The 72,089-nt window shown below is 36.7% G+C and overlaps 1 protein-coding gene across 9 annotated transcripts; it reads right to left on the bottom strand.

Annotated features, from left to right (window-relative positions):
* Positions 1 to 2,947: 2,947 nt before the first annotated feature.
* On the bottom strand, positions 2,948 to 11,563 carry LOC141692300 (histone deacetylase 6-like). Of its 9 annotated transcripts, XM_074497063.1 has the most exons (10): positions 11,000 to 11,563; positions 10,443 to 10,652; positions 8,775 to 8,904; positions 8,418 to 8,484; positions 5,429 to 5,974; positions 4,308 to 4,751; positions 4,058 to 4,200; positions 3,541 to 3,631; positions 3,362 to 3,431; positions 2,948 to 3,216 (listed from the first exon to the last, which is right to left on the bottom strand). In XM_074497063.1, the coding sequence occupies exons 5-9, from the start codon at positions 5,972 to 5,974 to the stop codon at positions 3,396 to 3,398; spliced, it is 1,260 nt and encodes a 419-aa protein (XP_074353164.1). In that variant the 5' UTR covers positions 8,418 to 8,484; positions 8,775 to 8,904; positions 10,443 to 10,652; positions 11,000 to 11,563; the 3' UTR covers positions 2,948 to 3,216; positions 3,362 to 3,395. The 9 variants fall into 9 exon arrangements, with proteins under 9 accessions (XP_074353164.1, XP_074353171.1, XP_074353165.1 ...); XM_074497070.1 differs by lacking the exon at positions 11,000 to 11,563 and having other exon boundaries at positions 2,948 to 3,244; positions 10,443 to 10,798; XM_074497064.1 differs by lacking the exon at positions 11,000 to 11,563 and having other exon boundaries at positions 8,775 to 8,887; positions 10,443 to 10,795.
* Between the last annotated feature and the right edge of the window lie 60,526 nt (positions 11,564 to 72,089).

Genomic DNA, 72,089 nt, shown 5'->3' on the forward strand with positions numbered 1-72,089 from the left:
TAACTGTTTGTTTATGATTATCTGTATAAAATAAAATAAGAAAATGGCTATTTATACTTACGGAATATTAGTACCCGTTGGATCATATCAGATACGAAAATAGATTATTTAGCCGCTAAGTAACTATAAAAATGATCCAATTTGATACCAGTTTGGATAATTATCAAAACTGGGCTTTTTTTATCGTAGGTAACTCGTAGGCGCTACCCTTCGGGTGCGCACTGGGTAAATGCTACGGGCTCACGCAATAGCCTGCAAACCACGTGAACCAAGGTAAACCACATTTAATCGACAGGTTCTGGATTATGAGCCATAATCATAAATTCTCCTCCCGTGGAATTCGAACCTGTGACCAAGAGGATAGTTATCCCCTCTTTAACCGATTGAGCCAACCCTTGCGGGCTCAAAACTGGGCTTCTTATAATAAACCCTATGAGAAGATAATGTAATAATTTAATCAAAATATCTTGTCTCTTGAGAATACGGGTTTTATTGATCTATCGAAATGAATGTCGTATCAAAAATTTTGTATCGGGACTCGTACGGGTCAAACCGTACTCCGGATCAAAAAAGTCAAAATACGGAAAATGTTCAGAATAATCAGATTAGATTAGGAAGGATTTTTCGAAGACTTTTGGGATGTAACAACGCAAAAACGGTTGAAGTTGGACGATTCCCAGTTATATAAAATAGTTTATAATTACTCAAAAACATAATTATTAAATCCATTAATTCTTTATAAAATCATATAACAACCTATAAATTACCAAAAAAAATTTCACAATTATTTATAATTTATTTTGGACATATAAAAATTAAAAAACTCAAATTTTATCACATATAAACATCCAAACATCAATTCCAATTACCAGATAATTCACCAAAATTCACATAATAATTACATAATAATTATTTACTGATAAAACAATTATACAATATATCCCGAATATTACACCGCCTATCTCGGCTCACCGTAGTTGCCTTCAGCCATCTATATTGCCAATTATCTGGAGAAGTAAGAAACTCAATGTAATATCTACGCAGAACTTCTTTATATCACCGGTCAGTCAATGGTACCAGTCCTGTTAAGTATCATCATCAGTGTACCGGGATATTTAATATATTATCATCAATTTAGTGGGATCTCGCCTTAACATGAAATTATAAATAATGTCATGTAGCTAGACATGCTAGATAAAAGGGGAAAAAAGTGACAATGCACCATGTTAAATTGTAAATGAGAGCGTTAAGGTTGACACATGATGAGGAATAAGGATAAACAATTAATATATATGTTATTAATTAATTTATATATATTTAGTGTAAAAATAAATGATGTATTCATCTATCTATACTAATCTATACAAATTTATCGGTGCACAAATCTATCATATACAGGTCTAACTCTACAACCGGAAATTATAGTGCAACTTAAAAGCACAATTAGTGAAAAGATAACTAATTTCTAATAATAATTAAGAATGTTGAGTAATATCCTGTATTGTGAAACACATCTAAATCATAGCAGAAGGGGGAAAATAGTACTAAACTTAGGAAATAATATAATAACGTGGCAAGGGAGAGGAGGAAATAGTATAAGTTCTAAAAGCTACGTACCTAAACATCGAGCTCTGTGGCTTAAAAACAATTAAGGAAATAGTAGTCCTACTACTATTGCCTGCAGCCTCACTTGTATCAGGTGGTCCTCCGAGTCTATAAGTTGTAAATCAAAATTCTGGTTTTAAAAAAAAAAACAATGGAAAAAGGAAGAGAATGTGCATGTATCGCGAGATATCAAGGCGCATCCCCAAGGGAAAATCTTGGATCAACCAACAACTTAGCAAGATTTGTGACCTCTGATTATCGCATTTAACCAATGGAAATAGAACAGATGAAAATGCAAAGACTACTTCTGAGATTCCTGGAACTACACATTATTACAGATGGCTCTGTTACATACAAGAACAACTAACCGGGGCTGTATGTTTCGTGCTCTTTGAGGATAAACTGCCGAAGAGAAATTGAATTCCCCGATGATATTATTACGGATATTTCAATTTTACGCTGGATTAAAATGTTTCCTCTAAACTGCATGTTTGCAGTATCTATATATACAACTAGCATTAGATTACACAAAATGCAAATTATGTTGAAATTTTCCCAAAACAACTCCACTCCATTTCAAATATGTTCGCCTCGACTACATTTGAACTATGTAGGTACCACAAACTTTTTGTATTTCATTTGGTCTTCATTTTTATTTTATGTATGTAAAAAATATTCAATTTTCGGTCATTATAATAGAGCGTTTGGATGCATTGTGTTACGGAGGATATAGTAACGAGGGTTAATGTGAATAGGAATAAAATTGAAATCCGAAAGTTTGATTTACCCGCCAAGAAGGAATAAGGTTCTCATTCCCCCCACCAATAATTGCTCTTGTTGGAGATTCATGTAGTGGCTTGTTCTCTCACTACGATGAATCTGGATGAAAATGACGGCGAAAATTCAGTCTGAGCCACATATGTACGCAACAATAAATGAATAGGAATATTGCCCATAATTGATTAAATCAAAACAATCAAATGTTAAAGATTGAGATTGATGAGTTGGGCTGGCTCATCTACAGAGTGAATGGGCTAAAGGCTAGATGAGACTGATCAATTATTAGTAACAGAATATGTGATTTTGGTAGGTTCATCAGGAATTTAAAAACAATGGTAAAGAAGAGGATTTGATGATGGAGGATGAAATAGAATGGCAGTTTCGTAGAGAAGAGAAGGTGTATGATCTAATTAGTGTTTCGAAATGGAAGACCCGAACTAAGACTAACATACCTGCATAATTACGAATTGAACTTAAAGGCGTTAAATGACCCTGTCATGTCAGCCTGTCAGATACATTTACGAACCAGAAACCACTAGATTAAATACTAGCAATCCACAAATAAGACCAAAACTTGCAAGCTACAGTTATCCTTCAACATAGGTTAGGTTTACATGATGCAAGTGCAGTTTTACACCAATGAACCTTGGAGATTTGGGGAAAATTAAAGATGGATTCAGTAACATGATAAGTATCACTGACAAAAGTAGCTGCAAATACTAGTGAAGAGAATACAGACAGATAGAACTAGTCTTAATGGCTTTTTCCTAGTTGTGCATACAAGCCCAGTCTCATACTTTTCTGAAGTTTAGCTCACCACCATCCCTCAATCTGAAAAAAGCGAAAAAAATTACCAAACCTGAAAATTAAAAAACATGGCAGCAATTTCTCTATACACAAACAAAGTTGGCCAATTACGATTCTTGCGCTTATGCTAACAGGATCAGCAAAAACAAAATGCAAGCAAAAGGGGTACCTCATCTTAGCCATTAGACTTATCCTTGAAATCGTCATGTATTAGCTGACCTGTCCATATCCTCTTCATCCTATATAAAATGATTATCATGTAATCAAGGGGAGGTCATGAACTATGAACCTATAAAGAACGACGTTTTGCTGTCATAAAAAAACAAATAAACAGATAGTTTCACCAACCTCTTCTGGAACTTGGATAACAGGCGGTGCAGCCTGGAACTGGACACTGGGTGCATTTGGCAATCTAGAAACTTGTTCCAGACATTGATTTCTGCAGTGGCAGTGTAGATATATCAGAAAGTGATGTGCACAATTAGGAAACAAAAGGATAAATATAACATCCGTTTTTTATTTATTGTTGACAAGATAAAAAATCTACTTGCCATAGAAACCTTATTAGCCAGCATACACATGGAACGACAAAAGAAAAAACTATCTGAATTCGAAGGGAAGTGATGGACATAACAATCTACGCAACAAAGAGAGAACAAGAAGAATGTATCTCTGGTAGCGCATATAAACAAGTAAGCATGTAGCACTCGTGCTAAAGATTAAGGATTTTATAAGAACAGTACCATAGTCTAGAACGCATAATGTTAGACCAAACAATACATTGAACCTGAAGATACAGTATGCAAATACTAGCAGTAACTCAAATTTAAGGGGCAGACCGGACACAGCAGTTAATTACAGTTACCTGATTTTCTCTAAACCAGAAGGTGTATTTTTGTTTGCCATGGGTTTTGTCTGGTAATGAAGAGTATAGTCTGGACCGAAGTAATTGTAGTGTTCGTTATAAGGCAATTTATTGTCAAGTTCTTCGCCAACTGCAACCCCTGTCTGCAATAGTAAAACAGCTCAACGATGTTTGTGTGTCTGAGGGAGGGAGGGAGGGAGGGAGGGAGGGAGGGAGAGAGAGAGAGAGAGAGAGAGAGAGAGAGAGAGACCTCATAGCACCAGCATCGGGCCACATTCCGGATAGTGTACCCTCCTCCACCCAGAACCATCAGAGGAACATTGAAAGATCTCACAAACCTGAGGCAATCAGCATGACCTTTCATAGACAGGTTGAAGCATCCTAGCTTGTCACCAGATAACGAATCTGCTCCGCACTGAAGAACAACAACCTCTGGTTGGTAAGCCTCCATGACTTTCTGGATAATTGGTTGAAAAAGATTTTGGAAACTCTCATCATCGATACCATTGTCCAGTGGCACATTGAGAGCATAATGTTTTCCCTCACCGTGTCCATTGTGCTCAATTTTCCCACTTTCAGGGAAGAAGCCCTCCCCATATTTATGAAACGACACAGTCATAACCCTATTTGTGGTATAGAAGGCTTCTTCTACGCCATCTCCATGGTGTACGTCGATATCAATATAAAGCACACGCTGAAAAGTAGAACCGAATATGTGAGACAGTAGTACTGTTTAGCACAACACGTGAAATAATTGACAGCAGAGTAACAGACACTTCTACTCGGCACTGTAATTTTTTTATTCAATTTTAGTTTATTGTTTCTTATCCTTTCTTCTTCCTTTTTTTTGTTGAAAATTTCTTATCCTTTCTAAACTATCTACAATAACATAATTAAAAAAGAGTCTAATATATTCTCCATTTAATTTCTGAATAATATTTTAGCTGAAATTAGTTTTTCCTAAGTTCAATGTTTTTGTTGGGATTTTGGAAAGAAAACTAAATAGACGAATCTCAACAAAAGCCAGAAAATAAAAAAATATTGTAAAACATTTGTTTGTTTTACGAAGGATATATATTTTTTCTTTTTGTAATTTTGAAAAATGACATGAACATATATAGAAAATGACTTCTCTTCTTGGAAGAGAAAAACACTAGAAATGAAAATTTTCTCACAAATTATCATAATTTATGATAATCTAATAATGAAAAATAATTTCAAACTATAATTTTCAGACAAATATTTTTTCGAAATTTATTTTTTGGCAAATTTTCGAAAATATTTTTGAAAATAGAGTTATTTTCTGGACAGATTAAAGGAGAGACTTGAACAACAAAAATGTAAAACAGATCCAAAAATATAGTACATTACCCTGTGGATTTTGAGTAGTTCAAGAATCCCAAGCACAATATCATTAACATAACAAAATCCAGAAGCCTCAGATTTCTTAGCATGATGCAACCCACCAGCCCAATTGATAGCAATGTCAGCATCTTGCCTATTCAATTTCACAGCAGCACCGATAGACCCACCAGCAGAAGCCTGACAAAAACTAAACAACCCATCAAAAACAGGACAATCTCTACCAACTTTGTATCTCTTCACAACTTCTGAATGTGCTTGATCATCTACTATTTCAGGTGTAACAGAAGCAAGAAAGTTTATGTAATCTGGGGAATGAAATTTTTGAATGTCGCTTGCTTGTGCTGGAAAAGGACGCATGATTTCCATTTTTCGGTGGAGATTGTAGTGGACGATGAGATCGTGGGCCATCACGATTCTGTAAGGTTTCATCGGGTGGTCGCCATAGAAGTAGTCACCGATTCTGGGCTCGAAGAAGTATGTGACCTTACGTTTTGTTGCATCTGTGCCCGGTGAAGGGAGGGAAGCGCCAGAGAACTCGTCTTTCCTCGCCATCTTTTTGTAAGAAGCAATAATAAGAAGTAGAAATACACAACGGATATGGTGTAATATAAAACCCGATGACGTAGGTTCAAATCTTACCGAATAGTTTTAGTTCGGAAGGATCTTGGAAACCCACCAAATTACACAAACGCCGGGATCTTTTAAATGGATTATATATTCCGACAAGTTGGATTTTGACAATTTAGGTCCATAATCGGAAAAGTACCTCTTCTCGATCTTAATTCACATATAAATTCTGCATTCTCCAATATAAATAGCTAATAGGTTGCCAAGCATCTCATAATTCTCGTGAATCGACGACGAATAAACGATTAAGAGCTAAAAATTAAGAAAGTTTCAAATATTACAATTTGTCGCATTTGCATGTGTGCGTTATCAGTTTAATTGTATTATATTATGCGTTATAGCTGTAACGTATAGAAATTATTATGTTTTGGCTTATTAAAGTATTGTTTGTATTTGAAATTTAGTATGTAATTACTATGTATCTTTGATGGGTAAATTCTTAGATTTATTATGCACTTCATATGCATAGAATATTGTTCAGTTTAGACCACCTAAATTTTAAACACAGAGATCACGGATATATTAAATACATTATTTTATACTATGTTAATGATGTTATATTTTTATATTGATATACATTTATTGTATTATATGAGTGGCCTAGGGACCTTCAGTTACTTCTCCAAAAGATTTTGATGCGTAACGAAAAATTAAAATATTTATTTGTATTTATTTTATACTATTAGTTGGAAATATATTTAATTCTAATTTAAAATATAGGTATGTTATATATAAGTATTAGTAAGAATATTTTAGATTTTTGTAGAGAATAAGAAAGGATTTGTTTTCTTTACGAAGATTTTACTTGGTTATCAAGTTTTAGGAGTTCATATAAACAATTATAATATTATTTCTTGAATAGAATTGATTGATTATAATTGAAATTGAAATTGTTCTCTATCTTGTTATGGGTTGTGATCCTGACGAGCTTTTCTTCTTCGGTCACGAAATCCCCCTGATTCTTCACCTTAGGCGTGAGTTTTCTACGATTAATCCACATAATTCAATCCTTTTACTTGTTTTTAACCCTTGTCTTACATCATATTTAGTCAGTCGCGAAACAAACTCATTTGGCAAATCAAGTTCATTACACTATAATTGTCAAGTGCTTTGTACTAAAATTAGACAATAATATTATGTCAAGAAATGCATGGTCTATATTATGTACTGCAATGCTATAACATTAGTCTAGACTAAAATATAAATTATTTACTTTAATGTGTACAATTTTAATGTGAATGGTTGGTGTTGTGATACTATAATGAATAATTTTTAAATTTTATATTAAATAAATTTAATATATAATCACATGTATATACTTTTTGGGTTAATAAATATTTAACATCTCAAGAATGAAAACTGAACGTCATTGATAAAGTATATTCCTACAAATCTCCACGATCCCGGAATGGGAAACCGGAAATGTGATTATGATTTTTTTGTAGTCGTATCACCCAAACTAGGGCAGGTTATTGTCAATAGACTCACTAATTTAGCACATTTTCTACCAATTAATGACAGATACTAAAATGAGAAGTTTGTTAACCTGTACTTGAAACAGACTGCAGTATAAATTTTGAGTTCATGTGACCAAAGTGTCTGATAAAGATGCTCGTTTTATAACTTCAAGATGTTAGAGAAGCTTTCAAGAATTCTTGGGCTTGAAAAAAAGTTAAATAGTGCATACCCTCTACAGACCCAGGGTTATAGTGGAAGAAATTGTAAGACAAAATCAAAAAAAGCAAATCAGAGAGTATAACGAAAGTCACACGACAAATAGTACAACTTGAAAAAAATTTAGAATCTCTTCTGAATGAGCTGAAAATTTTGAGTAATACCACAACACAACTAGCCGGAAGTTAGATAAAAATAAGGCACCAATCAGGTACAGAACATGTAAGACCCATGCAAACTAGAAAAAAAAAACGAACAAAATAAGGAGCAGCAGAATGCCTAACTTCCAAAAATACATTGCTTTCATGTAGGAAGTATGGGTCCATAAATCATATGCATCTGGAAAGTCTCGAAGTCTAGTTTTTTATGCAACAAACGGTTTGTGAAAAAAGAACTTACTACAGAAAGTTACGACCATTTTAATGAAGGGATGTCTAGCTGTCCAGATTTCTGGAAATGCATTGAATCTGAAAGTTTCTTATACATTAAGGCTGAGGACTATATCAAGATGACACGATTGAGTGTCGCCATTTAAAGGAAAGCAGAAAATGCAGCTCAAAGGGTATTGTTAAAGGCCTTAACAAACAATGTTAAGTTCAATTTGCAGAGTGCACCGTGACAAGTCTGTTTTGCTACACAAGAAGTTATGCAATTCAGAAATTAAAGCAACAATCACTAATACACGCTTGCATACCTTTGGTGAGCAAGTGTCGTTGCATATTTGATCTGATTTACTTGTATTCTTTCTGAAAATCAATATCCTGCCAAAAATGAGAACTCAATGATGCAGTCACTAACATTTGTGTATATGCAGCAAACAATGCAAAGGAATAAAAATAAGAATACTGTGACATCCAATTTGATTAGCCTGTTAAGAAATTTTTAGTATAAGGATGTCAACTTCTAGAATCCCTGGAGAAAAGACCAGGCAAAACAGAAACTAAAGAAGGTGAAATTAACTAAATGTATCAAAGATAAATGTATCAGCAGCCAATATTTCACTAAACTCAAGCATGAGCATATAAAGATAAAAAGAGTTTATATTTCATACTATGCAACACAGGCTATGTGAAAGTTGAAGTGCTTCCTCCCACATGTCCACTCTGACAAGTCATTTGATACGGCTTGTGAAATCACTAATCTCCAGAAGTCCACCCTAGCGCTCTAATTAAAAGCAAAATCTGTATGATGCACTTAATCTTAATATGAAATGAAACAACTTTAAGCTGGCTAAAATATAAAGCTTACTTCCTAGATAACTTGTAATAATATATTGTGTAACTACAAGTATATACCAATTAAAAGAGAAAAATGTATATGCATACTTTAACTAATTTTTTTACTTTATAATTTCACCAGTTTAAGCACATGCGTAGGTGATTTCACCAAGTGAGTAGGTGCATAGGATCCTAAAACTCAATATAAACACTTTCTGTTACAACATATTCACTTCCCTGAGAAAGACCTTTGGAAACTATGTCAAAGTTTTCAAAGTCAAGGTCCCAAAATCCTTATTTGTGATTCATTTGAATCAAAAAATAAGAAATAGGAAGCAACTTGGTGATCAATTATCTTGTAATTTGTAAATGAAATACTCAAACATCTATACTTGGACCACCCTAACTTTTAACTACAAATCTGGCTCCTGCTTCCACAATTACATGTTGCTTTTAGTAGAGTATGGGTAATCCATATAGTTTTAAAATGACACCAAACATTTCTATCTAAAGCTATATTTGAACAACCTAATCTTTAAAAGTACATTGTATTTGTCACTATTACTCTAATTACCCATTTCTCACCATCTTCCCACTTGTATGCTTAGCTCACAATTATAGCAACATCTATACTTGGTTCTATATTTAGCACCAAGTACAGCATTTTACTATTTTGCATCCATTTTTAGCACCACGTTGGAGTGAGAATCTTTTTGGTGCTATAATTAATTGTTATAACATCACTTGGTGCTCCAACTACATGTCTTCCCATTGGAGTTAGACCAAAAAAATCGCCTCTCCAAAAAAATGTACTAAATTCTAAAAGAGAATCCCCCTGTCTACTCATACATAGGTATCACCTCTCCAAAAAAATGTACTAAATTCTAAAAGAGGATCCCCCTGTCTACTCATACATAGGTATTTCAATTCAATAAACCAGTAGAGATGCAAAATTGATTTGTGCTGCATTTTATGTCATCAAGTTGTACTAAACGCAATTTGTTTGACATTGATCATGGCTTTTGTTTTACAATGAGTTGTGCAAGTTGCGGAACGTAGTATCCTGTCAAAAACAGAGTTTATATTTAGGGTTAATTATCTTTTAACCCTTACAATATGGATACTCATAAACCTCGTGGTATTAAGTGGGGATAGGATTATAATCATTTAAATTTTTTAATCCCATGTTGGTATTGTTAACATGTATAAAATTAATGAAGTGTTATCCAAAAATTATAATCCTTTTTTTAAGTCATTTTTAAAAAGATTATAATCCTCTTATTATAATTCCTAATCCCATATGAAATAAATATACGACTCAAAATCTAAAGGACTATATTTCAAGCATAGCATAAAAATTTTAAAGAATTATAATCCAATCTTACACTTAATCTTTTCAAACAAATATAGAATATAATTATTTTATCATAGGACTAATTTTGATGAAATTAGTTATCCTTATAATTAGATGAAACAAATGGCCTAAAAAAATAAAATCGTACCTTTTAATATCCTGGAACTGTACCTCTTGACCCCAACATACCGATAGAAATCAAGATGAGCATGTGTGACATATTTGCTTGTTTTAATGACCCCTTAAACCCTTGACTGTGATATGTTAACACTCTCCGTTGTCGATTAAGAAAACGGTCTTATACTGCCGGAATTTGTCAAACCAATAATGAAGAAAAAAACTGCGGCTGTTATTTTACCTGACGAATACAAACACCAAATATATATGAACAACAACGATACGAACGCAAAAAGGGAGGTTATAAAAACTTTTTTATGTTATAAGTTAGATTGCCACGTAGCGAAAAGTTAAACAGTAAGCTAGATTCACAGAAATAGAAATTTTGCATTGTATTGGATAAATGTTTGTAAAAATCGGAAATCGGCATTAATCGGTAGGCCTACTAATTAGAAATTAATCAGTAATACGGAGATTAATCGGAAAGATTAATTGAAGCAAAAATCAGAATAACTAATATATTAAACTTTATAAATTATAAATATATTATATTATTAGCAACATATATTAATATTTAAGACTGGGCACCTAGCTGTAGAAAGACTCTGAAACTGGTTTAGGATAGTCCATGGGCTTTTGTCCATAAAGCCCAACTAAATCTCCAGCCATCCACATTTCTAATCATTTTAAACCTCTTCTTCTTTTTCAATAACGGGTTTAACGTTCGCCGCCGCCGAATCAACCATCTTTGTTTCACAGTTTCACGAATCCGTTCTAAATCTTGTAATCATTCTTTACTTTTCTCCAAAACCAAACAGATTCTTAACTCTTTCGATTTACCCACAACTAACTACCCTCAAGATACAATCAAAAAATACATTTATATCGAGCAATTGATTTGATAGATTCATAAGTGATCTTCGAAGATCTGATTTGAAGCGAATTTATTTTTTGATTTTGACCCGACTTTTGTCCGATTTTGACCCGATTTTGACCCATCTCCTTCAAAAACGTTTTTCCTACCATTTTCGGAGAATTTGATCGGTACGCCGCTGATCAACAATTAATCCTCCGATTAATCGTCGAAATCGATGATTTTTACAACCATGACCGGCTATAAATAGCCTCATTCGTAAAGATAAAAATGCACCCAAACAGCTTGCTTCTTTCTCTCTTTACTCAACTCTGTTTATCTCCTTTATTTATTTTTCCTATTTACTTTCTACAAAAATTCGATATAATACTATTATAACTAGTATTTTACAACACGTTATCGACACGAAACTTTGCCTAGACTGAGAAGGTATAATTTTATTTAAATGTACATATATATGAGTAGACGTGGTTACACCCTCTACATATAATTTAAATATATATATATATATATATATATATATACATATTTGTGTGTGATCAAAGTAGATGTGGTTACACCCTCTACTAAAAATTTAAATATATATGGTTGGAGCACCCCCTATTAAAATTATTTACAGTACCATTTTAATTTTGGGTAATACTGAAGTATTGTGGGAACCTTAATTTATAAATTACATAACTATCGGATAATAACTTTTGCCCCTAACTAACTTATGCAGGATTGTCCACTTTAATTTATTATCGGTCGGAGATAACCTGCATACGCAGATGTCCGTATGGAGGGTGAAAATTCATTTGTCATTTTATATATAAATCTGTTTATAATATCAATGATAATAATGATATATACATTTATTATTGCATACTTGTTAATGCACCCAATTAAGTAAGATTTTATGTAATATTTACAGTAATGAATTAAAATTTAATAATTTTCGTGTTAATTCAGATTTAGTATGACAAATATTACAAGCTTATCGTTCGTTGCCTTGGACATTTCTGGAGATAATTATTTATCATGGGTACAAGATGTAAAGTTGCATTTGGGTTCAAGGAAATTAAGCGACACAATAAAGGCAGAAAATAATCCGCGGCTGAAGAAAACTTTACCTCTATAGTTTTTCTCTGATACCACATGCATGAAGATTTAAAATCTGTGTACTTAGAAGTCGAGGATCCCTTTATTTTATGGGAAAATATAAAGGATAAGTTTGATCACCCGAAACTAGTTTATCTACCTGCAGCTGAAAATGATTGGGCTAATTTAAGACTTCTGGATTTTAAGAGTGTCCGAGCATATAGTTCTGGTTTGTTCAAAATAAGTTGTAGGCTTATTATGTGTGGTGATAAAGTTACGGAGAAAAGAAAAATCAATAAAACGCTATCAACTTTTCACCCCAACAATATCAACTTAGCAGAGATGTACAGCGAGCGCAAATTTACTAAATTCAGGGATATTCTATCAACTCTCCTCGTTGTTGAACAAAATCATGAATTGATTATTAAGAATCATAAATCCCGTCCAACAGGATCTTCCCCATTACCTGAAGTAAATAACATGTCATTCCAACAGAATGTACGTGAAAAAAGGTATAGAGGAGGACATGATCAAGGTCGGTACTGTGGACGAGGTCGGAGCCACGTGCATTTTCATCCATATAACAACTCTGGTCACCGGAAGTGGCAATCTGAATCACAGAGTAAAAGAAAGGCACCACGAGGAGGAAAAACTGAAAATGTTTGTTATAGGTGCGACATGGATGGGCACTGGACACGTAATTGTCATGCCCCAAATCATCTTGTTAATCAATACCAATCTTTTCTCAAAAGTCAAAAGAGAAAATGGTAGAAACAAATTTTGCCAACAATAACATGGATGATTTCCCGAAAATCACAAATGGAGGAATAAGCATTAATGGTCTGAATGAACCTAACGAACCTCCCATATGGAAGCCTGAAGATTAGTTTCATATAATTACTATAGTAGTGTATATTGTGTGCTTTATTTTATTTGAACTATGTAGTGTGTTATGTTCTTATCAAATACATTATGTTTCTTAATTAAATACAGAATGGATTCTGAAGATATATACATTGCTGATTGTGGTTCAACTCATACGATTCAACAAAACCGAAAATATTTTACCCTTATAACCAAAACCAAAACTCAAGTTGGAACTATTTCGGGCGTATCTAATATAATCGAAGGTATTGGAAAAGTTGGTTTCGTCCTACCTAATGGTACCCATATACACATTCCAAATGCATTATATTCTATTAAGTCTACTAGAAATCTTCTTAGTTTTAAAGATATCCGACTCAATGATTTTTACATGGAAACTACATCTGAGGCTGATAGGGAATATCTTCTTAATACTTTCGCTAATCCTAGCAATAAGAAAATCTTAGAAAAGTTTCACTCACTTTCCTCAGGATTATATATGATGAAAATTAGAACTATTAGGTCACACAATGTCATTGCTTCCAAACTCATAGATCCAAAATCTTTTACACTTTGGCATGAAAGATTAGGTCATCCTGGCCTCTCTATGACGTGTCACATTATAAAAAATTCTACTGGTCATCCTCTTAAAGATTTTAAAGTTCTTTCCAATAGTGACCTTCCCTGTTCAGTATGTTCTTTAGGAAAATTGATTACTAGACCATCTTCTACTAAAGTTCAACTTGAAAGCAACTTTTCTAGAAAGGATTCAAGGCGACATATATGGACCTATACACCCATCATCCGACCCATTTAGGTACTTCATGGTATTAATCGATGCCTCAACTAGATGGTCTCATGTTTGTCTTCTCTCAACTCGCAATGATGCTTTTGTAAAATTACTTGCCCAAATAATCAAATTACGAGCTCAATTCCCAGATCATTGCATTAAGTTAATTCTTTAAATAATGCCAATGAATTCACACCTACAACCTTTGTTTACTATTGCATGTTTGTAGGAATCTCAGTTGAACACCCAGTTCCTCTTGTACATACACAAAATGGTTTAGCCGAGCCCTTTATCAAAAGACTCCAACTTATTGCAAGACCACTGTTGTTGAAAGCAAAATTACCTACATCTATTTGGGGTCACGCAATACTTCATGCTGTTAATATTATTAGGATTAGACTAACTTCCTACAACCAATATTCTCCGCTACAACTGGTACTTGGTCAAGTTCTTAATATTTCTCACTTCAAAATTTTCGGAAGTGCTGTATATGTACCGATTGCTCCACCACAAAGATCGAAGATGAGAGCTCAAAGAAGAGTAGGTATCTACGTTGGTTTTGATTCCACGTCTATAATTAGATATCTGGAGCCTCTAATCGGAGATTTATTTACCGCAAGATATGCATATTGTCATTTTGACGGGTCTATGTTTCCTCCCTTAGGGGGAGATACACATTCAAATAAAGTTAATCCTGACCTAACATGGAATGCATCAGGATTATATTTTCTAGATTCACGTACTGGTCAATGCGAACTTGAAGTTAAAAGAATTATCCGTATGTAAAATATCGCAAACCAAATGCCTGACGCATTTAACGATTCTAAAAATATAACTAAAACTCATATACATGCAGTAAATACTCTAGCTAGAATAGATATTCCAATTCAAAAATCAGATACAAAAAAATTGGTTACAGAATCAAAGCCACGCCTGAAGCGTGGTAGACCGGTCAGTGCAAAATATGTTCACCACGAAAAAGAAAAGTGAAGAAAATTACCCATGAAGTTGCACATGCTCTAGAAGAAGCAAATTCCTCTAAAGTGGTATTATCACCTGAAGAGATTCCGGTCCCTGAAGATACGGGATTAAACAATCATGAAATTTCGATAAATTATGTGCATGATATGAAATTATGGGATCGAAGTAAAGCCATAATCGATGATGTATTTGTGTATTCCGCAGCATTGGATGTTGACATAAATTCGTATCCTGAACCATAAACTATGGATGAATATCGTCGAAGAAAAGACTGGCCAAAATGAAAAGCGGGAATCGAAATAGAATTAAATTCATTGTGTAAAAGAGAAGTATTTGGACCTGTTGTCCAAACATCAATTGGTGTGAACCCTCTTAGGAATAAATGGGTATTCATAAGAAAATGAAATGAAAAGAATGAAATAATGAGATATAAAGCCCGCTTGTAGTACAAGGGTTTTCTCAAAGGCCTGACATTGATTATCAAGAGACATACTCGTCAGTGATGGATGGAATTACTTTTCGTTTTATATTCGGTATGACATCTAAAGAAAAATTGGAAACACGTCTTATGGACGTTGTTACTGCATACATGTATGGTTCACTTGATTGATAGTGAAATTTCTATGAAAATCCCAAAAGGGTTAAAAATGGATGAGTTTAAGAAACCTCGTCATATATACTCCATTAAACTTCAACGATCATTGTATGGGCTGAAACAATCTGGTCGTATGTGGTATAAAAGACTAAGTCATTTTTTACAAAAGAATGGGTATATTAGTAACCAAATTTCTCCATGTGTTTTTATCAAAAAATCACAATCTGGTTTTGGATTATTGTTATATATGTGGATGATTTAAATCTTGTAGGAACAGTTACAGAGGTTAATGATGATGTCATATACCTAAAGACAGAGTTTAAAATGAAAGATCTCGGAAGAACAAAATATTATCTTGGGATACAAGTCGAGCACTTGTCAACATGAATTTTCCCCCACCAATCCACGTATATAGAAAAGGTCTTGAACAGATTTTACATGGATAAATCTCATCCATTGACTACTCCAATGGTAGTTAGATCTTTAGAACCTGATAAAGATCCATTTCGACCACGAGAAGATGGTGAAGAGGTTCTTGGTCCTGAAATTCCATATCTTTAAGCAATTGGTGCACTTATGTATCTTGTAAATAATACAAGGCCAGATATTGCATTTGTTGTGAATTTATTGGCTAGATTTATCTCTGCTCTGATGGACATACACTGGAATAGGATCAAGCATATATTTTGTTATCTTCATGGAACAATTAATTTTGGGTTATTCTTCCCGAAAAACTCAACATCTCAGTTGATCGGATTTGTAAACGCTGGATATTTGACAGATCCTCATTTTGGCAAATCACAAACAGGATATGTATTTACATTTTGCGGTGCAGCCATTTCCTAAAAATCTATAAAGCAAACTACAGTGGCAACCTCAATAAATCACTCGAAACTCATTGCAATTCATGAAGCCAGTAGAGAATGTATTTGGTTGCGGTCTATTATCAAGAATATTCAAGAATTATGTGGATTACCGGACATCACAAGAAATCCTACTGTCATGTTTGAGGACAACACTGCATGCATTGATCAACTTAAGGAAGGATATATCAAAGGAGACATGACGAAGCACATTTCACCAAAATTCTTCTATACTCAACAGCTTCAAAAGAATCGTGAAATTGATATACAACAAATTCGATCATATGACAACCTTGCAGATTTATTCACGAAATCATTACCAAATTCAACATTTGGGAAGTTATGACATAACATTGGAATGCGTCGACTCAAGGATGTGTTACAACAAAACTAAAGATAATGATTAGTTTTTCCTTGTACATTTTTTCCTTCACCAAAGTTTTTATCCCACTGGGTTTTTCTTTGACAAGGTTTTAACAAGGCAATTTATGATCCACACTATCATGACAATCAAAGGGGAGTGTTATAAGTTGATTTCCATGTAGTCAAAAGTTAAATAGCAAGCCTAGATTCATAGGAGTAGAAATTTGACATTGCATTTAATGAACATGTTGCTTATATTGGTTATAATTAGCCTCATTCGTAAAGATAAAAATGCACCCAAGTAGCTTTCTTCTTTCTCTCTTTACTCAACTCTCTTTATCTCATTTATCTATCCACTCTATTTACTTTCTACAGACGTTCAATATAATACTGGTATAGCTAGTATTTTACAACATTTTAAAATTTATTTGAAGATTTGATCATACCAATATTTTCTCGAGTTTTGGGAAAATGATGTTGAGTCTTCGAGCTTTTGTTTTCTGTTATGAATTAAAAACTAGGGTATGTTAATTGCTTTATTTAATACTAGGGTTCATGAGCTTCGAGGCTCGATTTGACTGCTCTTGTGTCTCGTGACTCGATCTGCCTTAACAAGATGCCTACGTACCTTGCTGATTGTCAAGGATCAAGTCAAAAAACGTAATTCTAATTTATGGGGTGAGACCCCTTATATAGATATTGAAAGTCCTTGAATTGGACTAGAGTTAGGAGACTTGGTGGGCAAGTCTCTGAATTAGAATGAACTTTGGAGTCCTAAGATGTAGAAAACTGATTCCTTATCCCATGAGGTTCCTTGGAGGCCAATCTTCAAGGAATTATATTCCTAACTGGACTTTATTTATCAGCTGATTTATCCCTTATTAATTAATTACGAAATTAATTAATATTCAGGGTTTTGGGCCTTTTTTAATGGGCCTAGCTGCCAGCCCAATTCTGATATAATTAATGTGATATTAATTACATAATCGGGGTTTATTTTATTCCCTATCATTTTCCCCCCAACTTCTGGGAAACCGTAAAAAGATTTCGCAGAAGTTAAGTTCATTCGTTCCCTTATAGGGTATCGTTTTTGCGTAAAGTGTGGAGCGACCTACACATATACAACAATTTGCCTTTTTAGGGATTTTTGGAATCTCCCTATCACTTTCTTTTACCTTTATTCCTATTATTTAGTAATTATCTTAATTTCCAAAAAAATTCCATTAATTTCTGAGAATTTTCCTTAATTTCCAGGAATTTTCCCTTAATTTCTGGGATTTTCCCTTAATTTTCAGGAATTTTTCCTTAATTTTGGGATTTTTCCTTAATTTTCAGGAATTTTCACTTAATTCTGGAATTTTTCCTTAATTTTCAGGATTTATTCCTAATTTTCCAAAAAATATTCATAATTTTCAGGAAATTTTTAAGGAATTTCCTTAATTTCTGCAATTTTTATGAATTTTTCAGAAATTTTCCCCCCTTTTTTTCTTTTTTCTTATCTTTTTCTTTTATAAAAAAAATACCCCCTTTTTCGACCAGGAATCCCATTCGACCAGGATCCTGGTCGAATTAAGCTTCAATATGCCCTTGTCGAAGCACATTTCGGGCATGATGTTTCGACTAGGATTCTTGGTCGAATTTCGGTCAGGATTTTTCCTATATATATATATATTTAGGCCCATTTTGCTGGCTAGGGAGTCTATTTAAGAGTGAGGTGGGAGTGTGATTTCACTCACACTTCTCATTTCACTCTTCTTCATTTCTCAAAATCTCATCTCCTCTCAAACACTCTCAAACACTCTCAACAGACCATCTTTGGTCCAACACAACTACCTCAGAGGAGCCTGGTATGGATGGAACTAGAATCCTGCCCTGACTACGACGGAAGAATTTCCTAGGCATCTGCAACAAATTTATAAAATGTTCTGCAGGGGTGAGCAATTAATTGCTCAGCAGTACCACTATATGAATAATAAGTAAGGCAATCTATGATAAAACAATGATAGGAACATAAATTATAACTCATTTATAAAAGCAAGGTAAACATTCATGAACTGGATATTCAAAACTAGCATGCTTTGTAAAACAATAACATCAGTCGTGTGATGTGTATAAACACCAGAGTTAAATTTTAGCATGTTATCTCACTTTCAAATCATTTGTTTCAAAAAAGTTGATTTGTTAGACAACTTTAAAACTGAATCTATTAAATCTATTGGACGTTCAACGGGTGAAGATAGCTGATCAGTCTACCCTCACCGGACAGCGACTAACGGCCATCCAGAATAAAGAATGTGTTCTGGAACTTGGAAAAAGACTAGCTAGGTCTTTCCCCCAACGCTGGACTAATTGGTTAAACAGAGCGCCTAACCGAATTAGCCACTTACGCCTACTCAATTCCAATAGATCAACTGAATTCCCTTTTTACTATTCCAAAGTTCCACGACATAGGTGGGTCAAAACATTCCACGACATAGGTGGATCAAAACCTTCCATGACTTAGGTGGATTAAAACTTTCTCTTTATCCAGTTTTCAAAATCACTATCACCTATCTCTTTTTAAAACCATTATGTCACATCACACTATTCAAAACTTCCTTTCATTTTAATCACATTTAGAGATAGGTTCTTTTAGAAGTTACTTTTCCCCAAAACATATTTTTAAACAACATTTCCAAATACAGGGGATTCGTAACTTAAAACGTTCTGTTCCATTACAAGAATAAAATAACAGTTACTCATATATAATGAACCACAAGAGTATGGCCAGGGGTACTTGCCTTGCAGAGCTTTACAACTATTACTGATCGACTCTGAGCCAACTCGGACGCTCGGGCTTTATCGTCTAACAACTACATCACCTTGGATTCGACTTCAACACTCAGGTTCTTCGGTTGAAACCCTACTGAGCTCGTCAACTGTCCACTAGGTTATCCTTAGTCCAACGTCAACTTTCAGTTTCCCGACTAGAACCTACAGGGTCGAAACACTCTATCTTAGACGTCTAGGTATGCTTGACATATCCTCGCTAATAACCTACCAGTACGATAACATATCCCGACTCGTAATTATTCATATTATAATAACACACACAATAATTAGGGTTCACGTTCTCGGAAATCGGTTCGATGTTCGTTTTCAGAAAATACGTATACTCATCATTTTACGAAATAAGGGTTATTGGTTTTTGAAAAATATTCACCATAACATAGAATCAAGTTCGTATAAAAATATATATGTATTTATACATTCGCTCGACGTCCCGATAATTACCGGATAGGCTCCCGTGTTTCCGTTGTTTGATATCCCGGAAATCGGGCAGCACTTCCTTTATTTATCGGACTATCCTGTCGAAACACTTCGACATCTCAATCAACAACCAATTCAACAATCAATCCAATAATCACAATTCGTCAACTAAATTACTTGCCGACTTTGATAGGGAAGAAAATAAGACCTGGGTATGTAATTAAAGTTGCATTAATCATATCAGAATTGGGCCAACAGCTAGGCCCATTTGAGAAAGCCCAAAACCCTGAATATTAATTAATTTCGTAATTAATTAATAAGGATAAGTCAGCTGATAAGATGAGTCCCAGTGGAGAAATACATCCTTGTAGATTGGTCTCAAAGGAACCTGGTGGGATAAGGAATCAACTTTCTACCTCTTAGAACTCCAAAGTCCATTCTACTTCTGAGACTTGCCCACCAAATCTTCTAACCCAAGTGCAATTCAAGGACTCCCAACATCTATATAAGGGGCCTCACCCCACAGATCAGAACTACGTTTTTGACTTGATCCTTGACAATCAGCAAGGTACGTAGGCATCTTGTTAAGGCAGATCGAGCCACGAAACATAAGAGCAGTCAAATCAAGCCTCGAAGCTCACGTTCCTTAGTAATAAATACAGCAATTAATATACCTTAGTTTTTGATCCATAACATTTGGCGCCGTCTGTGGGACAAACACAACAACAACCATGGTGAGAACACGGAGAACAAGCAGCGCCTTTGAAGGAAGAACACCTGCGGGGACAACCCAAACGATTTCGTCAACCGTGGAGGTACCTCCGCATTCAACCTATGCCACCACCCAAGGAGGAGCCCAGGTAGGGGCAACTGAACCTCAACCTCAAGGGACGATTCCCCCGGCTCCTCAAGGTACGAATCCCCAACTTCAACAACTACATACACCTGTGAATTCTCGACCCATTGGGTATGAGTATTCAACTATTGTGACCACTAACCCCCTTATGGGATGCCCCTTTACCCCGAGGTTGGAGGAAGTGGACATGCTGGACGGAGTGAAGCACGGGGGTAAACACCCCCTACATACAAGGTTTGGCTCTTATCCCGGAAGATCAGGAATTTTCTGGTCCTTATACTGGGAGAGACTCCGAATCTTTGGATGATGAAGTGGCCCCAAGAAGGAGACGTGCTGGCAAAGAGCTGATGGCTGATGGTAACCAACGTCCTAGGAGCACCCGATGGGTGATCCAAGAAGTGCAGGAGAGAATTAAGGCCCAAGAGGCTGAGATTCAAAGGCTGAAGCGAGACTTGGAGGCGCACCAGGCTCCCAGGCCCCCATTACCACCTAGGGGGAGAAATCCTCCTCCAATCATAGACCTGGATGGTCCGTCACAAAGAAGGGTTATAGTCCCGAGAACTGATCCAAGCAATCTTCTTCCCCTTGGAGATCCTGATGATCCTACTCCACCATTCACTGAAGAGATAATGAATGCCCATATCTCAAGGAAGTTCAAGATGCCCACTATCAAAGCTTATGATGGTACGGGAGATCCGCTAATCATGTCAGGACATTCTCCAATGCACTGTTGTTGTAGCCCGTGAATGACGCTATTAAGTGTCGGGCCTTTCCTCAAACCCTGTCGGGTATGGCTCAAAGATGGTATAGTCGTTTTCCCCCGAACTCTATTGGGTCCTTCAGAGAATTAAGTCGGGCTTTTATTAAGCAGTTCATCAGCGGGATAGTGCATGAGAAAAGTTCAGCATCCCTCATGAGCATTGTGCAGGGAGCGAAGGAATCCTTGAGAGACTACCTGAATTGTTTCACAAAGGAGACTTTAAAAAGTCCCGGACCTTGATGACAAGGTAGCCATGATAGCACTGCAACAGGGAACTAGGGATGAATTCTTTAAGATGTCCTTGGCCAAGCGCCCCCCTGAAAGTATGTTGCAGCTCCAAGATAGGGCCGAAAAGTACATCAAAGTGGAGGAGAGCATGAGGAAGACAATAGTGAGTAACGAGCCCACTGGAGGCAAGAAGGGAAAAACTAATCTGGAATATATTGCTAAGGACAAATATCCTAGAACTGAGCAAAACCCTGATTCAACCCCTAAGAAGGGAGGGCCTGGGCAAAAGTTCGCTGAATACGCTAAACTGAATGCCCCTAGAAGCCAGATCTTGATGGAAATCGAGAAAAATCAAGATATTCGTTGGTCTAAACCCTTGAAGGCTGATCCTACCAAGCTAGATAAGAGCAAATATTGTAGATTTCACAAAGATGTTGGTCATAACACCGATGAGTGTAGGAAACTGAAAGATGAAATAGAGTTCCTCATTTAGGAAAGGAAGATTGAACAAGTATACTGGGGAAGGAAGAGATAGGAATAACAATGGAAGAAAGAACTTTGAAGATCGTAGGAGGGACCAAGATGATCAGGGGAGGAAACCCCAGCCTAGGGGCCGGTTATAAATGCAATCTTTGGAGGACCGCGACCTTGAGGGCCTGTGATAAACATAATTTTTGGAGGACCAACTGCTGCTGGATTATCCAAGAACTCCAGGAAAGCATATACCAGAGAAGTTATGCATATTGGTGGGGAAGCCCTGAAGAGGGCCAGGACAGGAGTGATAATGGCTTTTGATGATTCTGACCTAGAGGGTGTGAAATTTCCTCATGGCGACCCGCTGGTCATAACACCGATAATAGGAAACAACCCGGTCAAGAGAGTCCTCGTGGATAATGGTGCTTCGGTGGATATTTTGCTCCATGACACTTTTTTAAGGATGGGTTATAATGACTCCCAATTGACCCCAACTGACATGCCGATATATGGATTTGCGGGAGTAGAGTGCCCCGTGGAAGGAATAATCAAGTTGCCAACCACCATTGGTCAGGAACTAAGGCAAGCAACACAGATGTTGGACTTTGTGGTGGTGAAGGCTAGTTCAACTTACAATGCTATCTTGGGAAGAACGGGGATTCACGCTTTCAAGGCCATCCCTTCATCCTACCATTCAGTTATGAAGTTTCCCACCCGGAATGGGATTAGAGAAGAGATGGGAGATTAAAAAATGGCTAGAAAATGTTATGTGGCCTCACTAAGGGCAGATGAAGTTGGGGGGGCAGGTTCTGCCTATCGAAGATCTGGATATTCGAGAGAATGATGAGAAAAGAGGAAAGCCAACAGAAGACTTGGTTTCGATTCCTTTAGCTCCTGAGGATCCTGAGAAGGTGACTTTCGTTGGAGCCACACTAGAGGAGCCCCTTAGAGGGAAGTTGGTGAAATTTTTACAAGAAAATAGTGATGTATTTGCATGGTCAGCAGCTGATATGCCAGACATAGACCCGGAACTGATTACTCACAAGCTGAATGTGGATCCAAACCGGAAGACAGTAAAGCAAAAGAAAAGAAGTTTTGCTCCAGAGAGGCAAGAAGCTATAAAACAGGAAGTAGAGAAGCTCTTAGAGGCTGGTTTTATTGAGGAGATACAATTTCCAGAATGGTTAGCAAACCCTATAATGGTGAAGAAGGCCAATGGAAAATGGAGGATGTGTGTGGACTTCACTGATCTGAATGACGCATGCCCTAAGGACTGTTTCCCGTTGCCAAGGATAGATACTTTGATAGATGCCACTGCTGGACATGAGATGCTGAGCTTCATGGATGGATTTAGTGGATACAATCAGATCAAGATGCACAAGGACGACATCCCAAAGGTATCATTCATCACTGACTTTGGTGTTTATTGTTATCTTGTTTATGTTGATGACATGTTAGTCAAGAGTCTAGTGAAGACTGACCATATAACCCATTTGAGGGAAGCCTTTGAGGGCCTGAGATACCACAAGATGATGTTAAATCCTGCAAAGTGTGCTTTCGGAGTAGGATCTAGAAATTTTTTGGGATTGATGGTCTCCAAGAGGGGAATCGAGGCCAATCCCGATAAAATAAAGGCAATCCTGGACATGGAGCCCCCAAAATCTATCAAAGATGTTCAAAAGCTCACTGGAAGGGTTGCTGCATTGGGACGATTCATCTCAAAGTCTGGAGACAATTGCTTGTCATTCTTCAAGTCTTTAAAGAAGGTTAAGGATTTTGTATGGAGTGAGAAAATCCAGAATGCATTCGAGGAGTTAAAGAAATATATGGCTCAGGCCCCGTTGTTGGCCAAGCCAGCTTTGAATGAAGGCTTGTACTTGTACTTGGCCATTTCAGAGAGTGCCTTGAGCGCTGTATTGGTTAAGGAGGAACTGAAAATCCAGAAACCTGTATACTATGTCAGCAAAATTCTGCATGGAGCTGAGTTGAATTATTCAAATATTGAGAAGTTTGCTTTAGCCTTGGTGATGGCTTCAAGAAAGTTATGCCCTTACTTTCAGGCTCATCAAATTGAGGTGCTAACAAATCATCCCCTGAGAAATATCATTCATAGTCCCTGTTAGGTCCCAATATGTTTGTAGAAGGGGGGTTGAATACAAACTCTACCGTTTAATGGAATTTAATACGGAATAAAAATTGAACAAAATTCAAGTTAAATAAAACTATTATTAAACTTGAAAGGTATTACAACAACGGTATCGTTTATAAGGGATTAATCTCAAATAAATTATCATAAATCTAGAATAAATTCAATATGAACTTTTTCTATTTTTGCAATAAAAAAGATCAGCTAGAAGCAATTTTAGATTAAGTTCTAGGGATTTTGATCCGCTAGATAATTACACATGAACAAGAGAATGAATTCTAGTGGTTTAGATTTAACTTTAATTGCTAGAAATTAATGGTCTTGAATTTGCAGCAGTGAGAGATGATATGCTTCTGTGGCTGTTGTTGTTTTTGTTCTTGAGTAGATGAAGTGTATTCTTTGTATTGAAATGATCTACTGCTTCTGTCTTTAATTATTCAATCAACAGAACTGAATTGAACTAGCAAGACAATCGGTGAGACAATCTGTTGAACTAGCAAGACAATCGGCATGACAATCTGTTGAACTAGCAAGACAATCAGCATGACAATCTGTTGAACTAGCAAGACAATCGGCATGAAAATCTGATTGAACTAGCATGACTTTCGGTATGACAATTGATTGTCATACCAGTTCAATTGATTGTCATGCTGAATTATTATTGAATATAAATTCAAAATAAATTCTGAAAAATTCATAATATTAATTAAGAATTAATTAATCAATTAATTCAATTAATCAATAAATTAATCTTTGCAGATATAATTTATTTTCTTAATTAAATTATATGACTTAATTAATTAATAGAGAATTAATACTACTCTTGAACATCAACCATTCTTCTGAAAATCTTCTGAAAATTATGAATCAATTCCACCACTTCAATGTTGACACTCGATGTACTGTCTGGTTCATGAGTGACTAACTTATGTGACGTTTATTCATGTCTTGACTTTGATAACTTGATTTTCTTCAGATTAAATCCCTGTAATTATCTGATACCCTGACAAGATCTCTGTCACTTGATTAAATCCACAATCTTGATTTATATCACTGAGGCTTGATCAATTTCTTGAACTTCTTCCTGTGAATTAATTCCTCAAGTCTGTAGATGAACATTATTTCTGAATCCTTTGACAGATGTTACTTTGTGAGATCTCTTTGACGAGAGATCCACTATTTACTTGTTACATTCTTATTTGAGTTGAGTTAAATCCTCGAATAAACAAATAGGCTATGACATATGCCTTTCAATCTCCCCCTATTTGTTTGTTAGAGAATAACAACAAATACCTAGAGGATAAATCAACTAACAAATAAGAAAAAGATATAAATAGAAATGCAAAGTAAATAGCAGAAAAGTTCTGGATTATATTTAACATTTTCCAGATTCCAAAAGAAATCAAGATAGACGTTCCTCTAGACTGAACATATCTTCGAGTAGTTTCATCTTCATTTCCTTGGTTCTTCAAATCTCTGCCAGATAATACTTCTCAGTCTTGAAGTAATTATCAGCAGCTTCTTTTGTACAACCACATTTCCTGTTGAGAAGTTCATATCTCTCTTGCTTCTCCCCCTGTGAGAATCAATTGCTTAAAGGAGATCACCTTCGTTTACCACATCTCCCGTACAATAGGATCCGCAGATAAAAACCAATGGTACTCCCCTTTTGGAAAACAACTTCTTCCCTTATGAAGAATAGTGATGAACCAAACCACTGCTTCTGATCACTAGGAAATCACCTTATGTTTACCACTTCTCCCATACAATAGGATCCGTAGTTACAAACAACAATGTTGTGGTGTAGTGTACACGTGCTTTACCTTTTTCCTCCTCCCTGCTATTTCTCCCCCTTAGTTGAGGAATCCTCCAAACTATTACTTAAGCTTTTATCTTCCCATTAGAGAAGGAATGTATGCCGTTGTCTAAAGAAGTTCTCATATTTTACTTGGTTGGAAAAGAAATAACAAGTAGTTTCTCTTTCTTCCTCACTGTGAGTGTGTGATTCTGTTTAGTGTACCTCACATGTGTTTCACTCTTCTTTCCACTCATGTTTACACTCATTCTCACAAGTGTATCACTCCTCTCATAGCTCCAAAATTCAGCTGTACCTGCAAGGAAAATCACCTTAGTCATCCTTAAGGAGGTCACAGGTGGTGCAATGGAAGTTCGTAAATCCCCATCCTTGTTAAACTCGTCAGATGAATCTGAGTCATAATCTACAAGTTGCTAGTTTCCCTTTTTGGGTTCCAGATTTGAACTCTGGGAAGGTAAACAATGATCCAACGAATTTAGCATAAAGATCAAAGTTCCCTTCTAATGTCTGTGAAGACATTTCCTTGTGACTCATCAGGTAATATCTGAATCATTGTCAATAAGTTACCGATCTGCGCCTATGTCAGATTCACTATCCGCAGATGCATCCAGGGGATTTAAGCCTGGGGAGGTAGACACTGACCACTGACATATGGCTATCAGATCAGTATCCTCTCCTAACACCTGTAAAGGCAATTGGTCCATTAAAGAACCTTGAACAATCGAATCTGACCTTAAAATGGTCGAAACTCTTATTTCTGTCAACTCCTCCTCTATGTGTGTAACCTTTCCTTGTGCATCAAGAATTGTTTATGTTTGAGGTGGTGACACTACATCGGAGACCCTGACCGACAGGCAAATTTCAATAGACGCACCATGTTGAGAGGATAAATCTAGTAACTGTTTTTGTGCCTTTTCAGCCATTACATCTTTTTGAGAAGATGTATGGGGATTAGCAGTTGTCTCGGTTTAAATACTACTCATCTTTGTAGGAGACAAAGCTGTTAGGTTGACTTCAGAACCTTCCTTATGTGGTGCACTAAGGCACTATCTCCCTCACGCTCATTCATACTTCATTTAAGTGGTAAGAGAGTGTTGGTTGGTTCTATTTTTGTGTTTGTCTTTACAGTCTGGGATAGAAGTTGTGGGTTTTCAACTTCATGACTGTCAATGAAAGAAGGCCATTATAGGCTGAACCTGTATCACAGAACATATGGCAATAGAGATGAAATGTACTTAAGATCTATAATGAATGAAAATTATAAATTTAATCTTTTGAGAGAAATGATGTACAATAGTGATTTCAAAAGATTTTAATGAAATAAGAAATCACTAATGTAGAAAGAAGTTTGATTTTCTCCTAAAACTGTTCGAGTGCACAAGTTTGTTTGTAGACCAACATATAACATTATCATTATATCACTGCACATATAAAACAATATGTTTGTGCCTAGTGATAAGAGAGTTATTAATATGACGACTCTACTAGTTCATATTAAACTATAACTTCAGTTAGAGTGCAATACCATGTCCTTGACGATTGCTTGAGTAGTATACTAGTTCATACCAACCTGAAGTGAGATTGTGAAGAAGAGATTGCATAGTCTAATAGATCTATAACTGAAAAGTCCATGAACTGTGGTGCATTGACTTCCTCTTTTGACTCACCAACCAGGAGTGCACTTGTACACATCTATTAGAGTCCAATTCCAAGTGTAATGTGCATCAGGTGCCTGATATGTCGTAATATCCTCAAGTCTCGTCATTGGTCCTATATGTTAAATACCGCTTCCTGATAATAACCTAGCATCCAGTTTGGCCTTGTCCCTCGTAACAATATCATTGTCATCCAGTTTGACTTCTGGTTATCCTTGTACCAATTACAAAGTTATCATTTGGTTTGGATACCAGCTACCCGAGTTCATGTCAGCTACGAAAAAATTTCCTTTCCGGATTCCCATCAAGGAGGGTTTTTCATTTTTCTTATGCAGGATTTGACACTTCAGCTTGTCGAATGAAACATAGTAGCCCTTGTCACAGAACTGACTGATACTAAGCAGGTTGTGTTTAAGTCCTTGCACAATATACACATTTTCAATGATAACATTTTCAGCTTGCAAACAGCCATATCCCTCAGTTAAACCTTTGCTGTTATCTCCAAAGGTAACCACTGGGCCAGCTTTCTCAACCATATTTGATAGCAGGGCTCTATCTCCGGTCATATGTCTTGACGATCCGCTGTCAAGAATCCACACTACCGGTTCCACCTGTTTACTGCCCTGTAATATAAATGGATTAGACCTTCTTCGGAACCCAAGCTTGGTTGGGTCCGGCATACTTGTAGAATTGGCCTTTGTCAGGCAAAACAACATTCTTAACTTTTATGTTCTCAACTTTCTGAATGACTGGACATTTGACCTTGTAAACAGCCTTAACAAATTTCTGTTTAGGCTTAGGCACAAATGTCTCCTTTCTAGCCTTAGGAGGACTAGTAGTCTTAGACCTATCATGCTTTCTATTATTCACATGCTGACGAGGAGTAGTCTTATCACTAGAAACATGCTCACCATTAAAATAAGCATACATCAAATTAAAAGCACAAGACATACAATTAGGAACACCACATACTTTATGAGAGGGATTAACAACAGGCAAATTATGCATAGTAGACATGGCATTTTTGTTATCCAACTCATGTGTGTTTGAGTTAGTCTCAGTTGCTTTCACAACTTTGACTGGAACTTTCGACACACTTGGCTTGGAAACAACCTTCTCATTAGCAAGATTTTCATCACGTATTTCTTCTTGAATAATAAAGGAGGTCTCATCAAATGGTTCAACAATTGATTCTTTATAGAGGGGTTTATCAACACCCTTAAGCACATGTGGTACTTCCCTACCTTTAGCACAGACATGAGGAGGGGAGTTTATGCCTAATTCTCCAATAGCAACATTGTAATCAAAACCTATTCCAGATGTTTGATTAATAGCTTGCTTATTGTAGAACTCTTTAGCCTTCGAACAAGAATTAAAGTAAGCTTTAACCTTAGTCTCAAGACCGGTGATCTTGTCTTTGAGAATAGTTTCGAGTTGTCTATAACAGTTAACTCTATTCTCTAGAAAAGATACTTGTTCTTTTAACTTGTCTTGATTAATGTGCACAAGTTTTAATTCGTTGACCTCTTTCTCAAGGTCTTTGATATGTTGAATTAACAGTTCATTATCACGACGAGCATAATCTAAGGAACCTCCTAGATGATAAACTAATTCAGCATCAATAAATTTTACCTCTTTTCTTGACGATGAAGTATTTCCATCAATAGCCATAAGAGAAAGATTCCCATCTTCTTCATCTTCACTATTAGTATCATCCCAGCTTCTTCCCTTTGCCAGGTAAGCCCTTTCAGATTTACTCTTCTGATTTGAATTATAAGAGTGCTTCCTTACTTGCTTTCGCTTCCTGCATTCTGTGGCAAAGTGTCCCAACTCATTGCAGTTAAAGCATCGAATGGTGCTCCGATCAACCATCCCTGTTTTGTATCCACCACTGCTGGTGTTAGAGGATGAAGATCCACTTTTCTAGAATCTGTTGTAGTTGGACTTGTACTTGAACTTGGGATTTCTCTTGAATCTGATATTGGAGAATCTCTTGACAATCTGGGCCATTGACCCATCTTCCAATTGCTCCAGCTATTCCAAGGAGTAAAAATCATCACAGGATTGATTTATAGTAGGAGGATCATATTCTGCTACAATCACATTTTCCTCAGCCTTGGAAGACTGTACCATTCTTTCTGACTGTTAAGATTGTTGTTGTAGTTGTTGACCTTCAGCTACTAGAGCAGCAGACGTGCTGACCACTCTAACTTTCCCGTAGACTTCCTTCTGCTGAATCTGCTCCAACTCATAGGTTTTTAACACACCATAGAGCATTTCCAAAGAAATCTCACTCAGATCTCTCGCTTCTCTTATGGAAGTTATTCTATGTTCAGGATGAGTTGGCAGTGTTAAAAGGAACTTTTTGTTGACCTCCCTGAATGAATAATATTTTCCATTTATGTTCAGGTTGTTGATCAATGCATTGTGCCTCTCAAACACTTCAGTAATTCCTTCTCCTGGATTGGATTTAAAATGTTTATACTCAGAGGTTAGGATCTCTAACTTGTTCTCCCTAACTTCCTCTGTGCCTTCATTAATCACCTCAATAGTTTCCCAAATGTGTTTAGAATTTTTACAGTTCATCACATGTCTGTTCATCAAGTGATCAAGGGAATCAACTAAAATTAATTGAAGGCTGGCATCCAAAGAGGCTTCTTCCTTTTCAGCAAGAGTAAAATCCTCAAGATCTTTTGCATAGGTTCTAGCTTTGGTAAGTACAACATCATCTTCTATAACCTTTGGTTCAATAACCATCAGAATTTTTGGACCCTTCTTTAACAAGTCCAGATATTTGGGATTTGTAACTTGTAAAAACAAGAGCATCTTCTTCTTCCACATAATATAATTTTCTTTATCAAACAGTGGAATTTTAACGGTTCCAACTTTTCGTGAAGTCATTATGAATTTTTGAATAAATAAAAATTCAAGGAGTTGAAAAATCACAAAAGTCTAGGATCTTGATTTGTTCGTTAATCAGAAGGCTCTGATACCAATTGTTAGGTCCCAATATGTTTGTAGAAGGGGGGGTTGAATACAAACTCTATCGTTTAATGGAATTTAATGCGGAATAAAAATTGAAACAAAATTTAAGTTAAATAAAACTATTATTAAACTTGAAAGGTGTTACAACAACGGTATCATTTACAAGGGATTAATCTCAAATAAATTATCACAAATCTAGAATAAATTCGACATGAACTTTTTCTATTTTTTCAATAAAAAGGATCAAATGCTAGAAGCAATTTGAGATTAAGTTCTAGGGAATTTGATCCGCTAGATAGTTACACAAGAACAAGAGAATGATTTCTAGTGGTTTAGATTTAACTTTAATTGCTAGAAATTAATGGTCTTGAATTTGCAGCAGTGAGAGATGATATGCTTCTGTGGCTGCTGTTGTTTTTGTTCTTGAGTAGATGAAGTGTATTCTTTGTATTGAAATGATCTGCTGCTTCTGTGTTTAATAATTCAATCAACAGAACTGAATTGAACCAGCAAGACAATCGGTGAGACAATCTGTTGAACTAGCAAGACAATCGGCATGACAATCTGTTGAACTAGCAAGACAATCGGCATGACAACCTGTTGAACTAGCAAGACAATCGGCATGACAATCTGATTGAACTAGCATGACTTTCGGTACGACAATTGATTGTCATACCTATTCGATTGATTGTCATGCTGAATTAATATTGAATATAAATTCAAAATAAATTCTAAAAAATTCATAATATTAATTCAGAATTAATTAATCAATTAATCAATAAATTAATCTTTGCAGATATAATTTATTTTCTTAATTAAATTATATGACTTAATTAATTAATAGAGAATTAATACTACTCTTGAACATCAACCATTCTTCTGAAAATCTTCTAAAAATTATGAATCAATTCCACCACTTTAATGTTGACACTCGATCTACTGTCTGGTTCATGAGTGACTAACTTCCGTGACGTTTCTTCATGTCTTGACTTTGATAACTTGATTTTCTTCAGATTAAATCCCTGTAATTATCTTATACCCTGACAAGATCTCTGTCACTTGATTAAATCCACAATCTTGATTTATATCACTGAGGCTTGATCAATTTCTTGAACTTCTTCCAGTGAATTAATTCCTCAAGTCTGTAGATGAACATTGTTTCTGAATCCTTTGACAGATGTTACTTTGTGAGATCTCTTTGACAATAGATCCACTATTTACTTGTTATATTCTTATTTGAGTTGAGTTAAATCCTCGAATAAATAAATAGGCTATGACATATGCCTTTCAGTCCCAAGGCTAGTGGGAGGTTGATCAAGTGGGCAATAGAGCTGGGAGAATTTGACATCAAGTATAAGCCACGAACGGCAATAAAAGCCCAGAAATTTGATGACTTTGTGGTAGAATGTACCATATGTTAGATATATTTGATAATGTCATGGCTAATATGATTTATGTTTAGTTTTCAGATCTTACTTAAACAGGATAAATCAGTACTTACTGGAAGTCAGGACTTAAGGATATCAGTACTTATATTATCAGGAGATAATCATCAGTAGATGGATATCAGAACTTAAGTGCTGAAGGATGTTCAGATAAGGACAGTAGCTGTTTAAAGGAAAGAAGATCGAGATAAACATAAGAAGAGATATGCATGAAGAAGGAATTCTATGAAGAATAGAATACTTGGAAGAAAAGATATCTGATTGATATATTTTAGGAAGCAGAATTAAGTTCCATATCAATTAGCGATTATCTTATAACTGTATAGTATATAAACACAGACATAGGGTTTACACTATAAGTGTTGTTATATTCGATAAGATTATTCATTGTAACCCTAGCAGCTCTCGTGATATTTGTTTATCACTGAGAGGTAACAGTTCCATACTGTAACAGAGTTTATTGTTTCAATAAAGTTTGTTTTCTGTTACTTGAGATATTAAAGTTCGATTTGATTGTACTTTACACTGTATTCACCCCCTCTACAGTGTGTGTGACCTAACAAGTGGTATCAGAGCAGATCTGTTAACGCATATACAGTTTAAGATCCAAACACAATCATGTCTGACACAGAAACTCCAACTAAGCCTACCAAAACTGAAGAACCAACAAAGACACAAATTCAAAGTCGGTATGAGACCATCAGAGTTCCCATACTGAGACCATATGAATATCCCATATGGAAGGTAAGGATGACCATGTTCCTGGAAGCAACAGATCCAGAATATCTTGATAGAATCAAGGAAGGGCCTCACAAACCAACCAAGCTCGCAGTTACAGTTGCAGGTGAAGCAGAAAAGACCGTACCAAAGGAGAAGAGTGATTATACTGCTGAAGATATCGCATCAATTGCTAAGGATGCTAAGGTACGACACTTACTGCATAGTGCCATTGATAATGTAATGTCAAACAGGGTAATTAACTGCAAGACTGCTAAGGAGATATAGGATGCTCTGGAAACAAGGTGTCAGGGAACTGATACAATTAAGAAGAACAGGAAGACAATACTCACTCAAGAGTATGAACACTTTGACTCAAAGGCAAATGAGTCATTGACTGATTTATATGATAGATTTGTCAAACTCTTGAATGATTTGTCATTGGTTGATAAGGAGTATGATCTTGAAGATTCAAACCTTAAATTCCTGTTAGCTCTTCCTGAATGCTGGGATTTGAAGGCAACAACAATAAGAGACAACTACAATCTTGATGAAACAACTCTTGATGAAATTTATGGAATGCTCAAGACTCTTGAACTTGAGATGGAACAAAGAAGCAAGAGGAAAGGAGGAAAGTCAAGGACAGTTGCTCTTAAGGCTGAAGAAGCATCCCCCAAGGCAGCTACCTCAAGGAAAGACAAGGGTAAAGCTCTTTTCACAAAGTCTGATACTGAGTCATCAAGTTCTGAAAGTGATGATCACTCAGATTCTGAAAGCTTGCCTGAGACTGATGCTGATAAGGAGATGATGAAGCTGTGTGCTCTTATGGTGAAAGGGATCACAAAGATTGCATACAGGAAGTTCAGGAAGGGAAAGAAGTTTTCCAGGAAAGGCACAAGTTCTGATAAGAAGAATTTCAGAAGATCTGAGGGTAGAGGACGAAAGTCTGATAGAGGAAATTGTACCAATGTCAAATGCTATAACTGTGGTGAGAAAGGCCACATATCTCCTGATTGCGAGAAAGTGAAGGGTGACAAAGGCAAGGCTCTTGTCACAAAGAAGAAAAGCTGGACAGACACCTCAGACTCTGAAAGTGAGGAGAACTATGCTTTGATGGCAAATGCTGATAAAGAAAGTTCTGAGAGCAGTTCTGAAGCTGCTGAAACAAAGGTACCTCAGACTACTTATGTTTTTCATACTGATGATATTAATGAGTTGAGAAGATATATTAAAACCATGTTTGTTAGTTATAGAGATCGAACTTTAACATGTAAAAGATTAACTTCTGAAAATCTTGTTTTTAAGAAAAGAAATGATTTCTTAGAAAAAGAGTTAGTTATGTTCCATCAAACTCAGAAGGATAGAGATGATGCTTTTTATGTTAGGGATGAAGTATTAAAAATGAATGAATCTCTAAAAACTGAGTTAGAAAAGGAAAGAGAGATTATTAGGACTTGGACTAACTCTGGCAGAACAACTCAAAATTTGCTAAGTAGTGAAAATAGGAAAGAGGGCTTAGGTTATGGAGAGGATAAGAATGATAAAGGAACTGTAGAAATTAAGCCTGTTGTTAAGCAAAAGCCAAAGTTAATACCTGTTAAGTTTGTAACTATAAAGTCTGATAATGAGAAATCAGAAGTTAAAGAGGAACTAACTTCTGACAAACTAAAACAGGAAAAGACAGCTGAAGTGAGCATAGGCTTAATGACTAAGAAGCAGCTTAAGCATAAGCTGAAAGATGTTAAGAATGCAAACAAGGTAAAATCACCTAGGAAAAATAGGAATGGAAAGGAAGGTGTGAATAAAAGCAATGATTATAAGCCTGTTCCTGATGCTCCTAGGAAAACGTGTCATAACTGTGGAAGTTCTAACCATCTGGCTTTTTTTTGCAGGAAGAATAAGAACATAAACTCCTTACCTTCAAAATCAGGAGTTAAGAGTCAGTCTGTTAGATATAAACCACAAAATCCTTGTTTTCATTGTGGTAGTTTATGGCATTCCATTTATACTTGTAAGGAATATCATAGTTTGTACTATGATTATTATCAAATAAAACCTTCTTTGAAGAAAGTTTCCATTGTTCCTTCTAGTGTAAATTCTGATTCAAAGTCTGATAGTGTAAGTTCTGATAAGAAAAATGTTAACATAAACTCTGATGCTAAATCCGCTGCAAATGTTAACAAACTTGATAAGGCCAAAGGATCCAAGCAAGTCTGGGTCCTTAAAACTAATCATTAGTGGTCTTTATGATTGCAGGGCAACAGGAAAAATACTCTAGTTCTGGACAGTGGATGTTCAGGACATATGACTGGAAATAAGGCCCTGCTATCAGACTTTGTGGAGAAAGCTGACCCAAGTGTTTCTTATGGAGATGGCAACATTGGAAAAACATTGGGATATGGCAATATCAATCTTGGGAATGTCATCATTAAAAAAGTAGCTCTGGTCTCAGGACTTAAACACAATCTGCTGAGTATAAGTCAAATCTGTGACAGAGGTTATCATGTTAATTTCTTTGAAGAACACTGTGAAGTTGTGAGTAAATCTAAAGGCAAAGTTATTCTGAAAGGATACAGGCGTGGTAACATTAATAAAGCTAAGCTTTCAACAAGTACTGATGGTTCTGCAATCTGTCTGATGAGTAGAGCATCAATTGAAGAAAGCTGAAATTGGCACAAGAAACTCTCTCATTTAAATTTCAACAATATAAATGAACTAGTCAAGAAAGATCTTGTGAGAGGACTGCCAAAGTCAGTATTTGCTCCTGATGGCCTTTGTGATTCTTGTCAGAAGGCCAAACAAAGAAAATCTTCATTCAAGAGCAAGACTGAATCATTAATTCTTGAGCCTTATCATCTACTTCATGTTGATCTATTTGGTCCAGTGAATGTCATGTCTATTGCAAAGAAGAAATATGCGTTGGTCATAGTGGATGAGTTCACCAGATACACATGGGTGTATTTCTTGTACACAAAAAGTGAAACTGCATCTATCTTGATTGATCATGTCAAACATCTGGATAAATTGTTCAAAGATTCTGTGAAAACCATAAGGAGTGATAATGGCACTGAGTTCAAGAATTTGATAATGGAAGAGTTCTGCAAAAACCATGGAATTAAGCAGGAATTTTCTGCTCCTGGAACTCCACAGCAAAATGGAGTTGTTGAAAGGAAGAATAGAACTCTCATTGAAGCTGCACGTACAATGCTTGAAGAAGCAAAGCTTCCAACCTATTTCTGGGCTGAAGCTGTGCAGACTGCTTGTTTTACTCAAAATGCAACACTCATTAACAAGCAAGGAAAAACACCATATGAGATGGAGAAGAAAAAGAAGCCAAATCTGAAGTACTTTCATGTATTTGGATGCAAGTGTTTTGTTCTCAAGACTCATCCTGAACAGCTATCCAAGTTTGATCTAAAAGCTGATGAAGGAATCTTTGTTGGATATCCAATATCCACAAAAGCCTTCAGAGTCTATAATTTGAGAACAAGAGTGGTCATGGAATCTATCAATGTCTCTTTTGATGACAAAAAGATTACTGGTCTTGAAGATTTTATTGATCATGATCAGCTGAGATTTGAAAATGAAGACTCAAATTCTGATACTGAAAATCCTGACAGTCTAAGTCCTGATACTGTAAACTCTGATGGATTAAACTCTGATGTTATTGAAACTGTGGTGACTACGCCAAAGGAAGATGCACCTATGCAGGGGGACCATACTCAAGAACATATCACATCTCAAGAAGCATCAGAACATACATCTGGCTCTTCAAGTTCTGATTCGTCAAGTTCTGATAAGCCAAGTTCTGATAGTTCTGAAAATCTAAATTCTGAAAAATCCAACTCAAAGAACATAGTTTCAGGGGGAGCATCAGAAAATGAAGTTGAAGACAGCATGGATCATGGGGGAGCATCCAGTTCTAGAGAAAACCTTCCATCTGCAAGGAAGTGGGCTAAATCACATACACCTGATTTGATAAATGGAAATCCTGATGCAGGTGTCAGAACTAGAATAGGTACTTCAAACGAATGTCTTTACAATTCTTTTCTCTCTCAGACTGAGCTAAAGAAAGTGGAAGAAGCTCTTCAAGATGCTGATTGGGTGCAAGCAATGCAGGAAGAGTTAAATGAATTTGAAAGAAACAAAGTCTGGACTCTAGTGCCAAGACCAAAGAATAGATCTGTTGTTGGTACAAAGGGGGTATTCAGAAACAAAACTGACAGTGATGGCATAATTACAAGGAATAAGGCAAGGCTGGTTGCAAAAGGATATTCTCAACAGGAGGGAATTGATTATGATAAAACATTTGCACCAGTTGCTAGGTTAGAAGCCATAAGGATATTTTTGGCTTATGTTGCTCACAAAAAGTTTAATGTCTTTCAAATGGATGTGAAAAGTGCGTTTCTCAATGGAGAATTGGAAGAGGAAGTATATGTTGAACAACCTCCAGGCTTTGTAGGTTCCAAACATCCAGATTATGTCTACAGGCTTGATAAAGCACTTTATGGACTTAAGCAAGCTCCCAGAGCATGGTATGAGACTTTAGCTCAGTTTCTTCTGGAAAGTGGATTTACCAGAGGAACTATAGACAAAACACTGTTCTACCTCAACCATGGAAATGACTTACTTCTGGTCGAGATTTATGTTGATGATATCATTTTTGGGTCTACAAATGACAGACTTTGCAAGAAGTTTGCCAAACTGATGCAGTCAAGGTATCAGATGAGTATGACGGGGGAACTTAGCTATTTTCTGGGCCTTCAAGTCAAGCAGAATGAAGAAGGCACTTTTATTTGTTAAACTACGTACACCAGAAACTTGCTAAAGAAATTTGGAATGCAAGATTGTTCAAGTGCATCCACTCCCATGGCCACTGCAACAAAACTGGATAAGGATACTGGTAAATCAGTAGATATTACTGATTACAGAGGTATGATTGGCTCTCTACTCTATCTAACTGCTAGTAGACCTGATATCATGTATGCTACCTGTCTTTGTGTAAGATTTCAAACAGATCCAAGAGAACCTCACTTAACAGCTGTGAAAAGAATTTTCAAGTATCTTAAGGGAACAGCTGATCTGAGATTGTGGTATCCCAGAGAATCAGATTTTAAACTAATAGGTTACTCAGATGCAGATTTTGCAGGTTGCAAAATTGACAGGAAAAGCACAAGTGGAAGCTGCCAATTTCTTGGAGGCATATTGGTTTCTTGGTTTAGCAAGAAACAAAAGTCAATTTCCACATCAACTGCAGAAGCAGAATATATTGCTGCAGGAAGCTGTTGTGCACAGATTCTTTGGATGAAGAATCAGTTACTGGATTATGGGTTAACATATTTCAAAATCCCTATTTACTGTGATAATCAAAGTGCTATTGCTATGACAGGTAATCCAGTTCAACACTCTATGACAAAGCACATCAGCATAAGGTACCACTTCATCAGGGAACATGTAGATGAAGGTACAGTGGAATTGCACTTTGTTCCAACAGATCAACAACTAGCAGATATCTTCACAAAACCATTGTGTGAAGCTACTTTTACAAGATTGGTAAATGAACTTGGAATGGTTTCAGGTTCTTTCTCTAAATTTGCTTAATTTTGTTATGTTGCATCAGACTTTATGATCAGTATTTACAGAATTTAATCTCTTTGTGTATTCTGTGCTTAATTGAAAAATATGTTTAAGTACTGACTATTGTCTGATCAATGTTTCTAAACTCTGATAGTGATATGTCTGTTTAGGTAACTATTCAATCCTATGAGGATATCTGTGCTAGATGCTGACCTAGTAGTCTTCAATAAACAAGGGATCCCATGTAAGAAATAATTATTTCTGTGGAAATCTATTGACACAAGCAAATTCTGATATTGAGCTTAGTTGAATTTACTTTGTCTATCTTAATACTAAGTCACAAACTAGAATAATGCTACTCATCTGTTAAGTTCTGATGCTAGTAAATCTGTTGAATGTACTAAGTGCTGATAAACCTCACTTATCAAAAGAAAAAGAAAGAGAAACAAGGATTAAAAATTAGGTACTCCTTTGAGATCTAGAGTAAAAATGTGGAAGGGAAGACCCAAGTGCATTGCTGGTATTAAGTAATATGCATCAGAAAAGCAAATAAAATATTTTCTTGGTGACTTTTCACACTCTATGATTACTGGAGAAATACTCTGATAATAGCATAAATTCTGATAAGCAGTCGTGACTCACTTACACTGAGAAACCACTGTAAAATAGAATTTAAAAAGATGCACAAAATTAGCACAAAATTAGCACAAAATAGTTGAGGTGGACTCAAGCATGAATTCATTCAATAGTAGGTTTCAGAATAATGACAGGTTTTTAGTAAAGTTTTAGTTATGCCTTATTTCTAAGATGTACTGAAGTGAATCAGACTTTACTCTTTGTCTGATATTTAGCTTAATGCACACACTAACCACTCCATATGAATGATGAAAATCACTGTGGGGATCTATGTTATTTTAGATGAATAGTCATTGTGTCACATTGCACAAATTCTGAGGACAAGTTCTGATTGCATGTTCTGATGATTAAGTTCTGAAGAATATAAATCAGAATTTGTGTGAGGACTTACTAAAATAGGCATTCCTTTTTCGAGTTAAGAAATTATGTTCTGATGACTGTTAAGTTCTGATATAAGTCTAAGTTCTGATATTACAGTCTGATTCTTTACTTGACTTATTTGTGGATAAAATTTGACAACAGTCTCAGTTTAAACGAGAATATGTTGAAGTGGAAGATTAATAGTCACTATAGTTAGGGATAGTGGTACTCGTACATGAACAGTCAACTTTTACTTGCTTCTTGTGCGCATTAAACCATGTTTTCTCTTTCCAATGAATGTTTTTCTTTTTCCAAATCTGGGAGACGTGGTAGAATTAATTTACCTGTAAGCATTCAATTTCTTTGCGTCTCCTGGCATTCTCTTGCCTATATAAGCAACCACTTCACATCAGCCTTCCCAACAAATCTTTTATCACAAACTCACCTTCATAATCTTTATATCAAAAACACTATGGTCAATTACAACATGTTTTTGAACTACGAAACATTCAACATGGAGCTGAGCTGTGCCGATTGGCAGCAGGAATGGCACGTTACTGCCATTCCTGATGAGATATGGGACTCCGTTCCCCAGAAGGTACTCACCCACCTCCTGTTCTTCTACATGGACTACCATCGCCATCTGGAGCGATTGGAGGAGGAAAGGTTGGAAGCTCTCTGCCAGCAAGAGCGAATCATTCAACTCGCTATTCTGTTTGTCGAGAGTAGGAAGAAGAAATGATTTATTTTCTTGTTCCTGTTTTTCTTCATCATCAGCCTTGCCCTGCTTCTTGAGCTAGGACAAAGGCTGTTGACGTTAGGTTTAGCAGCTTAGGGCAATCTTGTAAAAAGTTCTGATGTAATTTAAATTTCATGAATGTATTCTCTTAATATATTAATGAAATTTGTTTTTGTTTCAAGATCTTGTCTCTGAGATATTTTGTAATGCATTGATAAATCCTGATACATATTCATATTCTGATGACCATATAAATTCTGTTTTAACTTAAGTTCTGATTTTAATTTATCAGTACTTGCTCATCTGATTTATTATGGTCATTTTCACTCAATTTTTTTCCAGAATACTGATGTTGCAGTGAAAAATAATTAAATAAGTGGGAACAGTTTTAATTTTGAATTAAAACTGTTTCACCTTGATTAATGGAATAACTGGGTAAGTGGAACGGTTTTTCCTTGAAAAACTGCAAGTGGGTAAGTAATGATTACTGTTTTCTCGTGTCCATTAACTATTCATTTTTACTGCATGTCTGACAGTGTCCAACGGTTACATTTTTTTTCAAAAGTATAAGTAAGACAGAGAGAGGATTTTTTACTCTTTTATTTCCTTTCATACTTTTTCTCTCTATTTGCTTTTACTCTCTTTCTTCTTCTCACGTTGGTTTTTCATATAGACATTCTATCAAACACCTAACAGGCACTTATAAATCTCGATTAATTTCATGGCACCTAAGGATTTAATCGTTGATGGAGCTAAATTTGTTCCAAACAACTATGCTGCAATTCTTGATAATGCTGAAGCTCCGTCTGAATTGCATTTTGTGCAAGATCTTCTTGCACACAGTGAAATCGGGTATGCATTGACCCAACCTTCAGTCTTCTCAAGCCAACAAGTTCTGACACTTTGGAGGACTGGAAACTTTGATAATGGTGGTCAAACGGGTACTCCTAGTATTGTTTTCGAAGTGGGTGATTCTCCATATGCAGTCACTCCTGGTACAATACGCAAGGCTCTACATCTCCCAGAAGGATGTACTTTTTCAATTCCAGAGGAATCAGCTCTTCAGGAGTTAATGGCCAGTTTGGGGTATGAACAGAGTTTGGCAAAGCTTGGGCAGTTGAAATGGGCTCATATCAGAAGGGAATGGAGCTTCTTCTTCGACTGCATCACTAAAGCTTTTGGGAACAAGTGTTCAAATTTTGATGCCATCCCCATTATGAGTCAGCACATCGGATATGCCATTATAAACCAAACTCATTTTGATTTTGCAACGGCTATAATAGGTTTTATTGGGGATAGGATGACAGAGGATAGGAATGTTGTCTACTTTGCTAGATTCTGTCAACTTATATATACTTTTTGTACTGATGAACCTCGACTAACCAGTACCTTAACTCCACCTTTCAAAGTTGCAAAACGTTACTTTAATGACCTGGTAAATGCTGACACTAAGAAACAAGTGGTTAGACCTTTACAGATTCCTCAGTCTGTAAAACAGATCTTAGTAAATGCTGATCCTGATTCCTATAGATCTGTTTATCCTGATGTCCAACCAACAACCACCTCCCAAACACCGCAACAACCATCAGATATACCACTCATACTACTCAACCAACCCTCAAGAAATATATCAAATCCTATCTCTCCACTTCACAGACAGTTCAACCCTCATCCTCAGCACCTACTGTGAAGCCTTCATCTTCCAAGCCTAAGAGGACAAAGACTGTTCCTCAAACACCTCAAAAGAGAAGGAGGATTGCTTTGAGAGATGAGTCAGACAGTGAGGAACATGTTTCTACATCAGAACCTGTTGTCAAAGAAGCTGAGACAGTGACTTCTCAGAAGGATTCTGAAATTGGGGGATCTAGGCTTCTCAAGAGGCTTAGAAGAATGACTGTTCCTGAAACTCCCAAGGAATCCATATCTACAAAGAGATACAAGAAACAGAGGGCAAAAAGGTCAGTTTCAGATGATGAAGAAGCAGCAGCTAAGGAAGGAGATCAGGAATCTTTGATCTTACAAAAAAAGGAATCTGCTAAAGTCACTACTTCTCCATCAACTCCATCTCAGGCAGCTGTTCCTGAAAAGGCCAACACACCATCCGTGTCTCCTGTTCAAAAGTCTGTATCTCCTGTTAATACAGACACAAGTGCTGATATTGATATCCAGACCTCGGTTGTGCCTGAAGTAATTCTTTTAGAAGCTCCAACAGCAACTAATCCATCAACAACACCTGTGACTGATGCTGTTCAAAATCCAGACTTCTGTTCTACACCTTCTCTGCATCTAGATGATGATGATCAAAATATAGGTGAGCATCAGGATATGGCTGTTGATCAGAACTTAGAACCAGATCAGCAATTAGAGGATGCTGAAGCCTCCATTGTTACTCATACTGTTGTTTTATCAGAAGATACTGATTCTATAAGTTCTTATGCTGCAAATGCTGGAGATACTGGTGATGCTGCTCCAAATATAGATGCTGATGAAGCAGGTCCTTCAGGATATGCTCCTCAACAAACTATTCTTAAATCAGAACTTTTTAAGAAGTTTGTTACCAAAGAAGCACCAGTGCCTTGGAGTGAAACTCCTGCAGGACAGGAGTGGACTAAGGAATGGAACTCAGTTTCCTGTGTTCCAAATGCAAAGCATCTGGCTGAGCACTTGACTAAAGCTGATGAAATGTTAAATTCTGATGATTTCAAAACCCAGCTTAGAGTGACTACATTGAGTACTAAACATCTACAAGGTCTCCATTCAACTACTCATACAGAGCTACACAAGATTTAGGAAGAATTCATCAAACAGGACCAAATTCAGAAAATTGACAAGAAAAAGTTCTTCCAACCTACCTTTGACAGGATTGCTTATATTGAGAAGACTCAAGAGAAATAACAAGCTCAGATTGATGATATTCTGAAAAATCAAACTTCTCAGCAATCTCAACTTACTGAAATCCAAGCCTCAGTGGAATTGCTTATCTCTCTTCTACTACCTGCTGATGCCAAAAAGGGGGAGAAAGTAATTAAGTCCAAATACAAGACTGGCAAGACACTGAAAGGAAAGGATGATGAAAAGGATGATCAAAGAAACTCTGGAATGGGTAGAGGTCATAGTCAAGGTAGAGGTTTCTCATCAAGAAAAGCTGAAATCACAAGTCACATGACAAGTTCTGATACTGGGAAAAGAATTAGTTCTACTACTGGTAAAAGGATAAGTTCTGATGAACTTTTAGATCTTGATGAAGAAATGTCAAGACAGTTATTTCTTCAGGAAAATCCAGGAATGGACTTGGAGAGTTTAATGGAAGAAGAAGCCAGACTTAAATCAGAAAAAGTCATATCTAAATCTGAAGCTTCTGGTAAAAAGACACTTCCAAAAATCAAAGGCATTGTGATAAAAGAAAGGACAAATACTGAAGCAACATTGGATAAATCACAACCGCAGATAGATCCAAGATCCAAGGGTAAAGAAAAGGTTGGTGAACCTATCAAGGTTTATGTGCCTCCTGAGAATGAAGAAATCATTGATGAAAAGGATGATCTTGCTCTAACTTCAAGAAAAGTTCTTAAAACAACCTCTGACATGGCTCAAGTTGTTCAGAGTCAAGAGACAAAAAGTTCTGATATTTCGAAGAAGCAAGTAACCTCTGACATAGCTCAAGATAACTTGATATCAGAAGTTAGACCAAAGACACTCCTACCAGGATTCACTAAAGCAAAACAGACTCAACCTTTGAAGACTGATGCAAGTGGTTTTGAAGCAAGAGTAGTTACTGGAAAGGAAGCAAGAGATAAAACTGGATTGGGAAGTGCTGATGAAAGAAGAATACAGAACACTACCAATGATCCAACTTCCTTGAGTGAACCAGGTATTGGAGCAACTCCTGAGAGATTGAATCAACTGGAATCTGTACAAATGGTTTACCATACCTACTTGAAAGAACACATCTTGTTGTACTTCATGACAGATGGTAGGGTTTATCATATAAGGCAAAATGCCATTCCATTGAAGTATTTTGAACAATTGGAGCATGTACTATTCTTACTTCAAGTGGATGACAGATTGACAGGAAGTGCTGCAAACTATTTGAAGGATCAGATTCAGAGACAGAAAAGGCTTTATTCTGTTAAGTCTGAAAGCACATATGTTCAAAAGTACAGAGATCACAAGGGTGATATAGTTGAAATGAAGCCCAACACTGCTAAAATTATAACTACCTTTCTGGGTTACAGGGCTGTGGAATTCAATCTTGAGTCTGATAAAGCTTATTTGATCAGACTGGATCAGGATATAAGAAAAGCAAAGATTAATGATCTCAGGGCTGCAATCTTTCAAATTGGTGAAGATAATGCAGAGCTTAAAGATGCTAAAAGGAGGATGATTGATGAACTTCGATATGCTGAGAGATGTTTGTTGAAGAACTATCTCAGAACAACTCCTGACATCAGAGAGATCAGAAGATGAAGCCAAGTCAAGATCTACAACTGATTAAATTCTGATATTTGTACAGACTGAAGCTGTTATCAGAAGTTAAATATTGGTAAAGTTTTAAGGACTGTAAGTTGTAGTTATCTAGTCTAATTCTCATGCATTTGTACTTAATGTTTTTGACATCATCAAATATCTATTAAACTTGTATATTATGCTAATTTACAAGTTGGGGGAGATTGTTAGATATATTTGATAATGTCATGGCTAATATGATTTATGTTTAGTTTTCAGATCTTACTTAAACAGGATAAATCAGTACTTACGGGAAGTCAGGACTTAAGGATATCAGTACTTATATTATCAGGAGATAATCATCAGAAGATGGATATCAGAACTTAAGTGCTGAAGGATGTTCAGATAAGGACAGTAGCTGTTTAAAGGAAAGAAGATCGAGATAAACATAAGAAGAGATATGCATGAAGAAGGAATTCTATGAAGAATAGAATACTTGGAAGAAAAGATATCTGATTGATATATTTTAGGAAGCAGAATTAAGTTCCATATCAATTAGCGATTATCTTGTAACTGTGTAGTATATAAACACAGACATAGGGTTTACACTATAAGTGTTGTTATATTCGATAAGATTATTCATTGTAACGCTAGCAACTCTCATGATATTTGTTCATCACTGAGAGGTAACAGTTCCATACTGTAATAGAGTTTATTGTTTCAATAAAGTTTGTTTTCTGTTACTTGAGATATTAAAGTTCGATTTGATTGTACTTTACACTGTATTCACCCCTCTACAATGTGTGTGACCTAACACCATACCCAACCAAGAAGTCGGGGGGCAGGAAGATACCATATCTCAAGACAAGGAAGTTGATAAGGGGGACAAAGAAAAGGATGATAAGGAGAAGGAATATTGGGTTCTCTATTTTGATGGAGCATCAAAAACAAATTCAAGTGGAGCAGGTTTGGTTTTACAAAGCCCCGATGGGTTCTTAATTGAATGTGCTATGAAGTTAGACTTTCCAACCACAAATAATGAGGCAGAATATGAAGCTCTGATAGCTGGCCTTGGCTTAGCAAGGACACTTAGAGTTAAGAACTTAATGGTCTATGGAGACTCGAAGCTGGTCATATCCCATGTGAAGGGAGAGTTTGAGGCAAGGGATGATACGATGGCTAAGTATGTCCTCCTAGCAAGGGCTGTGATGACCCAATTCGATGAATGCCATGTTGGGCACATTCCAAGGGAGGAAAATGCTAAGGCAGATGCATTATCAAAGTTTTCTTCATCTGAGATAGAGGAAAGTTCTGAAAGTGTATACTTCCGCGTTCTGAAGACACGGAGCATTAATGTTAAGCTTGTAGCTCCTATAGGTCTGGGGACGTCATGGATAGATCCCGTTAAGACCCATATTCAAACCGGTTGGTTGCCAAATGATGCTACTAAAGCACGGAAGTTGGTTGTTCGAGCACTAAGATACTCCTTGATAGATGGGATTTTGTATAAAAGATCTAATGTAGTTCCTTACTTAAGATGTCTCAGGCCCGATGAGGCACACTTAGCTCTGGAAGAAGTACATGAAGGTATTTGTGGGCAACACTTGGGGGCAGAGCACCAGCTCATAAGATAACCCGTTTAGGCTTCTATTGGCCAGAAATGATGGCTGATGCCAAAGAGTATGTGAAGAAGTGTGACCGCTGTCAGAAGCATGCACCTGTCGTTAGAAAACCCCCCGAGATGCTGACCTCTATCAACTCACCCATCCCCTTTGCTATGTGGGGAATGGATATACTTGGGCCTTTCCCCATGGCCACGACACAAAGGAAGTTTCTGATTGTAGCCATTAATTATTTTACTAAGTGGATTGAAGCCAAGCCTTTGGCCAAAATCACAACTAAGCAGATTGCACAATTCCTGTGGGAAAATATCATGTGTCGGTATGGAATTCCCCGTATCCTAGTCACTGACAATGGAACACAGTTCAACAATGAGGAATTCAAGAAGTATTGTGAGGAGAATGAAATTTAATTACGATTCACCTCTGTGGCTCACCCGCAAGCCTACGAGCAAGCAGAAGTGGCGAATCGAATAATCCTAGATGGACTAAAGAAGAGGATAGAGAAGTCGAGGAGTAACTGGGTGGATGAAATACTCCCAATACTATGGGCCTATAGGACTACCTGTAGAGTCACGACTGGAGCAACTCCCTTCATGTTAGCATATGGGGCAGAAGCGGTTGTTCCTGTAGAGATATCACATTCCTCTCCCAGGATTTAAGCTTTCAATGCTGAGGAAAATGAGGAAGGGCAAAGATTAGCCATGGATCTAATTGATGAAGTACGAGATGAGGCACATGCGAAGATAGTGGAATATCAGAAAAAGGCTTTGTTCTATTACAACCTAAGGGTTAAGGAAAGGTTCTTCAAGCAGGGTGATTTAGTCCCGAGGAAGGTGGAAGCTTCTGGTGTCGGGCAGAAAGGGAAACTTGCCCTAAATTGGGAAGGGCCATACAATGTCAAAAGTGTTCAAGGTAGAGGAACCTACAAGCTTGAGACTATGGATGGTTTTGAAATTCCGAGAACTTGGCATGCACAAAACCTGATGATTTACTATGTGTAAAGTGGTTAAGCACGATTCTCACTTGTCAAGATGACAAGTATGTTGAAAAGCACCTTGAAGCTTTTCTTGCTTAGGATTCACATGTTTTAGTTTTATTTTGAGGTTTATTAAGACTTGTGTAAGGGATGAATCCCAGCAATTTGTGAAATTTAGAAAGTTTTCGGAATATGTTTAAATCTCTGTGGCATGGCAAGTAAACTAAGTATATGAGATGAAAGCATAAAGTTCGATAATTAAAACTGATTCGAATAAATAATACAAAGTCTGATAAGCTAAGTCTCAAAGGCAAGATAAAATAAATAAGCCACGTAGGGCTAGAAAAGCTCTAAAGGGCAGAGGTGCCCTCAGCATCCATATCATCGTCTTCCCCGCTCTCGCTGGAAGTCTCAGTAGTCCCGGAAGAGGAAGAGCTATCATCTGCGGCGGGCCTAGAAGAGGACTCGGGGGGAGGAAAAAGTGGGTCCTAAGGGATACGATTCGAGATAGCCACTCAGGTACGGAACCTCTGTAGCAAAGCCTCGTCATCAGGGCAAACATAGTCCACTAGGTTAATATCAGGGAAAGCCTCGTTCACGGTCCCAAGGGCCGTGTCCCAGCCAGTCCTAAAAAATCCAGGGAACACTGAATCGTCCCTCACCCTCATGGACTGGGTAAACTCCTCCGAGTCCAAGTAATTGCCAATCGCCTTATCTTTCTCGGCCCGTAGCACCACCAGCTCAGCGTTGGACTCTCCGAGCTCCTCCTCCTTGCGCTTCAGCTTTCGCTCCAAAACGGCGTACTTCTTCTGCTGCTTCCTGAGGGCATTGTCAGCTTTGTCAGAAGTCCTCTTCCATGATTCAGCTTGCCTCACAGGGCCTTGGAAGTAGGCGTTAGACTGAAATGAAACAATAAGAAGATATAATAAGGCAAGAAAATGCTATAAGTAAAAAGAAAGAAAAATTTCAAGGAAGGGTTATACCGAGGCCAGGGACTGAGCTCCCATGAGCTTTATCCTCTCCAGGTCGGGGGTAGCTACCACATCAGTAAAATCCTTGAGGGGCTTTGTGGATCTAACCACGGTATTCCCTCGGCGGAATCCCCAAAGAGGCTGAAAGGCGCCCGTAGCAACAGAGACAGGAGCAGCAGCAGTGATAGGGGCATTGTGAGCTTCAGCTCCCTCAGCTGGAACCTCCACCATGGGCTTCTTGTGCTTCCGTATGAAGCTAGGCTCCGTAGCCTTTCCTCGAGTATCCAGACCCGCAAGCCGAGCCTTCTTCATCCTCACAGTCTCCTCAACGAGAGGCACATTATCCTCGTTGATTTCCTTAGCAGCTGCAAAACAAGAGGAAAAACAAAATAAGTGGTGTCAATAATGCATGAAAAAAAGTAAAAATGAGAAGGGAAGAAAAATACCCTGTTGAGAAACAGAGGATAGCCCCACGTGGATGAGGGAGAACTCCTCTAAAAGAGTCCAGCTGATAGTGGCACCATCATCCCGAGTAAGCTCATCATAAATGATAGTTTATTCGGGGGTTAGGTGAATGGATTTGAGGCTACCATCACTAACCTTCCCGAAGGAAGATTTGAAGAGGGTGCCCCAGTTACCATTCTCCCACCTTAACCCGACAAAACTATTCCTCCAATTTTGGTTATTGTCGGGAATGGAGGCGCTGTTAAAAATGTGCTTACACTTGGGCCTTTGTTTAATGTAGACCCAACCACAAATACTCGAAGAACTGTTATAACATTGGAAAATCTTCCTTAAAACAACTATAGATAAGGGAAAACCTCCCCTAAGACAACAAACCATGAAACAAAAAATGTTCCCCCAGGCGTTTGGAGGAAGCTGACAGGGGTTAATTTGCAAATCAGCTAGGAGGTAAGGAATAAAGGGATGAAAAGGAAACCTAAGCCCAGCATCAAGGGCATCTATGTAAATAAAAAGAGTATCGGGTTTCTGGTGGCAAGTACGGTCACCACCACAAACTGGAACTAGCCTAAGAGGAGGACGAACATTATACCGTGCGTTTAACTTATCGTAATCAATATTGTGCCATGTGTTGCAATAATTGAAAGAGTCAAGATGTGTAGTTGAGGGATATTCATCCCCCATAGTATTAATCATATCTAACAAAGACATGTAAGAAGAGCGGATTTCGATATCCTTACCTCGTTTTGAAGCTGAGGCTATCTTGACTGCTCTCTCGGAATTCTTATCAGCCATTAATGGAGGATGAAAGACCCTGAAACCTTGGAAGGGAGGGAGGCCGGAAAAGGCTGTGAAAGTTGGCCTGAAAACTCTAAGAAGAGGAGTATGGAGAATGTTGAGAAGAGAGGAGAGTGTTTGAGAGTTTGAGGATTGAAATATGAGGTGTGAGGAGGTCACGCCACCCCCACTCTTATATAGTCACATGAAAGCCAAGTTGGGCCTCAAAAAGCCCATTTGGGCCCAAAAATAGAGAATTCTGGAAAGTTCTAGAAAACTTTGGAAGGATTTAAGCAAATTCTAGAAAAAGAAAATAATATTTAGAAAAATCTGGAAGAATCCAGAGAGAACCCTAGAAATTATAGAAAAATCTGGAATTTGGGCTAAGGAATGAAGGCCCAACCCAAATTTTGCCAGGCCTGGGATTATGAAGGCCCAATAATAAGGCCCAATTCAGGAGGAATAATAAAATTGAACCTTGTTGGGCCTGGGGAATAAATCAAGCCCAAATTATGGGCCCAGGATCAATATAAAGGTCTAGAAAAAGACCAGGTAAAAGGGCCCAGGGTTGAGGTCCAATATGTTTAACAAATGGGGTTAAATTAGGCCCATGAGCCAAAGCACAGTTAAAAAGCCCAAAAGAGAAAAGCCCAGAAAACTCAAGGGCCCAAGAAGTTACTTATTTAAAATAATAATAAAATAATCCAGAGAGAACCCTAGAAATTATAGAAAAATCTGGAATTTGGGCTAAGGAATGAAGGCCCAACCCAAATTTTGCCAGGCCTGGGATTATGAAGGCCCAATAATAAGGTCCAATTCAGGAGGAATAATAAAATTGAGCCTTGTTGGGCCTGGGGAATAAATCAAGCCCAAATTATGGGCCCAGGATCAATATAAAGGTCTAGAAAAAGACCAGGTAAAAGGGCCCAGGGTTGAGGTCCAATATGTTTAACAAATGGGGTTAAATTAGGCCCATGAGCCAAAGCACAGTTAAAAAAGCCCAAAAGAGAAAAGCCCAGAAAACTCAAGGGCCCAAGAAGTTACTTATTTAAAATAATAATAAAATCCTGACCCAATTCGATCAGGATTCTTATTTAATTTCTATTTGAATGCTTGAGGTCGAAAATGCCTTCGACCAGGGTTAAAAAGAAGGGTTAATTCGGTCCAAAAAGGGATAAGTAACACAATCCATAGCGAAAATTTGATCGGGAATTCAGGTCGAAAATTCTTGGTCGAAAGTATGCACGACCAGGATTACATGGAATTAATATTCGATCAAAAACAAACCCAGCAAATAAATCCTGACCGAAATTCGGTCAGGATCCTGATCGGACGTTTCTCCTCGAAAGAATCTTCGACCAAGGCAAGGAAGAAGCATAAATCGGTCAAAATCATAAAATCCTGACCGAAAGGAATTAAAATCCTGCTAAAAAAAAATCCTGGCCGAAAATCGTCCAGGACTCCAACTCGAAAATTCATGCTCGAAAGTACGTCGACCAAGGCAAATTGAGGGTTAATTCGACCAGGATCCTGGTCGAACAGGATTTTTGGTCGAACCAGGTATAAAAAAAGAGAGAAAAAAGAAAAAAAAGGAAGAAAAAGATGGAAAATCCTGAGAAATTGCAGAAGATTGAAGGAAATTCCTTAAAATATTTTCTGAAAAAGTAAATATTTTTAGAAAATGAGAAATAAATTCATAAAATCAAGGAAAATCTAGAAAACCAAGGAAAAATCCCAGAATTAAGGGAAAATTCCTAAAAATGAAGGAAAAGTCCCAGAAATTAAGGGAAAATTCCAGAAAATTAAGGAAAATCCCAGAATTAAGGGAAAATTCCTGAAAATGAAGGAAAAATCCCAGAATTCAGGGAAAATTCCTGGAAATTAAGATAATTCCTAAATAATAGGGATTAAAGAAAATCATTGTAAAGGTGTAGGTCGCTCCACGCTTTACGCAAAAACGATACCCTGTAAGGGAACAAATGAATTTAACTTCTGTAAAAACAACAGGGGAACTCGAGACAGAGAAGAGGAGGAAATAAACACATGAGAGAGACCATAGAGAGAGGCAATCAGAGAGAGACCAAGGAGCCCCGAGAAATTAATTGAGGGAGGAGAGGGATAAGCTTCCTTATTCTGATCTATTGTGTTTGTGTATTATTTGTTTTTTTTAATCCAATCACAGCCTGCCATGTTGCTTGCTAATTAACAGGAAGGAAACACACGTCCCATTACGGACTGTAACCCTGGTTTTATTCCGTGTTTCGACATATACAAACCAGGGTGCACTTAAAACGATTTCAGAAAATTACGAGAATAGTCTTAAAATGTTACAAATATCCCGAAGTTTATAAAAACATAAATTTCATAATTTTAAAATAATTTCTGAAACATAATTTATACCCGCTTTTAACAATTAAACGAATCAACGCGCGGGTGAAATTAATCCCAAAAATTTCTAGAATAATTTTAAAATTCTCAGAATATTCCAAACTTATATATAAATATGAGTTTCATAATTTTTGAAGAATTCTGGAATTAAATACGGATTTTACCAATAAATAAAATCAGAAAATCATACAGGGCTAAATAATTGTTGAAATATTGATTTCTTAATTTTATAAAATCTCAAAAATAATTATTGTAATTATAAAACTATAAAAACAATTTTAGAGACATTCCAAATATTTATGCAAATAAATTTGCATTAAATTCACTTTTAAAAGTGAAAACAATTCAGTACAACTCAATAATTAATTACACGAGCAACCCCGTACACCATAAATCACACATAGATAATAATAGAACAATACATAACGGTCAAAACCAATGCACATATTTTATTTGATTAGTCGTTACATCCTTCCCCCTTAAAAAGATTATGTCCTCAGAATCTGATCCAACTAAATAAATGAGGATATTTGTCAAGCATATCTGACTCTAATTTCCAGGTAGACTCTATGAATCGAGGATTTCTCCAAATACTTTATTTATATAAATAACTTATTCCTAAGGACTCGTTCTTAACGATCTAGGATTTGGATCGATCATTCTACGTAGAACAAATTCTGATGAGAGCCCCTTGGTTCCTAATCAACGACTTGGTTCGAGTCAGATACATATCGCCTTAATATTGACATGTGGAACATATTATATATATCTTTTGCAACTGCGGCAACAACCTCAACTCATGGGCAACTTTGCCTATATTTATCAATACCTCAAACGACTCACTATATTTAGGACTCAACTTGTCCCCTCTATTCAAACCTAGCCAATCTCTTCCAGGGTGAAACTTTTGTCAACACCAATGATCCTAATTATTTATCCACCCTCTTTTAATGCAAATCCGTCTTCTTTCTTTGTCTATCCCGAGCTGTTCCAACTCTTTTCCGAATCAACACCACTACATCCTTGGTGCGTTAAATTAACTCAGGATCTAACAACATTTCCACTCCCACTTCCTCTTAATAGAGGAAAATCCACACTTGTGTCTATACAAGGCTTCGCAAGGTAGCATTCTCCTATTGGCATAAAAACTATTGTCATAAGAAAATTTAATCAATGGTAGATGATTACCTCAGTTTTCTTTTAAACCCAAAATATATATACTCTCAATATATCTTATATTGTCTGAATCATCTTTTCACTTGGGCCCTTCGTCTACGGATGATAGATGGTACTCACTCTCAACTTAATTTCCAAACATTCGAACATTTCTTACTCATTTCCATCAATTAAGGCTGGAAAGTAATCTCATATCTTCACTTCTTCTCACCTTCAGGTATTTAAACTTCATATTCCACTCTTTCCAATTCTTTTATTAACTCCTTAGTAGTTTTAATCTCATTCGATTCTTTCCTTTTGCACAAGGCATCTATTACTATATCAGCTTTGCTTAGGTGGTTTTTAATGAAAGATCGGAATCCTTTGTTTATCTCAGCTAAAATTCATACTGGAAAACTTAGCATATAATTTCTTCCCTTCTAGTCTTCGTAGGGAAATCCTTGAGCGTTCTACACAGGATTTCTTAATCTTTGAATAGCTGAGGATGTTATCAATAAATACAATTTGCTTATCCAAGTACTCCTTATACACCATGTTCCTTAATTCCTTATAGACAACTGATACACTTGTTACTCCACATAATATCCCCAGAACTTGCAATGCTCATAACTCATTCTAATCATAATCTTGATATGTCCTCAGGCTGGATCTTATGTCAATCCCCGAGAAATAACACACTCCTTCAATTAGGTCACATAAGTAATCTATTCTTAATAGAGTTTACTTATTCTTATTCGTCATTTTGTTAAACTCCCGATAATCAGTACACAATCTCATAATTTCATCCCTCTTTTCCAATAACATTACTGGTGCACCCCAAGGGACTATATCTGGTATGCTCACTTCCCTTTCCGTAACTTTTATGATTATCAAACTAATTATTTCGTTCCACTGGCCTCCAGAAAGACTCTAGGGCATTTATTTATTACTCAAACTTCCTCCAACTTAAGTATTTTCTTCTTCGTATCTTTACACATGGTGGATCTACCTTATATCCTTAGCTTATTACCCCTTTTCTCGCATGATTGTAAGAACTTCTTATATTGCTTCTGCACCTGGAAACTTACCTTACTATTGGCTTTTGTACCCTTTACAATTCGCTTCTTCTAAAAACCACTCCTTGCCTTACTACAGGACAACCAACCCGATCCTAAAATCACATCGAACTCTTCTAGCTCAAAGAGTGTCAGATCAGATGTAACTACGTCCAAATTCTAAACGCTTGATCTCTTGGTCCTTTTAAAAGTTCTGCCCTTAGCTGTGCTGGATGTTGGCCCTCGGAATGTAGTATCTTGAGTAACCGTTCTACACTCCTTACAATATGCCCAATTTTTCCACTTTACACTCCGACGTATAGTATGCTCTCTATCCATACCTGAAACATTCAATAGTTGCTTTATATACTCCATCATACTTTCACCACATTGCTTGCATTCCGATATTGATAACCTGTCCGACTTGGATTGACTAGAGCTGACTGAGGTTTTATTAAGCTTATCTAAGGAAAAACTTTGTCCTCTAAATTCTTTACTCTTACTCCTTCTAACCCTTTTCTGAGACTTCTGGCTAGATCCTTCTTGACCAAATGCTTCTTTCACAACATCTATCTTTTGCTTCTCATCTTCTTTTCTCTAGTGTCTAACTTTTGATCAATCTCAATTACCAAGACGGCCTGAACTACGAAAGGGTACGTCTTGAGCTGCAATGTCACAGCTCCACTACGATTCTCAGGCTTCAACCCTTGTTGAAACCCCTTTGCCTTACGGATCTTCGTACTTTCATACTCAGGAACTAATCGGGCCAATTCTGTAAACTTGGCCTCATACTCCAACACACTTCTTTCACCTTGTTTCTGTTCTAAAAACTCGACTTCCAACTGATTCCTTGGACCATCGGGAAAATACTTTTCCAAGAACAATCCTATAAATCTCGTCCAAGATACAGGACCTTCTCTTTCCAACGCACGAGGGGATTTCCACCAATAATTTGTTTTATTCTTAAGAAAATAACTTGCATATCCGTTTTAAGATCATCACTTACTTGCATGAGGGTAAATACCTTTTCCCATTTCCTTACCAATTTCTGGAAGTAACAGGTTTCACTTCGCCTTTAAATTCTAAGGCTCAACGGACTGGAAGGACTTAAAACTAGTAGTTTGGTTGGGCTCTCTTTGCTGATATTATTGCTGCTGAATCTGTTGGATTAACTGCAACTGTTGTTGCTGCTGCTGGCGCAATAAATCCAGAATTTCATTTATAGCTGGACCCCCCGCAAAACTACTACTATTTTCTTTAGACTGGGTAGCTTTCTTGGGTGGAATTTTCCCGAAATATAACAGGGAATTTATTCAAAAATATAACAAGTATGTTTGACAGAAAATATCACCGTTTAAATGGTGCACCTATATCAGGAAAATGTTGCCCATTCACAATACCCATGTCTTTAATATCGGGTCCATTTATAAAAGAGATCTAGTTTAATAGCACTAGCAACATAGCAATAATGACAGTAGCAGAATCAACAACAGTACAGGAAAACTGAAATACAAAGAAACTGAACACCGTAGTATGGCTCCTCAATATAACAGCAACTGACTAACTTCCCGTCACTACTCAATTACCATAGCCAAAACTCATCTGGTATACAATAAAACTTGGCCGGCTATATCAGCCACCAATTACACAGAGCCAATTGGTAATTCAAGTCAAGCTTAAGGAATGCTGGACTCTTCTAGGCACCATGGTCCAAATTTCAACCAACCATTCCTCTAAGGATGATTTCTTATCACCCACAAGTGATTCATCAATCACTGAGTTACCTTTCCCGAGGCTATAACTCCATTATTAGATTCTGAACCCTCACGATTACCCTTATTTTTAAATAACAACTTGATATAAGACTTTCATTCCTCCTGACAATCAACTTTCGCTTACTTACAATACTAGGACTGTCCAACTACAGAAGTTATTGACAAATTCGTTGCCATGAAACATCGAAAGGGATTTCAAGATCAAAGAATCAAAGATACCAGAAGGAAACATGAAGAAGCTATAAATATGATTGAGAGCAACCATACAAGTACATAAGATGGCCAGTCTTAGTACTGCATAGCTCACAACATATAATTTGGTGGCGTCCCACCAGACCCTTTGTCACACAGACAAACAGTCAAATCATATGCATTTTCTGCCCTCAATCAACTAACAGAATCACCGAGGAAGGAACCAATGTTTAAATAAAAAATTCACAATTAGGAAGGGAAGGTATGATTTATGATAAATCAACAGAACCTTAAGTCGCTTGCTTCGAGTTTGACTTCCTTAGGGATAAACAAGCAACTTATTAGATGGTAAACAATTATTCTAGAAGCAAAAGGTGTCTCAAGAAATACGCTTAAGGGTTCAAGATATAAACAACAGTACTGATCCTCATTCACTCTAAGACTTGGCTGTCATATTAGCCACTGAATATTATCATACTATCCAAACTCATCGAGGTTACACACTCGGTCCAGTAACATTCCTTAACATAGAAAATGTGATATGTGGGAATAATGCTGGTGTTTCCTCAGCTGACATATCAAGGGTCTGCTCATACGCAGAATTTTCGCAATCAAACTCGTTTGCTCGAGAGAAAACTAGAAATCTCTATCGGACGTTACTAATAATACCTATACGAAGGAAATATACTCTAGGCTAGGGCAGTTCCAGCCAATCCTCAATAGACGTCAGGGTTACGCCTCTGAAACCCTTGATTGAACTCATAGACTCGCTCCTCTAATTGAGTTGCTGACTCACATCTATATATAAACCTTACTGTACTCTTTTGACTCTACTCCTAACCTAAATCAGGGACTCAAACCTGTAGCTCTGATACCAACTGTGACGGCATCCACCCGGGGTCAGGAGTTGAAGTCACCAACAATAATAATAATAAACATAATATAACCCAAATCACTAATTATACATAACCACGACCCCTTTACCAAGACCTTTTCCAGGTTTAAGTATGACTTTGGTTACATCTATTACAAAACCAACTTACTCCAAACAATCCGAACAATACTATCTTTATACAACAACTCAACAGACCATCTTTGGACCAACACAACTACCTCAGAGTAGCCTGGTACGGATGGAACTGGAACCCTGCCCTGACTACGACAGAAGAATTTCCTAGGCATTTGCAACAAATATATAAAACGTTCTGCAAGGGCGAGCAATCAATTGCTCAGCTGTACCACTATATGAATAACAAGTAAGGCAATTTATGAGAAAACAATGATAGGAACAAAAATTATAACTCATTTACAAAAGCAAGGTAAACATTCATGAACTGGATATTCAAAACTAGCATGCTTTTTAAAATAATAACATCAGTCGTGTGCTGTTTATAAACCCGAGAGTTAAATTTTAGCATGCTATCTCACTTTCAAATCATCTATTTCAAACAAGTTGATTTGTTAAAAAACTTTAAAACTGAATCAATCAAATCTATTGAATGTTCAACGGGTGAAGATAGCTGATCAGTCTACCCTCACCGGACAGCGACTAACGGCCATCCAGAATAAAAAATATGTTCTGGAACTTGGGAAAAGACTAGCTAGGTCTTTCCCCTAATGCTGGACTAATCGGTTAAACCGAGCGCCCAACCGAATTAGCCACTTACGCCTACTCAATTCCATTAGATCAACTGAATTCCCTTTTTTACTCTTCCAAAGTTCCATGACATAGGTGGATCAAAACATTCCACGACATAGGTGGATCAAAACCTTCCACGACATAGGTGGATTAAAACTTTCTCTTTATCCAGTTTTCAAAATCACTATCACCTATCTCTTTTTAAAACCATTATGTCAAAGCACACTATTCAAAACTTCCTTTCATTTTAATCAAATTTAGAGATAGGTGCTTTCAGAAGTTACTTTTCCCCAAAACATATTTTTAAACAACATTTCCAAATACAGGGTATACGTAACTTAAAACGTTCTGTTCCATTACAAGAATAAAACAACAGTTACTCATATATACTGAACCACAAGAGTATGGTCAGGGATACTTGCCTTACAGAGCTTTACAACTATTACTGATCGATTCTGAGCCAACTCGGACGCTCGGGATTTATCGTCTAATAACTAGATCACCTTGGATTCGACTTTAACACTCAGGTTCTTTGGTTGAAACTCTACTGAGCTCATCGACTGTCCACTAGGTTAACCTTAGTCCAACGTCAACTTTCAGTTTCCCGACTAGAACCTACAGGGTCGAAACACTCTATGTTAGACGTCTACGTATGCTTGACATACCCTCGCTAACAACCTACCCATACGATAACTAACTACAACTTACAGTCCTTGTAGCTTTTACCAATCTCACCGAGTCAATCTGAATCCATAATGATTCTTGACAAAGCTTGATATCAGCTTTTCTTCTTTAATCCTCAGGACTTGAGACATTGTAGTATTGACTTGCTTCATCTCTTCATTCTGACTTCCAATCTGGTAGATTGCAGTCCTTAAAGCAGAGATATGGTTTCTTTCTAAACCATCATTCAGTCTGATTACCCTAGGATAAGAAGAATCTTCATTGCAGCACGAACATTTCTCTTTCAGTATCACTTCAAGCTTAGCAGAATTCTTCTTCATTAAAATTTCACTTCCATCATTTATAACAATATTAGGAATGAATTCTATAACTCTTGAACCAGAAATTCTTGCTTTATCTCTGATGGTCTTCAATATGAAGTTTGACCATCTCCTCGTAATATTAGACTTTACTTCTAAAAGGTAATGAAAGAATTGAAGTTATTTCAGTGATTTGTTTAGCACATCTGATTCTGACATTTGATATGTCCTCCCATCTTCAAGAAATAGAATCAGATTTTCTTTGACATTGTGCTTGTCATGAGCATCCAGTACCACTTGAACAAAGATAACCATATCAAGGTGTTTTTGTATAACATCTTCAAGCGGTTTGTCAGTCAATAGAAATGGATCTCTAGTAGCAACTTCAACTCCTGTCTTAATCTTAGCTTCATCAGAACCTAGTCCAGCCCTATCTCTTGGTCCTCTAGCATTTAACCTAATAGTCATGAAAGTAGACAGTAATTGGCTTTTCTTTGGATCTGATGGTTTGACATTTTTCCACAGACGTTTCTTTTTATTAGCTACTTCCATTTTGTCTAAATCAACTTGAGCACTGTCAGAGGTTGACTTGATGATTTTATCAGAACTTACTGTTTCTGTTATAGCTTGTTGTTCTTCACTCTGAACAACTTGAGCCTTGTCAAAGGTTGTCTTTGATTCTTTATAAATCTTCTTTCTTTTCAGAGTTTGAACATCTTTATCTTCAGCAAGATTATCATCAGTAACTTGAACCATTTTGTACACTGGCTTTATCAGAATTTGAGGAATTTTCATCTCCAGTGGCTTGGTTGGTTCATCAATTTTTCCTTTCCCTTTGTCTTTGGGATCAATCTCAGATTGTGATCTTGTTTTGGGCTTTGATGTCTCAGTTTGTGACTTCTCCTTGATCACAATGCCTTTTACCTTAGGCCTTGGAGGTTTCTTTGCAACATAAGCTTTTGGCTTTAGATTTTTCTTTTCATCTTTGAATCTAGTTTCTTCTTCCTTGAGATTTTCTAAATCCATTCCTGGATTATGCTTCAGAAATAATCTTCTAGCAATTTCCTCATCAAGTGTCTGAATCTTGGGATCCTTGTAGTAGACAGTAGTCTGCTTTCCCTTGAGCTTCAGAGTTTGCATGAACTTTTGAGAATCTTGACTTCCACCTTGTATCAGAACATCAGGCTTTGTCATTAGACTTTGCTCATCAGAACTTGATATCAAATTTTGAGTTTCGGTACTTGCTATCAGATTTTGAGTTTGAGCAGCTTCAGAACTTGTCTTCTTTTGGGTAGAAGATTTGCTTGCTTCAGTAATTAGTTTCCTTGAAGAAACCTTGTTGCTCTGCTCTTTACTTTGAACTTGACCTCTACCCTTGCTAGGGTTTCCCTGGTCATCAGCTTCATCATCTTTCTTCTTCAGTATTTGATCATTAGAGCATTTGGAGTTAACTATCCTCTCCCCCTTTTTGGGATCATCTGATAGTAGGAGTGAGATAAGAAGTTCCATTGAAGTTTGAATTTCATCCAATTGAGCCTGTTGAGAAGCTTGATTTTGCAGAACCTCAGTGATTTGGCCCTGTTGCTTCTCTTGAATTTTCTCAATTACTTCTACCTTTTCAAATGTAACTCAGTATATGTCGATTCAAATTCAACATTTGTTTGTCAAATCTGCATAAAATATTTGTAACCATAATTTTAATCAAAACATTCATCAAGAAATACAGTTCAAGTAGATGAAGTAAAGATTAACAGGTTTCAATGAGAACATTCACATGCACAATATGCGAGATAAACAAAGTCTAAATCTTGCAATCAAAAGAAATTTCATTAACATATCAAAAGAGTACATTATATGAAATTTGTAGATTACATGTAAAAGATTACAAGATAATCCTACTCCAAGAATAGTTCCTCCAGCTGCTGACAAATAGCACTGCAAGACGGATGATCCGTTCTTGCTGAAGAAGAGCCTCTCTCCGTTCTTCTTCCAAGCGATTAAGATGGAGTTGATAGTCCATCTGAAAGAATAAGAGATTTTTGCGAACCTCTTGTGGAACCAAGTTCCATATCTCATCAGGAATGGCAGTGACGTGCCTTTCTGTTCCCAGTCACCACAACTGAACTCGACATTGAAGTTTTTATAGTTCATAAACATGTTTACAAGAACCATTTTTATGAAGGATAAAAATGGTGAGAATTAAAAGAGAGAGAATGATTTTTTATGAGAATAGAAGATGATTTGTCTGAGATGAAATGTCGGTTAAATAGCCAATGGAATATCAAGGGACTAGAGGACTGATTAATGACTAAGTGTAGAGTTAACTTAATGAGCGTCTCCCTAGACCGATGTGTAATGATTTAGGCAATATGTGAACAGTCTATAGTTAAAGCAGGAGTTAATGGGCACGGGAAATAAGTAACAATTACTGTGCACATACAGTTTTTCAAGATAAGCACGTTTACCACTAACCTAAATGATTGTGACTGTTTTTATCTCACCTAAATATATTATGATTAAATATGACCGTTACAATATTTACCACAAATAAGTCAAGTAAAATTAATGCCACGTAAGCATCAGAGTTTCCATCAGAATTTAATATCCGAACTTGACTATTATCAGATTTTAACAGTCATCAGAACATGGCTTCTCAACTCAAAAAGTGAATGTTTGTATCTGTGATTCTTCATACAAATACTGACTTGTTTCTTCAGAGTTTAATCATCAGAACTTCCATCAGGACTTGTCCTCAGAATTTATGCAAATGACACTTAACTGTTTGTCAAAAACAACTTAATCACCACAGTAATTTTCATCATTCATATGGAGTGAGAGTGTGTGCATTAGCAAGATATCAGATAAAGATTAAAGTCTGATAAACTTCAGTACATCTTAGAAATAAGGCATAACTAAGAAAAGTGCTTAAGATCTGTCATTAATAATGAAGTCTACTATAGGATAAATTTGTGCATTAGTCCACCTCAACTGTTTGTGCTCATTTTATGCATCCTTTAGAATTCTTTTTCACAGTGACTTTTCAGTGTAAGTGAGTCACAACTGCTATCAGAAGTTATGTTATTATCAGAGTATTTCTCCAGTAATCAGAGAATGTGAAAAGTTACCAAGAAAATTTATTTACTTTTCTAATGCATATTACTTAATACCAGCAATTCACTTGGGTCATCCCTTCCACATATTTACTCTAGATCTCAAAGGAGTACCTGATTTTTCTTTTCTTTTCTTTTGATAAGTGAGGCTTATCAGCATTTAGTTCATCCTTAAGATTTACTGACATCAGAATTTGACAGATAAGAAGCAAGAATCTAGTTTGCGACTTAGTAATAAGATACACAAAGTAAATTTGACTAAGCTCAAAATCAGAATTTGCTTGTGTTAATAAATTTCCACATAAACAACTAATTCAAACATGAGATTTTTAGTATGTTAAAGACTACTATGTCAGCATCTAGCACAGTAATACTCATTGGATTGAATAGTCACAGAACATTCAAATCACTATCAGAGTATATAGATCCACATCAGATAGCAATCAGCATATAATGTATTACAATTTAAGTACAAATTACATGAAGATAAGACAATCTATAAACACTGATCATAAAGTCTGATGCATGAGAACAAAAACTAAGCAGATTTAGAGAAAGAACCTGAAACCATTCCAAGTTCATTTACCAGTCTTGTAAAAGTAGCTTCACATAGTGGTTTTGTGAAGATATCTGCTAGTTGTTGATCTGTTGGAACAAAAGGCAACACATGTTCCCTTATGAAATGGTACCTAATGCTGATGTGCTTTGTCATTGAGTGTTGAACTGGATTACCTGTCATAGCAATAGCACTTTGATTATCATAATAAATAGGTATTTTGGAGAATTCTAACCCATAATCCAGTAACTGATTCTTCATTTAAAGAATCTATGCACAACAGCTTCCTGCAGCAATATATTCTGCTTCTGCAGTTGATATGGAAATTGACTTCTGTTTCTTGCTAAACCAAGAAACCAATATGCCTCCAAGAAATTGGCGGCTCCCACTAGTGCTTTTCCTGTCTATTTTGCATCCTGCAAAATCTGTATCTGAGTAACCTATTAGCTTAAAATCTGATTCTCTAGAATAACACAATCCTAGATCGGCTGTACCCTTGAGGTACTTGAAAATTCTTTTCACAGCTATTAAATGAGGTTCTCTTGGATCAGCCTGAAATCTTGCACAAAGACAGATAGCATACATGATATCAGGTCTACTTGCAGTTAAATAGAGTAAAGAGCCAATCATACCTCTGTAGTTAGTAATATCTACTCATGAACCAATATCTTTATCTAACTTGGTTGCAGTGGCCATGGGAGTGGATGCAGTTGAGCAATCTTGCATTCCAAATTTCTTGAGTAAATTTCTGGCATACTTGGATTGACAGATAAAAGTACCTTCTTTATTTTGCTTGACTAGAAGTTCCATAAAATAACTAAGTTCTCCCATCATACTCATTTGATATCTTGACTGCATTAGCTTTGCAAACCTTTCACAGAGTTTGGCATTTGTAGAACCAAATATGATATCATCAACATATATCTGTACCAAAAGTAAGTCCTTTCCATGGTTGAGGTAGAACAGTGTTTTATCAATTGTGCCTCTGTGAAATCCACTTTCCAGAAGAAATTGAGCTAAAGTCTCATACCATGCTCTTGGAGCTTGCTTAAGGCCATAAAGTGCTTTGTCTAATCTATAGACATGATTTGGAAATTTTGGATCTTCAAATCCTAGAGGTTGTTCAACATATACCTCTTCTTCCAATTCTCCATTGAGAAAAGCAATTTTCACATCCATTTGAAAGAATTTAAACGTTTTGTGAGAAGCATAAGCCAAAAAGATTCTTATGGCTTCCAATCTAGCAACTGGTGCAAATGTTTCATCATAATCAATACCCTCTTGTTGAGAGTAGCCTTTAGCAACCAGCCTTGCTTTGTTCCTTGTAATTATGCCATCACTGTCAATTTTTTTTCTGAACACCCATTTTATGCCAACAACTGATCTGTTCTTTGGTCTTGGCACCAGGGTCCAGATTTTATTTCTTTCAAATTCATTCAACTCTTCCTGCATTGCTTGCACCCAATCAGCATCTTGAAGAGCTTCTTCCACTTTTTTTGGTTCAGTCTGAAATAGAAAAGAATGATAGAGACATTCATTTGATGTTGCAGTTCTAGTTCTGACACCTGCATCAGGATCTTCAATTATCAAGTCAGGTGTATGTGATTTGGTCCACTTCCTTGCAGATGGAAGTTTTTCTCTAGAACTGGATCCTCCATCATGATCCATGCTATCTCCATCAGCATTTTCTGATGCTCCCCATGTAGTTATGCTCTCTGAAACTTCAGAATTTGAGTTAGATTATTCAGGATTTGAAGAATCAGAGTTTCCAGAATTATCAGTATCTGGCTCATCAAAACTTGATGAATCAGAACTTGAAGAGCCAGTGACAGGTTCCGATGCTTCTTGAGAGTCTCGAGTTGTGGTAGGATCTTTAGCTTGCTCCCCTGGACAGGTCCATTTTCCCTTGGAGTAGTTACCACAGTTTCAATGACATCAGAACTTAACCCGTCAGAACTTACATGATCAGAGTTTAAGTCATCAGAATTTATAGTATCAGAGTTTAAATCTTCATTTTTAAATCTCAGCTGATCATGATCATTGAAATCTTCAAGTCCAGTAATCTTCTTATCATCAAAAGATACATTGATAGATTCCATGACAACCCTTGTTCTTAAATTGTAGACTCTGAAGGCTTTTGTGGAAAGTGGATATCCAATAAAAATTCCTTCATCAGCTTTTAGATCAAATTTTGACAGCTGTTCAGGATGAGTCTTAAGAACAAAACACTTACAACCAAATACATGAAAGTATTTCAGATTTGGATTCTTTTTCTTCACCATCTCATATGGTGTTTTTCCATGCTTGTTTATGAGTATAGCATTCTGTGTAAAACAAGCAGTCTGCACAGCTTCAGCCCAAAAGTAGGTTGGCAGCTTTGCTTCATCAAGCATTGTTCGTGCAGCTTCAATGAGTTCTTCCTTTCTACAACTCTATTTTGCTGGGGAGTTCTAGGTGCAGAAAATTCCTGTTTGATTCCATGCTCTTTGCAGAACTCTTCCATGATTGAATTCTTGAACTCAGTACCATTATCACTTTTTATAATCTTGACAGAATCTTTGACCAACTTATCCAGCTGTCTGACATGATCAGTTAGAGTAGATGCAGTTTTATTCTTCTTATGCAAGAAATACACCCAAGTGTACCTTGTGAACTCATCCACTATAACCATAGCATATTTCTTCTTTGCAATAGACATGACAATGACTGGACCAAATAGATCAACAGGTAGCAGGTGATAAGGCTCAAGAATTGAGGATTCAGTTTTGCTCTTGAATGAAGATTTGCTTTGTTTTGCCTTTTGACAGGAATCACAAAGGCCATCAGGAGCAAATACTGATTTTGGCAGTCCTCTCACTAGATCTTTCTTTACAAGCTCATTTATGTTGTTGAAATTTAAATGAGAGAGTCTTTTGTGCCAATTCCAGCTTTCTTTAATTGATGCTCTACTCAACAGACAGATTGCAGAGCCATCAGAACTTGTTGAAAGTCTGGTTTCATAAATGTTACCATGCCTGTAACCTTTCGAAACCACTTTTCCTGTAGAATTACTTACAACTTCACAGTGTTCTTCAAAGAAATCCATATAATAACCCATGTCACAGATTTGACTCACACTTAGAAGATTGTGTTTAAGTCCAGAGATAGGAGCTACTGTTTCAATGATGACATTCCCAAGATTGATATTGGCATATCCCAGAGTATTTCCCATGTTGCCATCTCCATAAGAAACTCCTGGGCCAGCTTTCTCCACAAAGTCTGATAGCAGGTCTTTATTTCCAGTCATATGTCCTGAACATCCACTGTCCAGCACTAGGATATTTTTCATGTTGCCCTGCAATCACAAAGACCACTAATGGTTAGTTTTAGAGACCGGGATTGCTGGGATCCTTTGGCCTTTATAAGTTTGTTAACATTTGCAGCGGATTTAATTTCAGAGTTTATGCTAACATGTTATTTATCAGAACTTATATCAGACTTTGTATCAGACTTTACACTAAAAGGAATTAAAGTAACTTTCTTTAAAGAAGGTTTTATTTGATAATAATCATAGTACAAACTATGATATTCCTTACAGGTATAAATAGAATGCCATAAACTACCACAATGAAAACAAGGATTTTGTGGCTTAAACCTAACAGACTAACTCTTAACTCCTGATCTAGGAGATAAAGAGTTTATATCTTTATTTTTCCTGCAAAAAGAAGCAAGATGGTTAGAGTTTCCACAATTATAACATTTCTTTCTAGAAGCATTAGGAACAGGCATATAATTATTGCTTTTATTCACACCTTCGTTTCCATTCCTATTTTTCCTAGCTTCCTTTACCTTGTTGACATTTCTAATCTCTTTCAGCTTATGCTTAAGCTGCTTCTTAGTCATTAAGCCTATGTTAACTTCAGCTGGTTTATCCTTTTTTAATTTGTCAGAAGTTGAATTTTCCTTAACTTCTGTCACAGACTCTTTCATCTTTTCAGAATCAGACTTTACAGTTTTTGCTACACACCTAACAGGATTTACCTTTGGCTTAGCAGTCTGTTTAACAACAATTGGCTCAATTTGTTCCGTTCCTTTTTCACTTTTATCATCTCCATAACCTAAGCCCTCTTTCCAGTTTCCACTACTTAATAAATTCTGAGTTGTTCTGCCAGATTTAGTCCAAGTTCTGATAATCTCTCTTTCCTTTTCTAAGTCAGCTTTTAGAGATTCATTCAATTTTAACACTTCATCTCTAACATATAAAGCATCATCTTTTTCTTTCTTAGTTTGATGAAGTAAAACTAACTCCTTTTCTAAATAATCATTTCTCTTTTTATAAGCAAGATTTTCAGTTGTTAGTCTTTCACATGTTAAAGTCTGATCTGTATAATTAATAAACATGGTTTTAGGATATAATCTCAACTCAGTAATATCAACAGTATGAAAGGCATAAATTGTTTGAGGTACCTTCAATTCAGCAGTTTCAGGGCTGTTGTCGGCATTTGCCATCAGGGCATAGTTCACCTCATGTTCAAAATCTGAAGTATTTTTCTAGCTTTTCTTCTTTGTGACAAGTGCCTTGCCTTTGTCACTTTTTCCTTTCTTGCAGTCAGGAGATATGTGGCCTCTTTCACCACAGTTGTAGCATTTGACATTTGAGTTGTCTCCTCTGTTAGACTTTCCTCCCTTGCCTTCATACTTTCGGAACCCTTTCTTATCGGAACTTCCACTTTTCCTGGAAAACTTCTTGCCTTTTCTGAATTTCCTGTAGGCTATCTTTGTGATACCCTTCACCATAAGAGCACACAATTTCATCATCTCTTCATCAGCATCCATCTCAGGTTAACTTTCAGTTTCTGAATCATCATCATTAGAATATGATGACTCTGAATCAGACTTTATGATGAGAGCCTTTCCTTTTCCCCTTTTTGAGGTAGCCAGTTTAGGAGATTCCTCCTCAGCCTTAAGAGCAACTATCCTTGACTTTCTTCCATATCTCTTGCTCCTTTGATCCATCTCAAGTTCATAAGTCTTGAGCATACCATAAATTTCATCAAGAGTAGTTTCAGTAAGGTCATAGTTGTCTCTTATGGTAGTAGACTTCAAATCCCAATTTTTAGGAAGAGCTAAAAGGAATTTTAGATTTGAATTTTCAAGATCATATTCCTTGTCCACCAGTGACAGATCATTCAAGAGTTTGACAAACCTGTCATATAAGTCAGTTAAAGACTCATCAGCTTTTGAGTCAAAGTGCTCATACTCTTGAGTGAGTATAGTCCTCCTGTTCTTCTTGATTGCATCAGTTCCCTGGCATCTTGTCTCCAAAGCATCCCATATCTCCTTTGCAGTCTTGCAATTAATTACCCTGTTTGATATGACATTATCAATGGCACTATGCAGCAAATGCCTTACCCTTGCATCCTTGGCAATAGATGAGATGTCTTCAGCTGTGTACTCACCTTTCTGTTTTGGTATGGTCATTACTGGTTGATCAGCAACTACAATAGAGAGCTTGGTTGGATTATGTGGTCCTTCATTAATTCTGTCAAGGTATTCTGGATCTGTAGCTTCCAGAAACATATCCATCTTCACTTTCCATATGGAATACTCAGAAGGTCTCAGTATGGGAACCCTAATAGTCTTATATCGACTATGGGTTAGAGTCTTTTGAGTTTCTTCAGTTTTGGTGGGCTTGGTTGGAGTTTGTGCTTCTTCAGACATGATTGTTTGGATCTTTACTGTATGCGTGTTAACAGATAAACTCTGATACCAATTGTTAGGTCACACAACACTGTAGAAGGGGGTTGAATACAGTGTTACTACAATCAAATCGATTTTGAACACAAGTAACAGTAAACAAATATATTCAATATGATAAACTCTGTTACAATGAAATTGTTCTCTCTCAGTGATGAACAAATATCAGTAAGAGCTGCTAGGTTATAATGTATAATCTTCTCGATAATGATAACACATATAATGTAAACCCTAAATCTGTGTTTATATAGTACACAATTACTAGATAACTTCTAATTGATATGGAATATAATTCTGTCTCCTAAAATATATCAATCAGATATCTTCTACAAGTCTTCCAGTCTTCTAACTCTTTCCATGCATATCTTCTTTTATTTAAGTCTCGATCTTCTACTGTAAATCAGCTTCCTTCCTTAACTATAAGTCTTCCCACACTTAAGTTCTGATATGACCTTAAGTTCTGATATTAAGTTCTGACTTTCAGTAAGTCCTGATATGACCTGTTTGTTAAGATCTGAAAACTAAACATAAATCATATTAGACATGACATCTCAAATATATCTAACAAAGTTATTGGTTTTGGCAAAATATTCACCACAACATAGAATCAATTTCGTATAAATATATATATATATATATATATATTTATACATTCACTCGACGTCCCGATAATTATCGGATAGGCTCCCGTGTTTCCGTAGTTTGATTTCCCAGAAATCGGGCATCACTTCCTTTATTTATCGGACTATCACGTCGAAACACTTCGACGTCTCAATCAACAACCAATTCAACAATCAATCCAATAATCACAATTCGTCAACCAAATTATGTGCCCGACTTAAATATAAAAATAACAAATTTTTGTTTCAAAAATAATTTTACGAATTAAATTATTATTTAAAAATATTAGGACTCAGATAAACATCATTATCGTCCACCGCCCGCTCGTCGAAATTCATCGCGGACGACGGTAAAATCCGCGGGTACCCGATTAATTCAGGTTTCCAACGCTAAATTCTACCGATTAAATAGTATGATCCCACACAAAATATTTTATTTCAAGAATAATGTTCAAGTAATTTCCTGCAGGAAAATCGGATAATTAAATAAATAAAAAGAAACTCAGCACAAGCGCGTATATTCACGCGCACAACATCACAACCGGAGCAAATAAAGCACGGCCGGATAAAGCCGGAAAGAACAAACACAGGCAAAAACCACAGCTCCCGGCTGCAATACACACATACATATACGCACGCGCAAAGACGGAAAGAACAAACACAGGCAAAAACCATAGCTCTCGGCTGTAATACACACATACATATACGCATGCGCGTATGTATATATGCAGGAACAGTCGAGACCATGACAGTAATTACCAAAATCGGGGAACAACAAGCGGCCGGAACAGAGAAGCACCGAGTAACGCCGGCGGCGGAACTGCCATGAAAATAACAGGGGAACTCGAGACAGAGAAGAGGAGGAAATAAACACAGGAGAGAGACCGTAGAGAGAGGCAATCAGAGAGAGACCAAGGAGCCCCGAGAAATTAATCGAGGGAGGAGAGGGATAAGGTCCCTTATTATGATCTGTTGTATTTGTGTATTATTTGTTTTGTTTTGTTTTTGTTTTAATCCAATCATAGCCTGCCATGTTGCTTGCTAATTAACAAGAAGGAAACATGCGTCCCATTACTGACTGCAGCCTTGTTTTTATTCCGCGTTTCGACATATACGAACCAGGGTGCACTTAAAACGGTTTCAGAAAATTACGAGAATAGTCTTAAAATATTACAAATATCCCGAAGTTTATAAAAACATAAATTTCGTAATTTTAAAATAATTTCTGAAACACAATTTATACCCGCTTTTAACAATTAAACGAATCAAAGCGCGGGTGAAATTAATCCCAAAAATTTCCAGAATAATTTTAAAATTCTCAGAATATTCCAAACTTATATAAATATGAGTTTCATAATTTTTGAAGAGTTCTAGGAATTAAATATGGATTTTACCAATAAATGAAATCAGAAAATCATACAGGGCTAAATAATTGATAAAATATTGATTTCTAAATTTTATAAAATCTCAAAAATAATTATTGTAATTATAAAACCGTAAAAACAATTTTAGAGACATTTCAAATATTTATGCAAATAAATTTGTATTAAATTCACTTTTAAAAGTGAAAACAATTCAGAACAACTCAATAATTAATTACACAAGCAACCCGGTACACCATAAATCACACATAGATAATAATAGAACAATACATAGCGGTCAAAACCAATACCCATATTTATTTGATTATTATTCAACAATTACACATTTAAATAGTACAAAGATATACGAGTCATTACACCGACAATAATCAACACTGGAGGAGTAGTTTTGTCGGGTTAAGGTGGGAGAATGGGGACTGGGGCACCCTCTTCGGATCTTCCTTCGGGAAGGTTAGCGTTGGTAGCTTAAATCCATTAACTTAACCCTTGAGGAGACTATTATCTATAATGAGCTCATTCGAGATGATGGTGCCACTCCCAGCTGGACTCTATTAGAGGATTTTTCCCTTATCCAAGTGGGGCTCTCCTCAGTTTCTCCTCATGGTATTTTTTTCCCTTCTTGTTTTTACTTTCTTTCATGCATTATTGACGCCACTTATTTTTGTTTCTCTTTTATCTTTACAGCTGCTAAGGAAATCAACGAGGATAATGTGCCTGTCGTTGAAGAAACTGCGAGGATGAAGAAGGATCGGTTGGCGGGATTGGACACCCGGGGGAAGGCTTTGGAGCCTAGCTTCTTAAGAAAGCACAAGGAGCCTATGGTGGAGCTTCTTCTGGGGGAACTAAAGCCCCAAATGCCCCTATTTCTGCTGCTGCTCCTGCTTTTGTTGCCACTGATGCCTTCCAGCCTATTTGGGGATTTCGCCGATGGGACACTGTGGTTGGATCCACAAAGCATGCATGAGACTGTTCCTACCATGGTGTGACCCCCAAGGACTTAACCGACATCGTGGCTAGCCCAGACTTGGAGAGGGTAAAACTCATGGGTGCTCAGTCTCTGGCCTCGATATGATCCTTTCTTAAAATCCTACTTCTTTCTATATACTTGTATCATTCACTTGCCTTACTTCTTTATTTATTGTTTCGTTTCAGTCAAACGCTTACTTTCAAGCTGCTGTAAGGCGAGATGAATCGTGGACGAGGGCCTCAGATAAGGCTGATAATGCCCTTAAGAAGCAACATAGGAAGTACGCTTCTTTGGAGAGGAAGTTGAACCGTAAGGAGGAGGAGCTTGGAGAATCTAATGCTGAGCTGGTTGTGCTGAGAGCTGAGAAGGACATGGCGATCGATAATTATTTGGACTCGGAGGAGTTCACTCATTCTATGAGGGTGAGGGACGACTTAGTGTTCCCTGGGTTCTTTGGCTGGGATACGACCCTTGGAACCTTGAATGAGGCTTATCCCGATATTAACCCAGCGGACTATGTCTGCCCTGGCGATGAGGCTTTACTACAGAGGTTTCACACTCGAGTGGTTGCCTCAGACCGTGCTCCTCATGACCCACTTCTTCCTCCTCCCGAGTCATCTTCTCGGTCTTCAGCAGATCATAGCTCTTTTTCCTCCGGGACCACTGAGACATCCAACGAGAGTGGCGGAGATGATGATATGGATGCCGAAGGCACCTCTGCCCCTTAGAGCTTTTCTAGCCATGCGCGGCTTATTTATTTTACTTTGTCTTTGAGACTATCTTTATTTATCAAACTTTGTATCGCTTATTTGA

This window comes from Apium graveolens, chromosome 10, assembly GCF_009905375.1.
Source record: "Apium graveolens cultivar Ventura chromosome 10, ASM990537v1, whole genome shotgun sequence".
Taxonomy (NCBI): domain Eukaryota; kingdom Viridiplantae; phylum Streptophyta; class Magnoliopsida; order Apiales; family Apiaceae; genus Apium; species Apium graveolens.

Bases quoted from the DNA above. Each gene is read 5' to 3' on its own strand.
- LOC141692300 (XM_074497063.1), bottom strand. From the start codon at position 5,974: ATGGCGAGGAAAGACGAGTTCTCTGGCGCTTCCCTCCCTTCACCGGGC. The intron at 3,632-4,057 runs GTAACTGTAATT...CTGCCACTGCAG, and splicing joins TCTGGTTTAGAGAAAATCAG to AAATCAATGTCTGGAACAAG. The intron at 3,432-3,540 runs GTTGGTGAAACT...CATTTTATATAG, and splicing joins TTATCCAAGTTCCAGAAGAG to GATGAAGAGGATATGGACAG.